Source organism: Henckelia pumila, chromosome 4 (genome assembly GCF_033568475.1).
Source record: "Henckelia pumila isolate YLH828 chromosome 4, ASM3356847v2, whole genome shotgun sequence".
NCBI classification, from domain to species: Eukaryota; Viridiplantae; Streptophyta; class Magnoliopsida; order Lamiales; family Gesneriaceae; genus Henckelia; species Henckelia pumila.
Genome location: NC_133123.1, coordinates 183,069,431 through 183,141,519, shown reverse-complemented (window position 1 = coordinate 183,141,519; position 72,089 = coordinate 183,069,431). Strand labels below are relative to the sequence as shown.

Here is a 72,089-nt window from a genome sequence, read left to right as displayed (position 1 = left end):
GAAAACAAAAACTTCAGAGAATGTACCAAGTTACTTGCAAATTTCTTGGTTAACTGATATCAATAACTTATATGGTATTCCTCTAAATGGTGAGGCTAGAGATCCAGAGTTTAGAGTTAGAGAATCAGAATATATATTCCTACCACTAGCTCACAAGCTTTGGTACACCCAAATCACATAATGCATATTCGAGCAAAAATCGTAAACTGACATGCCAAAATCCAAAAAAACATATTATAACACTTAAAAAAAAGCCCACTTACAGTATATTGCAAAACAAATTTCGGTTGTACTTGTAAAATTCTGCTCTCGCTCAACTGACTGCTTGTCCTGGCTCTATTGAGTGCTCAAATGGTTGCTCAACTGGCTGCTCTTACTCTAATTTTGTGTGTTTTGATGCAAAAATTCGTGTAACCTAATAGAACCTAATGAGGGGGGGAGAATTTAGGTTCTTTTGGCAACTTTAGTAATTTAAAGCGATTATGCAAATACCCAAGCGGAAGACTTAAAGTAATCAAAAATAAATGCGGTAAATAAATGCGTAAAACAAATAAAGCGATAAATAAGATAGGATATGTTTATGGAAGTTCGACGATAAATCGTCTACGTCTCCCCTTCTTGGTTAAGATCGATTAACCAAGGATTCACTAGCACTTCAACTTCTTGGTCTTGATGGCTCCAAGGATAGCCGTAAAACTTGACACGATCACCGCGCCGATACAACTCAATACTCTTGGCCTTAAGGGCTCCAAGGATAGCCTCAACACAAACATTTGGCTTCACACTCAAGTGCTTACAACGATAGCACAACACACTTGGCTTCACACTCAAGTGTTTACAATAATAGCACAACCAACTCACAAACTATTTTTACAAACACTCTCAAATATATCACAAAAACACTTTGATAGTGAGAAATTGCTTGCAAAGGAGAGAAGAGATGAGTTGGGATATCTCCAAATGACCTTGGAAGGCCTCTATTTATAGTTGGCAAAGATTTGAATCTGATTTTGGTGCATGGAGCGTGTTTTGGGAAGTCAAGGAGTGACAAAAAGTGTTCGGCGCCGCTGTCCCCTTCAAAAACAGCCCTGTGCGGATTTTGTGGAAAACTCATATCTCTCAATCTAACCGTAGGATTGAGCTTAAATTTTGACAGACGCTTTAAAACATCCTAATATTCATTCAGAACGGTGGAGATGGGATTTAAATGTCTCAAACATGCCCAGTAAATTCAGGAATTCGCTTCATCATATTTTTGCTTCTTATTCTGTGCAACACTTTTGACAAATTTATATCTCATAATCCATCCGTTGGATTGATCTTAAATTTGGACATAGGTTGTAAAACGTCCCAAATTTGAATCTGATTGGTGGAGATTTGATTTGGATTTCTCAATCATTCCCAGTTATTTTTTGAATTTGATTCTTCATCATTTGCTTCATGTTCTGCAGAAATAGGTACTGTGCAACCTTTGTGAAAAAATCATAGCTCCATATCTAGCCGTTGGATTGATATGAAATTTTGCTATAAGTTTGAAAACATCCTGATATTGATTTTGATCTGTGGAGATTTGATTTGGATGTCTCAAGAACGTCCAGTAATTTTCAGAAATTGATTCTTCATCCTTTGCTTCAAGTTCTGCAGAAATAGGTACTGCACAACTTTTGTGAAAAAATCATAACTCCATATCTAGCCGTTGGATTGCTCTCAAATGTGGACATTACATGTAAAAATGCCTTATCAAGATTATGACTGGTGAAGATCGGATTTCAATTCATAGAAAATGCCCAGTAATTTTTGGAAGTTGTTGTTCCATACTTTGGCTTCTTCTTGTCTCTTTCTTCATATTCTCATAGCAATGTTTCATGGCATCCACATAACATTGTGTTCATTATATGAGCAATATGAGATTTCATAAATACATTGATGGCTTAAAAATAACTTCCAATAATTTATTTGTCAATAAATCTAATCTGCAAAATCTCACTTTAAATGGTTAGTAACAATTAACCGAGTTTTGTAATCATCAAAACATAATATTATGAGACTTGTTAATGCATTAAAAACATTAATCTCATCACACGAGATTTGTATGCGTTTAAGGCGTAACATAACATTTTCATCATAAATCTGAGTGTTATTTATAGAAACAATCTGATTGTTAGGATCCTCATTTAATGTTATTATTTTACATGAATTCGAGTTAATGCGTCAGTTACAAATCTGGAGTTGTAGCTCGATTGAATTATGTCTGCTGAATTTAGCTCAACTGAATTTTGTCCTCAACTGAAATTTGGACATCAACTGAATTTCAGTACTCAACTCAATTTGAGCTCAACTGAACTTATTCCTTGATTGAAATTCGGGTTCTAACATCGGTTGACCACACACTCGGGTCAGTCAAGCTCCCAAGTCAATCATTGATCCAGCTCAGCTATGCATCCATGTCAGCTCATCGTGCTAATCAACTCAAGCTAACCCCTAAGATGAACAACACTCACCAGGTCAGCTCATCATGACCAACTTGAAGAACGGGTTCTTAATTACTTAGGAGACTCAACTAGAGATGTCAATTTGGGTTATACTCGTCGAGTTGGCCCGCCCCGCCATACAAAAAAGGTGGGTTGGGTTGGAAATTATCCAACCCGCCTAAAAAATGGGTCGACAAGCACCGCCCCGCCTAATGGTGGGTTGCGGATTGGCCCGCAAAAATCCACCAATTTACACGTAAGCCCACCGGGTTGGCCCGTCCCGCCACTTAAAATAAGTGGGTTGGGTTGAAGTTTTCTCAACCCGCCTTAAAGATGGGCCGCCCCGCCCCGCCTAATAGTGGTTGCGATGGGTTGTGGGCTGGACCACCCCGCGAAACCCATTTTGACATCTCTAGACTCAACCTTCCATATTTAGAGAGAAAATTAAACAAATCCCGCTGAGATTCATTGGATCGTGATTCCTTCAAAGAAGGATTCCTGTTAAGGAAAAGTGAATATATATATATATATATATATAAACATTATTTAAAGGATTGACCCCGAAGGGGACCCCATCCCACATGAGTCAGATGTCCATTGACCCATTTTGTTAATCACACTCCAACATACCTTTTAAATTCATTAAAAGACTAATATACCCCTTACTACGCTTATTAATTTTTGTAGCATATGCACCCAATAAAATCTCTATTAAAAGTTCTTGTATTTTATTCATAAAATTTCATAACATGATTTTTATTTCTTTCATTTAATTTTTTTCTCAATTTACCATAATTTAAAATATTTTCTACTTTCCTAAAAAAAATATTTTCTACAACATGTTATTTTTATATAATACGTATAAGTATTAAATGGTAATACATTCAATATTTATTCTAATAAAATATTTTTAAGAATGAAGGAATGTTATTTACATATAATTTTTATTTAAATATTTTTTATTTTTTATTAGTTTTTGTGCCATAATTTCTCTAGTATTTAATATAAATAGAATAATAGCTTTAAAATTATAAAATTTAAATTCAATATATGAATAATAAAACCTTCAAATAAATTCTAAACTTTATTAAGATACATCCTTTTCAAAATAATTATATATAAATGTATAGAATTTCAATCAATAATTTATATTTTAAATTAAAAATTTTGGACTCAATAAAAATTAATTTAATTAATTGAAAACACATTTGAAAATTACCTAAAAAACAATTTTGAAAATATTATTTGGTTTATGTTAAAAATTTGAAAAGTTATAATTCATGAGTTAATAAAAAATAAATTAAGAGTTAAATTAATCCTGAAAACATAAATGACACTATTTTATATTAAAAACAAAAGTAAATATTGAATATGTATCACGTAATTTAATGATTACACATATTATATGCAAATCCAAAATTTTGGTAAAGTTTTTTAGTAAATTGAGAAAAAACAATAACCCAAATTGAAACAAAAACTCATATTATGGAATTGTAATTGATAAAATAGGAAGTATATACTACCATTTTTCATTGGCTTTATTTATGTCAACAACTTAATTAGAATGATAAAAGGGTATTATGATCATCTTGTGATTTAAATTGACAAGTTGGTATGTGGTTAACAAAATTTGAAATGTAAATAACACATAATAACTCTTTTAACGTATAATGACTAATGAGACCCTTCAACTAGTAACACACTAGTGCAGATGTGTCCAATTCTCTAGTAGGGGAGGGAAAGACAAGAGCAATGCTACATGTACAACAAATTTGTACATTAATTTTTACAACACAAAAAAAATTAATATAAAAATTTCATTTATCAAAATTTCATGATAAATTGAATGTAAAATATCGCGACATAATAGCAAAATCTCACGATATATTTGTTGTAAATATCGTTGTACACGATATGTGTTGTACCTTTAACATTATTCGAAAGACAATGAAGTGCCGAAAATTGTTGAATGAAGGAGGCTATGAGGATTACTCATGTGGGGGGCTCCCCTTCAGTTTCAATATTAATATTTAAATTATTATCATTATATTTTATTAGATATGATTCCTAAATTATATTTAGCCATTTTGATTCCACGATACCATCACAAAATAATAATTTCATTTTTAATATAATAAGTTAACAAATGCTACAAAATTTAAAATTTAATCGGTTAACAAGAACACCATACACTGCATCTGCTTAGACATTTTACGCAGAGCCGGCCCTTGTGCAGGGCCTAACAGGGCTTCTGCCCAAATATTTTGAAAAAAAAATGGGGCACAAAACTTTTAAGAATATATATATATCAAATAAAATAATTTTAAAATAAGTCTATAAATATATATATATCAAATAAAATAATTTTAAAATAAGTCCATTACTCCTAAAATTTATATCTTTAAAATCTTTTTTGTCAATCAAAATCTAACTTTATATCTATAAAAAAAATTTCACTCCATGAACTGGTCGTGAATAGAAAAAATCTTGCGACACTTAAATTTATATATTTACAATCTCACGAAAATCTTTCTTCTTATTGGTTCAGGTTTGTTAATTTTTTATTACTTTTATTTAGTACTTTGTGGAGTAATCATTTTTTTAAATCTATTATGTTCTTTAATTAATTTCTTAGACATAATTTTGAGTCATTTTTTATGGTTTGATTAAATTGTTGTGTATTTTATGAACTTTGATGGAAATTTTTTGTTCCTTAATTAACAAAATTTTATTTACGGATCACAATAACTCAATAGACTAAATGGATAATTTTTTTTATGCATTGCAAATAATATTCTGGAAAATATTGAATGATGATATAATTGATGATTTTTTTTTTAAAAGTGCATAAAAAAGACACATTAAATGAGTTGGTTGTATTGTATTTTTTTAGGTATATATAATATTATGAATGATGTAAAAGTTTTTTATTTTGGATGAATTCGTGATTGTGGAAGAAAATTTATTGATCGAAAGATAAACTTGGGGCATAATTGATAGGCTCGCCCAGGGCCTCGAGATAACAAGAACCGGCTCTGATTTTACGTACTTAAAATTCACAAAAATTTTCCCAAATGATCAATTCAGAACAATTAAATAACTTTTAGTTGCTAAAATAATCGATAGTTCAACTTAAAAAAAATAAAATAAAATTCATTCACTCTCTCTAAATTATTATACCAATCCTAACAAACTACGTGCACATGAGTATTGTCAATGGTTAAGACTGTTGCAATTAAATAATAGTAAATAATCGCAAATTGATCAGTACAATCCAAGAATTATTTTAATCAAAACTTTATAACACATATTTGATATTCTTTCAATATTATCCGGTTGTTCGATAGTATTATTACCCTAATTTTTGGCCCAATCTGAGATCTCTTTAATTTCTCTAACTATAAGTCGTAATGTGCATCAATTACTATATTTTAGTTAATAAAAATCCATACTATCTATATAATATATGCCTGAATACCTCTATATATTTTATTATATTAAGACATAGCTAGAGCTAGAGCCTTGGTGGTATTACTTTTTCTAAAATAAGCATATTGGTTTTAAATTTTCAATCCTATTTTAAAGGAAACTAGATTGACAATCATTTTGGAAATTATTATCAATAATAACATAATACATAGTTTTTTAAATTTATTTTAATTCATTTGTCTATAATGTACAACAATAACCTTTATTCGTTTTAATTTTTGGTTGTAAATATTAAATTCTTACACACATTTATATTTTATCTATTTTATTTTTATGTATGTGTTCAAGTGCTATTACAATTAAAAATAATTATTGAAGTGGAGAAAATAGTTATTTATGCCAGATAATTTAATTCGGAGAAATAATCAGTCTGACTTACTGGTCAAAGCCTAAGATTGACTCAATTTATTTATTGAAGAATTTACTAGTCAAGTTGACTGGTTAAAGTTCACTATTTCAGATAATTATAAAAATGTTTTAAATTACATATTGGAGTAAAATAACACAAGAGTATTGAAATGGATCAAGTCGGGTCATTTTAGGATCAATTTTTATAATATTAAGTGGTATTCTCTCTCTTATGCACAAAACACCAAAACACATACTAAAACCCTAAACCCTAAAACGTGGTTCACGTCATCGGTCATCCGATCGCCGTTGTTTTCTTCGATTGAGCATGTCATCTTGTAGCTCTCGTCGAGGCGGTCACAACCATACCAAGAATCGTGAGTTTTGGTGTCCAATTTGGCGAGCACGAAGTCGAGAACGCGGGACCACTATTCATCTTCTTCCTCGCGCGAAATGGATGGATTTGAGGTCGATTCTTGTTGTTGTTGTTGTTGTATTGTTAAGAGGTTATATGATGTGTGTAGATCATTTCCCAATCTTATTACAGCTTTTTTCGTGGAAAAATCGGGTAGATCTGAGCTCGAACGCCACCGCCGTCGCCGCCTATTTTTCATCGATTACGGTCGCCACGGTGGTCCATTTTGGTCGTGACCTAGTGCATTAGAATCGTCTCGTCGAGATCTATAAGCCTGCCAAATTTCATGAATTTTGGAGTAATTTTGGACGTCGCCGCCGTCTTCCTCGATTTTCCTGCGACCGTCGGCTTGTTAACCAGTTTTTATCGGTTCGATGTGATAGATCCAAATATCTAAGTTTCGAGTCAAGATTCAAAACCGTGAAGCGGTGAGAACACAATAAAGCTTGGGAATTTTTTGTCCAAGTTTGACCAAAGTTGACTAGGGTTGACTTTTGACCATTAGGTGATTTTTCGCAGATCGGAAGCTAGTTGAGGTTATTTAGAGGCACAAACCAGAATTTTAGGGATTTGAGCTTTCCAGAATTGGAAAGTTATGAGATTCTCAAATCCCGATATGCGCAACCCGCAACCGTATAAGTTTTTTTGTGCGTTTTAAACGCAAAGACATATTATACCCTTCCTTTCTCACCCATTTAGATCAATATATTCACTGTTTTGATGATTAAAATCGTGTTATTGCACTTGTATATGGATATAGTTGCTCAAGTTTTAATTCATGCATCATTCACGTTTTTGTGCATTGTGGCTTGGTTTTGGATGATTTTTCTGTCATGGCTGAGTCTTAGATGTTGTTCACTGATTTGTTGGCTGGGTTAGGTCCCTTTGGATCTTGGTTTAAGGTGTCCTGAGCTAGTGTTGGCTAGGTGAAGAGCTGGATGGTTGTAAAGTGGTCTATCTAGCAGGTTGCTCGGGTAGGCTCAAGCAAGTGGGTTATCCGGGTCGGATCAAGTGTATCAAGGTCATATGTTATGGACCCAACATCTAGAAACATACTGATACACACTACGCTTCATTCCTTTCCACCATAACCGAGTACACAAGTCCTCGTACATCAAAATGATTCTATTACTAATAGCGAAAATGACTAATACTCCGTCATATCACTAACAAATGTGACAATGTCGTTGTCCACAATTCTTGATTTCCTGAACTCTACAGGTTCTCATCTTGAAAATACCAATGCTTATTCTGTTGAATCAAAAGTCGATTAGTACAATCCCTATTACGAATATTTTGAGTCGAATAGTGTGAGACCCCGATTCTAATCATCTGATCAAGAGTTAGTCCTATCGATAATCAATCAAAGGCCAAAAGATAAGACATTAAATAAATAACAAAAAAAATTATTTTTTGATGAACAGTGCTGCGCTCGATCCTATAAAAGTCCAGGATCGAGCGCACCATATTTTGAAACTCTCTGCCGAAAAAATAATATGTGTCGTGCTCGATCCGGCAAAAAGCCAGGATCGAGCACACCATTTTGTGCAAGCCTCTGCCTCAATATTTTCAGGGGCTGCACTCGATCTCAGAAAATCATGGGATCGAGCGCACCCTGGGATCAAAATTTTTCCAGAAAACTGAACATGCTTCCAATCTCAAAATCAACAATTCAACTCAATCTAATATCAATCTAACATGCTCAATTCTGAATTCAACAACATGCAATCAACATACAAACTATCTTCGATAATCAATAACCATCAATCGAAATCGGTTCTAATATTTAATACTTCAAAATCAAATACAACCCATTCAAATTCTAACATGATTTCAAAACATAAACTAGATTGACATGCATTTCCAATTCTAATTCGAAGTATCACTTCTAAACTTCATTCTCGTTCTATCCCTGTCGTCTCTGAATCGATCCTGCCCCACCTGTTTCCAAGTACACATACAAACAAAGACAACAGCCGGATAATCCGGTGAGAATACAATTCCCAGTAAAAGAGACAACATGCTATATCAAATAAACATATCAAACATGATATGCATCAATTCACCTCGTATATCAACTTCAGATATAATTCAAGTAATTCATTTTAGTACTGAATTAAAATGATATGCATTTCTGTAAAAATTCTGGATTATCAGACTCAGATAATCAAATGGAATTTTTCTTTCTTTCTTTCTTCGGTTTGGGATCTCGAGGTTAAAATATCCAACAATCACACCGACTACCCTCTCGAGGTGGACGAGGCATATTTTAATCCTCTAGACTCCGGAGCATTATAGAGAGTTATTTCCGCACATGTAGTAATACGCCTACAAGGCCACTCAACTATAATCACCAGATCGTCTAATTCAAAACGAATAATCATTCGGCTCAATATGAATGCATATGTCATCTCTGAAGGGGATCGGTTAACTCGTGCCCGGAAACACAGCGAAAATATTAAAAATTTTAACAAAATAGATCCGAGCACTTGTGTAGCATTCAAAATCAAGCAACCATAGGGTGTTTAGAATTTTACCTATCAATCTCAAAGATTGATTTATGGCTCCAACCAAGTTGATAATCAACTAGGCTCTTGAAACGGTAGATACCATCTACAAGCTTCCAAGAGCACACCTTGTTCAAAATGGATTCAACACTTCAAGACTTCGAATTAGGTTCATGACTAGACGATCTAGATCCACTCTAAATATGCACTAGAATATTTAGAGAATTTTACATTGAGATTTTCTTTTCTTTCTTCCACAAAAAGTTGAAAGAAAATTTGAAGAAAAAATGCTTAAGAGTGTTCGGCCACTTCAAGCTCTAAATGGAGTGGAATGTGTGTGTGTATATATTATTTCAAATAATATATTAAAGGAGAGGGATTAATGAGTACAATTAAGCCATGCATGGAAAAGTGCAAGACATGCATGGAATAGTGCAAACCATCTTCCAACTCTTCAAATTCCATACACACACATATATATATCATATATATATATATATATATATATATATATATACACGCCTATATATACATATATAAATATATATATTTAAATGGTATTTGAACTTATTTTAATTAAATTATTAAACCTAAACACATTTAAGTTTAATCAATTAATTAAATTCAACTTGAACTCATTCAAGTATACTAGTAACAATAATTATATAACACTATTTTATTTGAGCTCTACAAGACTCAATAGAGTTTAATTATTTGTACATTAAAATGTCTACTGGTGTTAAATTAATTCAACACTTGAATTAATTAACTAAGTTCAAAATAATAGTTTAGAAAATCATCATTTTCATAAACTAATTATTTTAAGTCAACTTTTAATCTTGGAACACATTCACAAATTAAAAGTTACTTATTCCATTCATTCTCCAATTTAGAAGTCAAACTTCTAATTTATTTTACTTATAAATTCCTTTATAAGTTGTTCAACACATTGAACTTATTTCAATCTCAACGGGATCTAGAAAGCTAGTACTTGTGTGACCCTCAATGGTTCACTGATACAACTAGCAGTGGGTTCATATCTCCATGTGATTCGGGATCAACAAGTCCCTTATATGAGCATACCCTATATAGCTCCATTCTTATTGATCAACACATTGATAATAAGAACGTCAGAAAACTCAAGTCTGATAGTACCCAACCAGTCATGTAAAGATCTAGCAGCATCGCTTATATGACTCCCTAGGTATCAAATGATAGTGCCTGGAAGAACCAATCAATTATGGTTAGCGTACAGTACGGTCCCTTCAACTCATATATCCCGACCGATTCGACAACCATTGGTTTATTGAGAGTTGTCATTGAATCGATAACTATGTGTCATGCCGTAGTTGCATCGAATATGTAATTCAAGAAACCCCTTTCTTAATTACCACCTACTCTGATCAGAGATTTCAAGCTACGCATGCATGAGTTCACATAGGATATCCATACCCGTAGGTAAGCGGTGAATCCCTGACTACAATGCAATGACTGCTATATGTTTCGTCACAATACCCAACATTGCCACCTGGTAACCCCAGATAAGTCGGTAAACAAGTCAAAGTGAAGCACTAGCATGTAGAGTCTCCATGTTGTCCTGGGTCATAAGGACTAGTGGTGTACAACCATAGACTAGGACTTCTCCACTCGATAAGTGAGAACCACTTGGAAAGTCCTTTAGGGAGGGTTGTTCAGTGCACTCTACAAGGAGCACCTATTTGCATGCTTGGACATCTCTATGTCCCCTACCAATGAAACATGGTATTCACATCGCAAATACTAGTCTCAAGCTCGAGCGGCCTTTATCCTTCTTTATGGTGGCTGAATCGACTAGGAACAGTTTAGAATATACAGTATTCCAAATATGAGTTTCATGATAGTCATCACTAACCATCTCATATTCTTTCTACTATTTGTATATTCAAGGGCTTTATCTATGCAGCTAACATGGGTATAAAGATAAAGACGTGACAAATTAAATAATGTCAAATATTATTAAAATAAAGATTGTCATACAAGAGTTCTCTCAAAGACCATCAGCCAACACAATGGCTCGATGGGCACCTACTCTAACAATCTCCCACTTGCAATAGAGCCAACTACTCATATTCTTCAAACCCATTGATTCGCGATGCTTTTCGAACAATGGTCCTGGTAAAGGCTTAGTTAGTGGATCAGCAACATTATCTGCGGAGGCGACTCTGTCTAACAAGACATCTCCTTGTTCCACAATTTCCCGGATAATGTGGTATTTTCTCAGTACATGTTTGGATTTCTGATGAGACCTTGGTTCTTTTGCCTGAACAACGGCACTAGTGTTGTCGCAGTACACTGGGACTGGATCAACTCCATTAGGAATAACGCCCAACTCTTGGACGAAATTCCTAATCCAAACAGCTTCCTTTGCAGCATCGGATGCAGCAATATATTCTGCCTCAGCGGTTGAATCCGTAGTGCTGTTTTGCTTGGAACTATTCCAACAAACAGAAGCACCATTGAGCATGAATACAAAATCGGAAGTTGACTTTAAATCATCAACATTGCTTTGGAAGCTAGAGTCAGTATAGCCTTCCAATTTTAGTTCTCCACCCCCATAAACCAAGAACATATTCTTAGTCCTTCTCAAATACTTGAGAATGTCTTTCACAGCTTTCCAGTGTGGAAGACCAGGGTTCGATTGATATCTACTTGTAACACTTAGTGCAAAGGCCATGTCAGGACGTGTAGATATCATCGCATACATTATACTACCAATTGCAGATGCATATGGAATGCGTGTCATCGTCTCTATCTCTGCATCATTCTTGGGAGGCATGGACTTGGATAGAGACATGCCATGATACATTGGTAGATGTCCTCTCTTAGACTCATCCATCGAGAAACTCTTCACGATGGTATCAATGTATGTGGACTGGGTGAGTCCAAACAATCTTTTCGATCTATCCCGATAGATTTGTATTCCCAATACAAAAGATGCTTCACCCAAATCCTTCATTGAGAACTTACTCGATAACCATACTTTAGTTGATTGAAACATTCCTACATCATTCCCAATGAGTAGAATGTCATCAACATAAAGTACCAGGAATGTCACAGCACTCCCACTGACCTTCTTATACACACATGGTTCCTCAGGATTCTTAGTAAACCCAAAATCTTTGATTGTTCCATCAAATCTGAGGTTCCAACTCCTAGATGCCTGTTTGAGACCATAAATAGATCTCTAAAGTTTGCATACTTTATGCTCACTTTCGATAGATGTGAACCCTTCAGGTTGAGACATATAAATTTCTTCCTTAATATCCCTATTAAGAAAAGTTGTCTTCACATCCATCTGCCATATTTCATAGTCATACCATGCGGCAATGGCAAGAATTATCCTAATAGACTTGAACATTGCGACTGGAGAAAAAGTTTCTTCAAAGTCAACTCCTTGTCATTGGGTATAACCTTTTTGCTACCAATCGAGCCTTGAAGTTCACCACCTTCCCATCCGTCCCAAGCTTCCTCTTGTAAATCCATTTACACCCTATAGGAACAATTCCTTCAGGTGGATCCACAAGATTCCACACTTGGTTCAAATACATGGAATTCATCTCAGATTCCATTGCTTCAAGCCACTTGGATGAATTGGTATCAGACAATGCTTCCTTGAAGGTCATTGGATCACATCCATGGTCAGGCTCATCTTGGCCCTCTTCAAGAAGCAGACCATACCTCATAAGTGGTCTTGAGATCCTCTCGGATCTTCTAGGAACTTGTATCTCCTCTCTTGGCTTTTCGGGTGTGGGCTCTACAATTGTGGGTGTTTCTCAAACTTCCTCGAGTTCTATCATCTCCCATTTTCTATCCAATAGAAATTCCTTTTCCAAGAAGGTCGCATTCCTAGAAACAAACACCTTTGTTTCTTTGGGATGATAGAAATAATATCCAACCGAATTCCTTGGATATCCCACGAAGTAGCATAAAATGGATCGAGCATCCAATTTATCTCCCACTGTCTGCTTCACATAAGATAAGAATACTTAGGAGGCTTTCCCATCCATATCTCATATGGTGTCTTATCAACTGCCTTTGAATGGACATTGTTCAACAACAGTGCCGCTGTATCAAGCGCATATCCCCAAAAGGATGGCGGCAACTCCGTGAACCCCATCATAGACCGAACCATGTCCATTAAAGTCCGGTTACGACGTTCCGAAACACCATTCAACTGAGGTGTACCAGGAGGAGTCCACTGCAAGAGAATCCCATTCTCCTTAAGATACTCTTGGAATTCAGCACTCAAGTACTCACTACCTCGATCCGATCGAAGTGCCTTGATGCTTCGTCCCAATTGTTTCTCCACTTTATTTCTGAATTCTTTGAACATTTCAAAAGCTTCAGATTTGTATTTCATAAAATACACATACCCGTACCTAGAGAAGTCATCGGTAAAGGTAATGAAGTAAGAATGTCCATGCTTAGTGGTGATGCTAAGTGGACCACACATATCTGTATGGATCAAATCCAACAGTCCCTTGGCTCGCTCCACATGGCCCTTAAAGGAAATTTTGGTCATCTTTCCTTTTAGACAGGGTTCACAAGTAGTAAGAGAATTAATATCAGACATATCAAACATGTCTTCTCCCACTAGCTTGTTCATCCTTCTAAAAGATATATGACCTAATCGAGCATGCCATAAGCGTGTTGGATTTAGAGTATCTTGTTTTCTTTTGGATGTTGTTGATATCTCTTGGACATTATACATAGGAATATCATTCAATTTTAAATTATAGAGATCGTTTTCCAATTGTCCTGTACCAATTAAACATTCATTCTTGTAAATATTGCAAACACATTTGCCAAATAAACAAGAATATCCATCTTTATCAAGCATAGAAATGGAAACAATGTTTTTCACCAAATCTGGTACAAACAAAATGTAAGGCCCGGGATTATTTAATTTTAATCCGAGAATATTTAATTTGGGAATACTTAGAGTTTAGAATTAAATTCTAATATTCTTAAATTGAAAAGGATTGAAATTGAATTAAATCGCTTCTTTGGGGACTGAATTGCAAATAGCCAAAAGTTCAGGGACTAAAGTGCAAATATGTTATATATATATATCTCATTCTCCACTTGAATTATTCTGAATTACACATGACATATCAGAAATTGGAGAAGGAAAACAGAGGAAACGCTTCAACCCTCCAAGACACCATTTTTTATCCAAAAAAGCTTTGATAACTCGCGCTCCGGTTGTCAGAAATTCCGAATAAATATATATCTGCAATCACCGCTCTGAGACCTTCATTTTGGTACAAGTTTCATTCATCTTTCTCAGACTTTATTTGTATGTTGAAGATAGAAATATATGATTTTAAGATATAAGCAATTATGAGCTGTACCGATTACGTAATCGCAGACGGTTCGGAAAAAGACTATCATTCGGATTTTATATGATTTTATGAAGAAAAATTCGAACCCTAACCTATCTGATTATGATGTTTTTGATGATATTGATATGAGATTATGAGTTATATGGATTGTTGGATTGGTTTGGATATTGTTTGGATTGCCGGTTTGTAGCCGTTACGCCGTCGATTCGCAAAATGTCAAGACTTTGATATTCTTGATTCAAAGAAGCATGGTTTGAGTTGCATCTGATCTTGTTAGCTCTTTGACATGTTATTTCTCAGCTTTCAATCGAAGATTTACGAATCGAGAGTGCCGAGTCGCAACAAGAAGAAGTTGAAGCAAGGTTTGTTAGCATTGTATTTGAGTTTGAAGTTGAGAAGCTGAGCAGATTTTGACATGTTGTTGTTGTTGATTGTATTTGCAGACTTGAAGTACTTTCAGACGTGTTATTGAAAGGTATAAATGGCAGCTAATCCAGATGGGATAGAACACTCGAAATAGCTATCGTTTCGAGTATTCTCTTGTTAATCACATACTTAATTGTTTATATGTTTTATGTGATTAGATGTTTTACTTGCTTTGCTTGCCTATGTGATTAGTTGTTCAAGATGTTTTATAGCCTTTAATGCATACAGTATATGTTGCAGTCATCTTGAACTCCAGCCTAATAAGCACAGAGGGTTAAAAGCCTAGAGTGCATATGACGTTTGGCGGATTGTAGTTGAGTGGCATGGATTGCAGCCTTCGCTTTCAGAGCCAGAAGACTCTCTATAATTGCACCAAAGTCAGAGGATTAAAATACTGGATGCCGCCTCGATTGGGGGTGTTGGTGGTTTGATAGTTAATTTATTCCTCGGGATCCCAAAGAACCAAGCCTTTGATAGCAGTGTTGATAGCCTATTCTTCAAACATGCATTGCATGTATTTTATAGCATTAGATGAGATGCTATCTTTATTGCATGTTATGTTGTTTATACTGGGATTTTATTCTCACCGGAGTTATCCGGCTATTGCTTTGTTTTGTATGTGTGCATGGCAATAGGTGGGGCAGGAGCTAGTCAGAAAAGACAAGGATAGCTCTAGATAGTAGCATAGCAAGTGAGGACACGGGTTTTAGTAGCAAGACATGTATTTTGAGTTGTTAAACCATGCGAGAAATAATACAAGAACTTTGTATATTGTGGTTTGGAATACATGGTAGTTTATGTATCTTATGTTTAGAAGCTTGTAAGATATTATGAGATAGCATGTATCATCTTTGGTAGCATGTATAAAAGAGTATGACTTGTTTCTCCATTCTTTGGTAGTAGATTTTTGACAGCAGAATTTGCTGTATGTAGAGCCCGCTTGATCGGTAGAAATGCACCGATCGAGCGAGGCCATTATTTGGCTAGGCAGAAGAATCGAGTATTGTTCTCGCTCGATCGGTAGAAATTCACCGATCGAGTGAGGCAGCGTTTTTGAAAAATAGAGGATCGAGTTGTGTTGCTCGCTCGATCGGTAGAAATTCACCGATCGAGAGAGGCCTTAAATTCTGAAACAGAGCGTTTGAGCATTTGAGCTCGCTCGATCAGCCAAGTTTCACCAATCGAGCGAGACCCTGCCTTTTAAAAAAAAAAAAAATTTAGCTCTTGTTTCTTTAATTCTTTTAAGTACTTGTTTAATTGTTAATTACAATAAATTAATCTAAGATAAGATTAGCAACCCGGGTCACCACAACAGGTGGTATCAGAGCTGAGCCAGAACTGTTATTGAGAACATCTCTCAAACATAACTTAAAATCATTGTCCAACAATAAGTAAACATCTCCAATAGCTTTGGCAGCAACTCTTGCCCCATTGCTCATCCTCAAGAAGGTCTCACCATCCCTAAGTCTCCTACTTCTTGCCATCACCTGCAAATCATTACAGAGATGTGAGCCACAGCCGGTATCTAATACCCAAGAAGAAGAGTTAAGTGAAATGTTAACATCAATGTAGAATATACCTTTTCCAGAAGTATTCTGGTCAAGATATTCTTTGCAGTTACGCTTCCAATGTCCAGGTTTCTTGCAATGATGACAGACGTCATTAGTCTTGTTAGCCTTAACTGGTGTGGCTACCACAACGGGACTCGGATCTTGCCTCTTCAAGGGCACATTCTTTTTGGGAGCATGGAAAGAACGCTTCTTTCCCTTCCCACGTGGTCTATTCTTTGAACCAGATGAAGATCCCACATAAAGAACCGACTTCTCTTTCTTGATTGTGGATTCAAACGTAACAAGCATGTTAACCAACTCTTCAGGGGTTAGATCTAACTTGTTCATGTTGAAATTCACCACAAAAGGATCAAATGAGCTAGGCAGTGACAAGAGCAACACGTCTGTGGTCAACTCAGTTGGTAGCACAAGATCCATGCTAACGAGTTTCTCCACGAGCCCAATCAACTTCAGGCCATGCTCATGGACCGAAGCCCCATCTCGCATGCGCAAAGTGATGAGCTCCTTGACAATCGCATGTCGAAGTGGGCGTTTTTGTTCACCAAAGAGTTCTTTGAGATGCAAATAAATGTCAGAAGCATGCTTTGCACTCTCAAAACGTCGCTGAAGCTCATAATTCATAGAAGCCTGCATATAACACTTGGCTTTCAAGTCATGGTCACACCAATCCTTGTAAGTCTGTAGCTCTTCAGAGCTACAATCAGTCGGAGCCTTATCAGGGGGCGACTCATTAAGTGTATATGCAATCCTCTCCGAGTTCAAGATGATTTCAGATTTCTTAGCCAATCGAGGTAATTTGGACCGGTCAGTAAATCTTTGTCGAGTATTGTAGATAGCGGATTGCGAATTGATGAAATTTTCAAAAACTTTGTACTGAAAAATAATAACAGATAAATGTCAAAGACTATTTTAAAAGCTTTAATAAGATATAAAGTATGGACTTTAACTTTATAAATTTTTACTCCCACTGTTTTGACATTATCACTACCCTCTAGTGAAAACGGAAAACTCCTTTCCTCAGTAGGTACATAAGGTTCATTTAGCCAATCATGATCCCGAATAAAATCAGTCAATCACAATTCCTAAAAGGTAGTTTCCAATTGCATCTCCATGCAACCCTTACGTAAACTTTTGTTTCACGCTTGATTAGGACCCAATAATATGACGTCGTTCATCTTTACGTGTCAAGACTTACCCATCGATATCGAACCTTAATGGACGGTCGCCATGAGTTTCCCCAATAATATGAGCCGAAGTCACGGGAGTTCCACGTAGTTCACATCACCATGTCAATGGATGTCATAACTTTTCGGCATCCAAGCCCCCCAATAATATGAGCCGAGCATTGAATACGGACAGCGTTCATCATGCATCCATTGTCGATGGAAGACAAGGAAATTATAAACAAATTTATAATTCCCCTTTTCGGGCTTGATATAAATTTTGAATCTAATTCAAAATGAGGGTTTTTAATTTTGAAAATGGTCTCATCGTTAATTAATTTTAAAAAACTCACCATGTTAATCGTATGTATGCCGGATTCATGCAAATTTGTTATTATAAAATAATAACGTACATACTCATTATTTATAATATATCAAGCATATATTATAAATATTAAATCAACAAGGATGATCAATCGCCCCAAAACTATTCGGCCCGTGTGAGCCAAACACGGGCCTAAGTCCAATCCTAGGGAATGCATGGGATGCAAATGCAACAATTACATAAGCTTCCAATATTTACATGTCTTGGTTCTTCATAATTCATCATGGTCCACCATCTTTCAATCTTGAACTTCCGCTATCAAATATTTTATATTAAAATATCCATGGCAAATAGGGATACATTTCATGGGGTGGGAACGGGCCATAAACTAAGCCCACTTTATAATTTGATAATTATTACTACCATTCAACACAAAAATATCCTAGCATACACCTAGAAAATTGGTCTTGGGCTTTTGATCATCCTTCATGCATAATATCTCATATCATACACCATCAATTAATTATCTCAATAATCAATTGATCAAATATTATATATCTTGGTCCAATCACTAACCACCACAATTATAAAATAAATTAACAAAATAAACAAAAACCTTTGTTTACTTTCAAATTAATTTATTTATAATTGAATTTCTTGTAAATCATAATTTACTATATATAATCAAAGTCACACTTTAACTATTTATTTTATGAGAAAAATCACATATTATAAAGTTTAAATTTTTCATAAAAATCAACTATAATATATTTAACAATTTAGGACCTATGACACATGATATTCCAAAACACATTTTGAAAAACTCAAGTAGTCATAGTCGTCACCGAAACTCCGTCGCCAGATTTCGGACAAAAATTTTTTTTTTTAATTTTATTAAAATATGGGGCAGCCCACGGCTGCCCTTAGGACCCCTTCGGGCAGCCCATAGGCTGCCCGAAATCAAAAGAAAAATTTTATAAAAACAGCCCCAAAATTGATAGATCTTGATTTTCTCATGCGGTTAGAAATTGACCTCAATATAATATCTATCAAATACTACACAAAAAAGTAACCTAGGCTCTGATACCACTGAAGGGGATCGGTTAACTCGTGCCCAGAAACGTAGCGGATATATTAAAATTTTTAACAAAAGAGATCCGAGCACTTTTGTAGCATTCAAAATTAAAGAACCATAGGGTGTTTAGAATTTTACCTATCAATCTCAAAGATTGATTTATGGCTCCAACCAAGTTGATAATCAACTAGGCTCTTGAAACGGTAGATACTATCTGCAAGCTTCCAAGAGCACACCTTGCTCAAAATAGATTCAACACTTCAAGACTTCGAATTAGGTCCATGACTAGACGATCTAGATTGATGAAACTTAAAATTTGTAATTATTTATATGTTAAAAAGTGTGTTTTAAATTTTAAGTTTAATTAAAATTATGAAGTTGTATTATTTTAGTGTTATGTGTTTATATTTAAATGTTTTACTAAAATGTTGTATTTTACGGTTTGCGCAGGTTTGGTAAAAATAAAATTACTCAAGCTACAGAGGTCATAATGGAGTAACCTCAAAACCTGTAGAATCACAAAAGAGGCATATTCAACTTTGTAGAAGACAAGAAATTCCAAAAACTTCATTAAGATGATCAAAATAATCAAACATCAAAATGGAGATAGATTTACTTTTACTATGACCAGCTTGGAGTAAAAATATCATAAGTATTTCATATTTTATCCAAAAGGGGTGAATGAGTTTTCCAAACACATCTACACAAAATATCCTACGTGTTCTATGTTGAAAAGAAAGGCTGAATCGGTGGTCTAAGGCATCACACATGCCAATTAAAGTTGGGTCATGGTATTGACATTCAAGGAGACAAGCACCCACCAACTTTACTATTTCACATTTAATGAGCCTTGGACTCTTGCTCTCATTTGGCCTATAAATAGATGTGTTGTATAAGCTTTGTAGTATGCAAGAGTGTAGAGAATTCTTTATTTGTAAAATAAATATTGTGTGTGTGAGAATAAAAGTTTGAGTGTGCAAGTTTCTCAAGTTCAAGTATGAAATTTCTTTTATCTTTATTCTTGAGTTTCATGTTAATGGAAAGCTAAATCTATTTATGTCAAGGTGAAAAGGTTTCATTGTTGGTCAAGTAATATTGTTTATATTTTGTATATTCTTTTCTTTTCTATTTTTATTTTTACTAATTGATCTTTATTTGTAGGTATAATTTTGGATGATTTGTTGTTATCTATTTACATCAAATGCTTGGTACCTTGAATGTGGTTACCTTGATTTGTTGTCAAATATGATACAATAAATACTACAATAATTATATACTATAAATATATGTATCTATTTATAATAAAGTCATATATATTATTTAGACGATAGCGTGACACTGTCGGTTGTTCTAAATAATATATTGTGATTTGAACTAACATTTACTTTCTCGCATCTAACTTTTACTTTATCGCAACTAACATTTACTTTTCCGCAACTAACATTTACTTTCTCGCATATAACATTTACTTTTCCGCAACTAACATTTACTTTATCGCATCTAACATAAAATCATATATTTTATTTTGACGATAGCGTGGCTCTGCCGGTTGTTCTAAATGAAATATTGTGATTTGATCTAACATTTACTTTTATGTCAATTTATATTTATGCATTTATATATATATTATGGGTACCATGTATTAAATATCGACTGATATTAATATAGTGGGAACTATATTATATGATATACTTGTTTAAATATTTCATTGTTCTTTTATGTTTATTCTTATTTTAGTTTCTTTTATTTATTTTTATTAAACAATCTTAAATAAACCAACAATGAACCTTTGAAACCTTGACAATTTTATAATTTGTGTATTTGAAGTTTTATAATAATATTTTTATCTATAATATATTATTGCTAAAATTAAACTTACAACATCCTCTCCGTGGATCGATCTCGTACTCACGAGTATATTACTTGCAGACAACCTACACTTGGGTGAATTACAATTTAAGTTGTAGCAAGTTTTTGGCGCCGTTGCCGGGGAGGTATAAATTAAGTTTAATTTTGTTATTATGTAAATAGTATGTTGTTTTTTATTGTATGATTGTTTGGAGTCGTAAACAAAGTGGTAGACTTGTTCGAGTAACTGAAAATATTTTAAACATGGACGATAATTCTAATAATCAAGATGATAATAATAATAATCATCATCAAGAACATGAACAATCAAGAACACTTAGGCACCATATGAATCCAATAAGAACTAGTACACCATCTTGTTTAGTTTTTCCTCCTGATGCATCTAATTTCAATTTTAAGCCACAAGTCATTCAACTTTTACCAAATTTTCATGGCTTAGATTCTGAAAATCCATATTTGCATTTAAGAGAATTTGAGGAGGTTTGCAACACTTATAATGATCAAAATTATAGCATGGATACTGTTCGATTAAAGCTTTTCCCTTTTTCCTTAAAAGATAAAGCTAAAACATGGTTGCAAAATTTGAGATCAAGTTCAATAAGATCATGGGAAGAAATGCAACAACAATTTCTAAAAAAGTTTTTTCCTTCCCATAGAACAAACTCTTTTAAAAGACAAATTACAACTTTTTCTCAAAAACAAGGGGAAACATTTTATCAATGTTGGGATAGATATAAAGAGTTACTTAATACATGCCCACATCATGGTTTTGAAATATGGAGAATAGTTTCTCACTTTTATGAAGGTTTAATACCTAAAGATAGGCAAATGATAGAATTCATGTGTAATGGAACTTTTGAAGATAAAAACCCAAATGAAGCTATGGAATATTTGGAGTCATTAGCAGAAAATGCTCAAAATTGGGATAATATAGGCTCAATTGAACCACCAAGTAAAACCAATAATTCAACAAATGGGGGTGGTATTTATCATCTTAAAGATGATGTAGATGTTCAAGCTAAACTTGCATCTTTAGCAAGAAAAATCGAGTCATTAGAAATGAAAAAGAGTGATCAATTAAAAAGTGTTCAAGAAATTGTTTGTCATATATGTGACACACATGATCATCTTACAAAAAATTGTCCTACTTTGCCTTCATTTAAAGAATGTCTCCATGAACAAGCCAATTATGTTAACAATTTTAAAAAACCAACATTAGATCCTTTTTCACAAACATACAATCCTGGTTGGAGAAATCATCCCAATTTTAGTTGGAGGAACGATAATAATGCACAACCTTCACAACAACCTTTTCAAAATAACCAAAATCATCAAGGTTATGCTCCTTATATCCCACCTCCAAGAAAAAATTTTGAAGATGAAATTCATGCATACATTCAAAAGCAAGAGTCTATCAATATTCAAAACATTCAATCTATGAATGATTTGAAAGAAACTCTTGCAAAATTTGCATCTGCACTTAATATTCATGAAAAAGGAAAATTTCCATCTCAACCACAACCTAATCCTAAAAATCAAAATCAAGAAAAATTTGATCAAGTAAAATCTGTTATTACTCTTAGAAGTGGTAAAATAGTTAATGATCCATATAGTGATGAAAACAAAGATCAGTCAAACTCAAAGAGTAAGGATGAAAATCTTGATACTTTCGAGAAAGATGATACTTTGAGTCCTAAGATTAAGAAAGTTGATGATAAATTATCTGAAATAATATGTGAGTCAAATAAACATGTTCCTTTCCCTCATGCATTAGTTAATAATAAAAAACAAAAAAATGATTCTGATATTTATGAAGTTTTTAAACAAGTAAAAATAAATATTCCATTATTAGATGCTATTAAACAAGTGCCTTCTTATGCAAAGTTTTTAAAAGATTTATGTACTGTAAAAAGACAATTGCATGTAAAGAAGAAAGCATTCTTAACGGAGCAAGTAAGTTCTATTATTCAAAATAATTCTACCTTGAAATATAAAGATCCCGGTTGTCCAACAATTTCATGTATTATTGGAAAAAATAAAATTAAAAAAGCTTTGTTAGATTTGGGAGCAAGTGTGAATTTAATTCCTTATTCAGTTTATGAAAAGCTTAAGTTGGGAGATTTAAAACCTACATCTGTTACTCTTTTACTAGCCGATAGGTCAATCAAAATACCTAGAGGTATCGTAGAAGATGTGTTAGTTCAAGTCGATAAATTCATATATCCTGTGGATTTTATTGTCTTGGATACACAACCAATAGAAGTACATAACGAAATTCCAGTAATATTGGGACGTCCATTTCTAGCAACTTCAAATGCTTTAATTAATTGTCGAAATGGAATAATGAAATTGTCTTTTGGAAATATGACTTTAGAACTTAATGTGTTCAATTTATGTAAACAACCAAGTATTAATGAAGATGAAGATGATAATGCAATAGAAACAATTGTGGAAGAAAATATACACCAAAAAAACTTAAATCAACAATCTGAAGTTTGTTTAGTGGAAAGTTTTGATTCAAAAAATATTTTTAAATCAAAGTTATTTGAAGAAATTAATGAACTTGAAGAAGTAAAAGAAAATGATCATCCAAAACTTGAATTAAAACCCTTGCCAATAGAACTAAAATACGCTTTTCTTGGTGAAAATCAAACATATCCTATTGTAATATCTTCTACCCTCTTACCAAAACAAGAAGAAGATTTAATAACACTACTTAAAAAACACAAAAATGCAATTGGATGGACTTTGCAAGATATAAAAGGTATAAATCCTTTAATCTGCACACATAGAATTCATTTGGAAGAAAATGCTAAAACATATCAACAACCACAAAGAAGATTAAATCCACACATGAAAGAAGTTGTTAAAAATGAAGTTTTAAAACTATTAGATGCCGGAATTATTTATCCAATCTCGGATAGTAAATGGGTAAGTCCAACACAAGTAGTACCAAAAAAATCAGGCATCACTGTTATAAAAAATGAAAAGGGAGAATTATTACAAGCTAGGATTCCATCTAGTTGGCGTATGTGCATTGATTATAGAAAATTAAATGATGCAACTAGAAAAGATCACTTTCCGTTACCATTTTTAGATCAAATTTTAGAGAAAGTGGCAGGTAATCCTTATTATTGTTTTCTTGATGGGTATTCGGGGTATTATCAAATACCAATATCATTAGAAGATCAAGAAAAAACTACTTTCACTTGTCCGTTCGGAACTTTTGCTTTTAAAAGAATGCCATTTGGTTTATGTAATGCCCCGGCTACTTTTCAAAGATGCATGCTAAGTATTTTTAGTGACATGATTGAAGAATTTGTGGAAGTTTTTATGGATGATATAACTGTTTTTGGAAACTCATTTGAAAACTGTCTTAAAAATTTGGAAGAAGTTTTAAAAAGATGTGAAGAAAAAAATCTTGTTTTAAATTGGGAAAAATGTCACTACATGGTTAAATCCGGAATTGTGTTAGGGCATGTCATATCTGAAAAAGGAATTGAAGTTGATAAAGCTAAGGTTGATGTTATTGCTAATCTACCATCACCAAACACGATCAAAGAAATTCGATCATTTTTGGGTCATGCGGGATTTTATAGAAGATTTATAAAAAATTTTAGCATAATATCGAAACCAATTTCAAATCTTTTAACAAAAGATGCACAATTTGAATGGACTCAAGAATGTGAAACTGCTTTTAAAAAAATAATTAATCTTTTAACTACATCACCTATTTTACAACCTCCTGATTGGTCTTTACCATTTGAATTAATGTGTGATGCAAGTGATTATGCTGTAGGAGCCGTGTTAGGACAAAGAAAAGAAGGTAAACCTTATGTGATCTATTATGCAAGTAGAACCTTAAATAGTGCTCAAATCAATTATTCAACAACTGAAAAAGAATTACTTTCAGTAGTGTTTGCATTAGATAAATTTCGATCCTATTTAATTGGTTCTACTACTATTGTTTACACTGATCATTCTGCCATAAAATATTTATCAAATAAACAAGATGCTAAGCCGAGATTAATAAGATGGATTTTGTTGTTACAAGAATTTGATCTTGTAATAAAAGATAAAAAAGGAAAAGAAAATGTAGTAGCCGATCATTTATCAAGAATAATTTCTGAATCATCTCAAAATGAAATACCAATAAATGAAAATTTTCCGGATGATCAACTATTTTATGCTACTACTATGCCTTGGTTTGCTAATATTGTAAATTTTCTTGTGACAAATAAAATGTCTTCTCATTGGAGTTCACAAGATAAAAATAAATTCTTGAAAGAGGTCAAAAAATTTTATTGGGATGATCCTTATTTGTTTAAGTATTGTCCTGATCAAATTTTTCGACGATGCATACCCGACAATGAGGTAAGTAGTGTCATTAAATTTTGTCATTCTGAGGCATGTGGAGGTCATTTTTCGTCAAAGAAAACAGCTGCAAAAATCTTTCAATGTGGATTTTATTGGCCTTCTTTATTCAAAGATACACATTCATTTTGCAAATCTTGTGAAAATTGTCAGAAAATGGGTTCAATTTCAAAACGAAACATGATGCCTTTAAATCCAATCATGATTATTGAAATATTTGACAGTTGGGGAATAGATTTTATGGGTCCATTTCCATTATCTTTTGGATTCACTTATATTTTAGTAGCTGTCGATTATGTTTCAAAATGGATTGAAGCAATTGCATGTAGAACTAATGATCATAAAGTTGTGATAAAATTTTTGAAAGAAAATATTTTTAGTCGATTTGGAATACCTAGAGCTATAATAAGTGATGGGGGAAGTCATTTTATAAATAAATCATTTTCTTCGTTGTTAAGAAAATATGGTATTACACATAAAGTTTCTACTCCATATCACCCTCAAACGAATGGTCAGGTTGAACTTGCAAATAAAGAAATAAAACAAATTTTGGAAAAAACAGTCAATCCAAATCGAAAAGATTGGTATTTAAGATTAAGTGATGCATTATGGGCATATAGAACTGCATTTAAAACATCATTGGGGATGTCACCATATAGATTAGTTTTTGGAAAGCATTGTCATTTACCTGTTGAAATTGAAAATAAAGCTTATTGGGCAATTAAAGCGTTTAATACTAATTTAGATGATGCATCTAAATCAAGAAAATTGCAATTAAATGAACTAGAAGAATTAAGAAATGATGCATATGAAAATGCAAAGATTTATAAAGATAAAACAAAAGCATTTCATGATAAAAATATTATGAGAAAATCTTTTGAAATCGGACAAAAAGTTTTACTTTATAATTCTCGCTTGCATTAGTTTCCAGGAAAACTTAGATCGCGATGGTCTGGACCATTTATTGTTAAATTTGTCTATCCTCATGGTGCTGTTGATGTTGAAAATCCTAAAAATAATAATGTATTTAAAGTTAATGGGCAAAGACTTAAACCGTTTATAGAAAATGAAGTTCTTAATGAAGAGTTTATTCCTTTATATGATCCAACTTAATTGTTACTTATATTTTTATTTTATTTTTGCAGAATTGAGTTCACTTCCCGGTTAAGTGGCGGATAACGGTACTCCGTGACTACTTTCAGTCGGTTTTATTTCAATTTCCCAAAATAATTGAATATATATTTATATAAATATATATTATGGATGAAGCTATCAAAAAACTTGGTAAATATTTTCCATCTGTTTCTAAAAAAGTTCTGAGAATGATTTATGAAGGCAGATGTGAAAGATTGAGAATGCTTATGCAAAAAGGAATCCCGGAGGATATTCGTCTTATAATTGAAGCCAAGGTTCGATTAGGTGGTGAAGTTCCAAAATTCTTACTTGTTCGAAATATGTCTGGACTAGGAAAAAGTACCTATGCGAAGAAAAGAAGGGCTAAAAGGTTAGATGTTTGTCATAATTGTGCCAGATGGACTTGTAATAGACAATGCAGATCTTTGGGATATGTTTCCACAAATAGAGAAGATAAAATTGATTTCATTAAGAATGGGCTGAGTAAAGAGTCATTGGATGATATCTCATTGACTCTTGAGACGCATTCTAGTGGAGATGTACAAGGTCAACTTCTCCGTTTATGGAAACTATTCCAAGCGCAGCGTCATGGTGATGGTCTTGGGAATCTGACTAAAAAAGACCCTATTTGCCAATTTATAAGAAAATTGGATGGTAAGCCAACCCTCGACTCATAAATATTGAAGGAACACTGTGAGCCACAATCACATCACTGTTTATACGCATGCATGTTATTATTATATATTATTTTTTTTTTACTATTTTCATCATTTTGTTCACATCTGTATTCCTATTTCTGTCTTATTCCTTGTTTTCCTTATAAAATCACTCAACTCTCTCTATATTTTTTAAAAGAAAAGAAAAAAACATGACAGGATCTTCTTCACAAAAATTGAAAAATATTTGTGTCTTTTGTGGTTCTAATACTGGAAAGAATGAAATATTTGTTGATGCAGCAATTAATCTTGGAAAAAATTTAGCAGAGAGAAAAATTCACTTGGTTTACGGAGGAGGCAATATTGGGTTAATGGGATCTATTTCAACAGCAGCTCATCTTGGAGGTAGTCAGGTTTTGGGTATTATTCCTACAGCTTTAGCTGAAGGAAATATTACAGGTGTTACGGTTGGGGAAGAGTTGAAAGTTTCATCAATGTACGAGAGAATAACTAAAATGATAGAAAATTCTGATGCTTTTATTGCCTTGCCTGGTGGTTTTGGTACTTTAGAAGAAATTTTTCATGTTGTTTCTTGGGCACAACTTAATATCCATAATAAACCTGTTGGCTTGTTGAATATCAATAAATATTATGATGGTTTGTTGACTTTTCTCGATGTAGCCGTGGAACAAAATTTTATTTCAGAAAATTCACGAAGGATGCTCATCTCTGCTTCGAATGAAGACCAATTAATTGATGATCTCCAAGCTTTTGTTCATCAACCTGATTCAGCTATAACAAAGATCAATTGGTCTCAACCAACCAGTAAGAAAAGAAAACTGGATCATTGATTCAACATGTCATGAAATGGTTTGTGTTTGTTCCTCATCTTCAATAATTCCAGGTGATATCTCTTTCATCATGTACTCTTTATTTTTCTTAAAAAAAAAAAAAAAATTTAAAATTTTTAAAAAAATATATTTCTATAATAATATTTATTTTTTTTTTTCAATGGCAGAGTAAGGAGTCAAAAACTCCTGACACGCATTAGTTTTTATTTATCATCTTATCACAATAGATTAGATTTTAATATTCCGTATATATTTAAATTGCAAACTACTAAGAAAATGAAGTCTTTTTGTATAGATGTTTATTTATTCTTCTTTTTATCAATTTAATAGAAAATATATAATTGATGGGATATAAGTTATAAATAATATATAATTGTGTGTTTTCAAATACATATTTTCTAAAACTTTTATGAGTATATAATTAAAGTGATATTGATTGAATAAATAATAACATGTATAATTGAGGGAATTAATTTGTAAAAGTTCAATAGTTACTCACATAAAGTTTGTGAGTGAGGGGTAAGAATTGAGAAAACAACTTATAAGCTTTTATTGATTATTAAGAAATGGTTGATTACTAGATTAAACCCATTTTGAAAAAAAAAAAAAAAAAAAAGAAAAATGAAAATTGACTGCAAAGTTGTTTGAAGTTTGATTGTAAAGATGTAGAGTATTAATATCTCTACTATAATTATTAATGTAATAGATTTACCTCGTAAAAAATAAAAAATAAATAAATAAACTTTGAAAAAAAAATGTTACATTTTCAAAGTTTATTGGAGGTATTTGATTATGTAAAAACAATTTTGCAGCCAAGCAAAAAAACAAAAAAAACAAAAAAAAAAAAAAAAACAAAAAAACAAAAAAACAAAAAAAAAAAAAAAAAAAAAAAAAAAAAAAAAAAAATGGGTTTATTCTTTGTAAATCATCCTATCTTATTTTCAATATTAGGTTATTTGATTGTCTGCTTTACTAGCCATTTTCAAAGAGTGTATAATTTCTTCCAACTCCATGAGTGAAAAACAGCTATATATGAAATACTTTAACCCGAGAGAATATGGAGTTGAGACTTTTACATTAATATTCTTGATGATATACATGTTATGAAAATGATTTCTATTATCCTTTTAATTATATTATTCTCAAAGTTTTTAGAAAATATTAATGTAAAAAAAAAAAAAAAATTATATATATTTAATATTTTGATATTGTGTGAAATATATATGTATAGCCCATCCAATTACATATTGATGTATTGGTTGATAATGAGATTTATAAATAAACATATGATCTCCTCACAAGTGTGTTTTTAAAATTTCAAAGTTTGCAAATTTGAATATATATATTAAGGAATAAAAATCTAACTTGTGATTTTATGATATTTTATGATATTTTATTACTAAGGGACTAGTAATTAGCCGGTTTGAGGGTGTGATGAAACTTAAAATTTGTAATTATTTATATGTTAAAAAGTGTGTTTTAAATTTTAAGTTTAATTAAAATTATGAAGTTGTATTATTTTAGTGTTATGTGTTTATATTTAAATGTTTTACTAAAATGTTGTATTTTACGGTTTGCGCAGGTTTGGTAAAAATAAAATTACTCAAGCTACAGAGGTCATAATGGAGTAACCTCAAAACCTGTAGAATCACAAAAGAGGCATCTTCAACTTTGTAGAAGACAAGAAATTCCAAAAACTTCATTAAGATGATCAAAATAATCAAACATCAAAATGGAGATAGATTTACTTTTACTATGACCAGCTTGGAGTAAAAATATCATAAGTATTTCATATTTTATCCAAAAGGGGTGAATGAGTTGTCCAAACACATCTACACAAAATATCCTACGTGTTCTATGTTGAAAAGAAAGGCTGAATCGGTGGTCTAAGGCATCAAACATGCCAATTAAAGTTGGGTCATGGTATTGACATTCAAGGAGACAAGCACCCACCAACTTTACTATTTCACATTTAATGAGCCTTGGACTCTTGCTCTCATTTGGCCTATAAATAGATGTGTTGTATAAGCTTTGTAGTATGCAAGAGTGTAGAGAATTCTTCATTTGTAAAATAAATATTGTGTGTGTGAGAATAAAAGTTTGAGTGTGCAAGTTTCTCAAGTTCAAGTATGAAATTTCTTTTATCTTTATTCTTGAGTTTCATGTTAATGGAAAGCTAAATCTATTTATGTCAAGGTGAAAAGGTTTCATTGTTGGTCAAGTAAGATTGTTTATATTTTGTATATTCTTTTCTTTTCTATTTTTATTTTTACTAATTGATCTTTATTTGTAGGTATAATTTTGGATGATTTGTTGTTATCTATTTACATCAAATGCTTGGTACCTTGAATGTGGTTACCTTGATTTGTTGTCAAATATGATACAATAAATACTACAATAATTATATACTATAAATATATGTATCTATTTATAATAAAGTCATATATATTATTTAGACGATAGCGTGACACTGTCGGTTGTTCTAAATAATATATTGTGATTTGAACTAACATTTACTTTCTCGCATCTAACTTTTACTTTATCGCAACTAACATTTACTTTTCCGCAACTAACATTTACTTTCTCGCATATAACATTTACTTTTCCGCAACTAACATTTACTTTATCGCATCTAACATAAAATCATATATTTTATTTTGACGATAGCGTGGCTCTGCCGGTTGTTCTAAATGAAATATTGTGATTTGATCTAACATTTACTTTTATGTCAATTTATATTTATGCATTTATATATATATTATGGGTACCATGTATTAAATATCGACTGATATTAATATAGTGGGAACTATATTATATGATATACTTGTTTAAATATTTCATTGTTCTTTTATGTTTATTCTTATTTTAGTTTCTTTTATTTATTTTTATTAAACAATCTTAAATAAACCAACAATGAACCTTTGAAACCTTGACAATTTTATAATTTGTGTATTTGAAGTTTTATAATAATATTTTTATCTATAATATATTATTGCTAAAATTAAACTTACAACATCCTCTCCGTGGATCGATCTCGTACTCACGAGTATATTACTTGCAGACAACCTACACTTGGGTGAATTACAATTTAAGTTGTAGCATAGATCCACTCTAAATATGCACTAGAATATTTAGAGAATTTTACATTGAGATTTTCTTTTCTTTCTTCCACAAAAAGTTGAAAGAAAATTTGGAGAAAAAATGCTTAAGAGTGTTCGGCCACTTCAAGCTCTAAATGGATTGGAATGTGTGTGTGTATATTATTTCAAATAATATATTAAAGAAGAGGGATTAATGAGTACAATTAAGTCATGCATGAAAAAGTGCAAGACATGCATGAAAAATTGCAAACCATCTTCCAACCCTTCAAATTCCTTACACACACATATATATATCATATATATATATATACATGCCTATATATACATATATAAATATATATATATATATATATTTAAATGGTATTTGAACTTATTTTAATTAAATTATTAAACCTAAACCCATTTAAGTTTAATCAATTAATTAAATTCAACTTGAACTCATTCAAGTACACTAGTAACAATAATTATATAACACTATTTTATTTGAGCTCTACAAGAGTCGATAGTGTTTAATTATTTGTACATTAAAATGTCTACTAGTGTTAAATTAATTCAACACTTGAATTAATTAACTAAGTTCAAAATAATAGTTTAGAAAATCATCATTTTCATAAACTAATTATTTTAAATCAACTTTTAATCTTGGAACACATTCACAAATTAAAAGTTATTTATTCCATTCATTCTCCAATTTAGAAGTCAAACTTCTAATTTATTTTACTTATAAACTCCTTTATAAGTTGTTCAAAACATTGAACTTATTTCAATCTCAATGGGATCTAGAAAGCTAGTACTTGTGTGACCCTCAATGGTTCACTGATACAACAAGCAGTGGGTTCACATCTCCATGTGATTCGGGATCAACAAGTCCCTTATATGAGCATACCCTATATAGCTCCATTCTTATTGATCAACACATTGATAATAAGAACGTCAGAAAACTCAAGTCTGATAGTATCAAACCAGTCATGTAAACGTCTAGAAGCATCGCTTACATGACTCCCTAGGTATCAAATGATAGTGTCTGCAAGAACCAATCAATTATGGTTAGCGTACAGTACGGTCCCTTCAACTCATATATCCCAATCGATTCGACAACCATTGATTTATCGAGAGTTGTCATTGAATCGATAACTATGTGTCATGCCGTAGTTGCATCAAAGATGTAATTTAAAAAACCCCTTTCTTAATTACCACCTACTCTGATCAGAGATTTCAAGCTACGCATGCAAGAGATCACATAGGATGTCCATACCCATAGGTAAGCGGTGAATCCCCGACTACAATGCATTGACTCCTATATGTTTCATCACAACACCCAACATTGCCACCTGATGACCCCAGATGAGTCGGTAAACAAGTCAAAGTGAAGCACTAGAATATAGAGTCTCCATGTTGTCCCGGGTCATAAGGACTAGTGGTGTACAACCATAAACTAGGACTTCTCCAATCGATAAGTGAGAACCACTTGGAAAGTCCTTTAGGAAGGGTTGTTCAGTGCACTCTACAAGGAGCACCTATTTGCATGCTTGGACATCTCCATGTCCCCTACTAATGAAACATGGTATTCACATCGCAAATACTAGTCTCAAGCTCGAGCGGCCTTTATCCTTCTTTATGGTGGCTGAATCGACTAGGAACAGTTTAGAATATACAGTATTCCAAATATGAGTTTCATGATAGTCATCACATGACCATCTCATATTCTTTCTACTATTTGTATATTCAAGGGCTTTATCTATGCAGCTAGCATGGGAATGAAGATAAAGATGTGCCAAATTAAATAATGTCAAATATTATTAAAATAAAGATTGTCATACAAGAGTTCTCTCAAGGACCATCAGCCAACACAATGGCTCGACGGGCACCTACTCTAACAATCTCATGCATTCAATCATAAATTCAATAACCAATTCAAATAAGCATTCAATCATGATTTCAACTATGCATTCAATCATGATTTCAAATAAGCATTCAATCATGCAAGTATGTGATTTATTTGGAACACTCGAATCCAGTCTAATTCGAGTTAATCGTTCCATTCAAGTCTAAGTCGTCTTTTACCTTATTCACTTCGAAGGTACTTCAATCTGAAAATCAATAATAAGGATAATAATCAATATCCAATCAAATTCATTCAAAACACAATCAAACTTCTTCGATTGATAAATAAGAAAATCGATGTTGTACGAACTTCAATCTTCCAAACTGACCAAAGCTGCTATATCACAACTCTGCTGACTTCAATTCAATCTATCAGAAGAAGTCAATAAGGATCAATATCGACATCAAAAGCTCAATCAAACTCGATACGATAAAAACATCGAAACTATATCCAAAACTCAAACTGACGGAATAACGGCTATAAACTGATCAAACCGGAAACGCAGACAACAATTCAACAATCCAATATTCTCATAATCATCTCAATATCATCAAAACAATTCAAATCCTTCAAATCTAAAAGCTCCATTTTTGAAATTTCACAACAAAAATCATATCAATTCCAATCGTCGTTATTTCTTCGAACCGCCTTAGATATACTATCACAGATATCTCATAACCATCCTCTCCGAATATAGACAAATTCTGACAACATCGAAAAATTCAAACTTATCAGAAATAAGATAAACTTACTTCCAAATGGAGCACTTGTCGCTGTGATCGCAGATATCTACTCGAGATTGAATTCTAACGGACGGATCGAGCTAAAATCAAAATCACAAAAGCTTGGAAGCTTGTTGGGGCGCTTCCATGGTGGAGAGACGCTTGGGAGGGATGAAGGAAGGGAATGAGAGACTTAGTCAAAGTCTCTAGGTTATAACAAATCCACAATTTATGTTTTATTCCCTGAAATTTCCAAAAATTGCAAAATAGTCCCTGATCAAAAACGAATCGGCCCTCGACTTCTAAAATCTCTGATTATCTCAAATAAAGTTCATTCTCCCCCTCTAAGAATCAATTTCGTTCTCGAAATCAAACATGATTCTATCACAAGGTCGAGGCTTGAATCATAGGACTGCAATAAGAATTTACATCTCGGAACTAAGTCCAGAATCTGCTTCCAATCTAACTCTGAATCGTTCATCTCATTCAATTCGGTATCTCAAAAAAATAGAGAAAGTCAGAAACTCTAGTCGATTACTTCATCAACACTCCGTCCGTCTATCAAAAGTCATCTCATCCTCGCTAGAAAATCAATCTAATTTCAGTCATAATTCAAATCATCTTTCGTTCTAACTCATGTGACACAGAAATTACATATCAAAAGGAAGGAGATCTTAATCTCTCCTCGTACAACTTCTAGAAAGTGCTTTCAATAATCATCTGATCGCTATCGTTGTATGAAGTTTCCATAAAAAATCAAAAATTCTGTCAACTAGTGCTAAGTCGAGCACTACAACTCATGGCAATTCCTCTAAAGTTCGATTCAACTGATCTGGCTGTACGTCGTTCTGAGGGTATCGAATCGAAAATAGTTGAATCAACAATAAAAAGTCTCTTCTAAGTTTATGCCGAAAGAACAATTACATCAAGGATCTCTGTCTAGATTGACAGACTTCGGCAATTCATGACATCTGAAAACCTCTGACCAGATATCAATCCTCTGTTCTTCATCAAAATCATTCTGTACAAAAAACTGTAATGGATTCTATCAATCAATCAATCAAAATCAGATATTAAATGAAATAAGAATAATTCCAAAATCTCAATAAGAAGAAATCTCAGCACTGAAAGATCATCAGCACTGAAAATCAGAATACACGAGAGCGGATAATCAGAAATTCCATCATCAGATAATAAGATCAAAGAAATTCATTCGGTCCAATCAGAATTCAAACATTGAATTTAGCAAACAACTGATCGTCGTACAATTCTGAAAATATTGTAGAAAGCTCTGTACGATCAGTACAATTCTCATAACCAGAAAGCAAGAAATTCATCAATAAGAATTCCTAATTTCAACTAATACTTCTGAGAGATTCGGTCAACAGAAAATTCTTCAACAATACAGGATTATTCTTCAAATCAAACGGCCTGTTCAAAGTTCAAAATGGCCTTACCTCATTTCGCAAATGATTCTGAGAAAGCTCACTTCACGAACCCCCTGTAGATAAAAATCGGATCCCCATTCAGCGTCAAACTCATTCTGACAATCGGGACCAATCTAGAAGTTCATTCCGAACAACTTCAGTCGTTCAATAACCACTGGCACATCAACCAGTTCAGGTTACAATCCAATACATAAACTGTAAAGCTTCGAGAGTTCGTTCATACTATTCTGTTATAACAGTCATTCAACAAAAAATCAAGAATTCTTAGAATCGAGAATTCTTAACGGGGGATTCCATCACTCGTTCAACGATACTCAGATGACATCTCATCTCGGACTCACAAAGTAGCCTTGCTACAAAAATCATCGAATTGTGATCCCAATTCCATTCTGAATCAGAATAGACTGTACAACAGAAATTTGGATTGTTCTCTCTCTGACTGCTGACTGCTGACAGTTCAAAATATCAAAAGCCATACTTTGAACTTCATACTTCATCATCCTCTATTCGATCTGATTCCTCAATTCATCAAACATCTTCCGATCATCTGGAAGAACTCTGAATGGACTTCAAAGTGTCAATTTCCTGATACTCTGTTTCAAACCAAAACATCTGGCACAACAAAATTTATTCGCTAATAAGGCATCAATATAAACCTGAAACTCAGATTTTACTCAGATCTGATCTATCTTCATCGGATTCTGAAAGGTCGAATCAGATTCCAAAGCGTTCTCAATCTTCTCAGTCAACTCTGGTTCGAATTCGAATGAAGGAGTCAAGATAAACGTTCCATCTGTTCCAGACTCTATCAGAAGTGCAGCAATCACCTATCAAAGAGGACAACTGAAGTAGATAAATAAGATCAGGTCATTCAGCTTAAAATCTTAGCTGTTACAATCAGTTCTCTGGATAACAATAGAATTCGCATTCAGATTAATCGTCCTCTATAACTCTCTTTCCCAACTCAAAATCAGTTCGAACTGCGAAAATCAAAACTTCTATCTTCCAAGATCAGAACAGATTACTGAAATCTTCCAAGCAAATAAAAAGATGCTAGATCTTCCAAGCAAGAAGATCTCTGTGAGACTCAAATCGGAAACTAACATTGCATCTCGAGCATCTTCAACTTCTTCGACGCTCAAGATAACAAGGAGTTCTTCTGAACAAGAATAAGTCTCAACTCTCAATAAGAAGGAGTGCAAAGCATCGAAAGGTCATCAATACCAAAGAAATCAATAATACTGAGGTGCTGGTCAATCTCTCCTTCAATTCAATAAGAACTGGTCTCAAAGATATAAACTAAATAGAAGAACATAATCTTCTGAGTAATCGTCTTCTCAACAATAAGAATTCTTCAAAGGATTCGCGATAGAATTCGCTAAATCCAAAAATCTTCAAATTTAGATAAGGACGTCGATCCAGATCAATTCATAACAGCTCTAGTCTTGAGGTATTCAATAAAATTCCATCTTCCTAGATAAAAGATCGAGGAAAATACAACTCGGTCTTACAAGATTCAGACGTCAAAAAAATAGCATAATTGATCGAAAGAAAATCTGCGAACAATTCTTAAAGAATCTGAAAGATCAATACGGTTCTTAGAAGGATAAGAGATTCATCGATAAGAATACTCAAGAACTCATCTACAAATCTCTGGAAGATTCGGTTCAAATGACTCATAAACATTGCAGATACAATTCCAATTCAATCTGTACGATTAAAATTCAAATCGGTCGTACCTCATTCCGAATTCAATCTCTGAAACCTCTTCCCTTCAGATTAACAGTCGATGATGTCTGATCTAAAATTAATGTTGAACTCATCCTCTCGACTTGGAGGCAAATCTGGAATCTCAACTAGAACAACATCAGCAAACTCAACAACTCTGTTAAATCAACCAACACGGCTGATTGAAGACATCATCTGCATACCTCAAACATTCCTCCGCACCTTTCTGTAACAAATGGTAATCGACAATTAATAAGAAAGGAATTCTGAACTCAGGAATTCTTACCGAAGGAAAAATCCACTCGTCTATCATCTCGGATCCGAATCTGGCAACAATCTGAAATCAACCTCGGTTGCCCTGTACTCGGTTAATATACTACATCGATAATATAATCAAAAACTGATAACCGAAATATAGTACTGTTCAATACAATCAACTCCCATCGAAACAAAATTCAAAATTTCGAACTAAATTCACTGCAACTAATTCAGATAGTCAATAGTAGAGGAAGCATCAATCTAAATTCTCCACAAGAAGAAAAGTTGCATCAATATCTAACAGCAAAAGAGTCGAAAGACTAAAATCAAACAGTTACCTGCTTCATCATCGACAGAAGCAGTTAGAGTCTGAGAATCCTCGCTAAGAGAAAGTACTAAAGCCTGTCGCAGAAACTTGGATTTAAACAACTCTACGAAACGACCAAACCTTGTTTCTCTAAGGATTTCTTCTTTGATATCCAACAACTTTTTGCAATGTCTTGCAGTTGGTAACCAACTAACTGAATCCGTCATTCGTCGGTGTAGTATAATGAATCAAACAACTGACCAATCCCTTCTAATCAGCTTTCACACCCAAACTCATTCTCAGAACTCCTCAAAGTTGAAGGGTTAAAAGACTGAAATCTCATCAGTAATGCTTCCATCAGTGTCGGAGTGAAATCCATCAGTCCAGTCACAGAACAATTATGTACAATCGGGTTTGCAACTAGTTGAATCCTGTTCAAAACTTGCCAAGTAGAAAATATTATTCAAGAGGATTAGGACAAAACATCTCAAATACCTCTATCCGATGTCCAACAACCTCAGCTCGACATACTCATTCGATCTCAAGAGTATTCAATACAACCAGTAACCCGAAACAGTTTGTATCTCAATTAATTCATGCTTTAAAATTTAAACCACATATCCAAGTAATTCAAATAATTCTCAATCATAAAGCATGCTCGCATATTCTTCAACCATAGAATTAATCAATCACATGCGAGAAATTAAGTTCAAGCGGACTCAATCTACCCCGCTCACTTCTAGAAATAAAGTCCAGAAACTTATCTCTCTGATATCACTTAATGTGAGACCCCGATTCTAATCATCTAATCAAGAGTTAGTCCTATTAATAATCAATCAAAGGCCAAAAGATAAGACATTAAATAAATAACAAAAAAAAATTATTTTCTGATGAACAGTGCTGCGCTCGATCCTATAAAAGTCCAGGATCAAGCGCACCATATTTTGAAACTCTCTGCCGAGAAAATAATATGTGCCGCGCTCGATCCGGCAAAAAGCCAGGATCGAGCGCACCATTTTGTGCAAGTCTCTGCCTCAATATTTTCAGGGGCTGCGCTCGATCTCAGAAAATCATGGGATCGAGCGCACCCTGGGATCAAAATTTTTCCAGAAAACTGAACATGCTTCCAATCTCAAAATCAACAATTCAACTCAATCTAATATCAATCTAACACGCTCAATTCTGAATTCAACAACATGCAATCAACATACAAACTATCTTCGATAATCAATAATCATCAATCGAAATCGGTTCTAATATTTAATACTTCAAAATCAAATACAACCCATTCGAATTCTAACATGATTTCAAAACATAAACTAGATTGACATGCATTTCCAATTCTAATTCGAAGTCTCACTTCTAATCTTCATTCTCGTTCTATCCCTGTCGTCTCTGACTCGATCCTGCCCCACCTGTTGCCAAGTACACATATAAACAAAGACAACATCCGGATAATCCGGTGAGAATACAATTCCCAGTAAAAGAGACAACATGCTATATCAAATAAACATATCAAACATGATATGCATCAATTCACCTCTTTTATCAACTTCAGATATAATTCAAGTAATTCATTCAAGTACTGAATTAAAATGATATGCATGTCTGTAAAACTTCTGGATTATCAGACTCGGATAATCAAATGGAATTCTTCTTTCTTTTTTCGGTTTGGGATCCCGAGGTTAAAATATCCAACAATCACACCGACTACCCTCTCGAGGTGGACGAGACATATTTTAATCCTCTAGACTCCGGAGCATTATAGATAGTTATTTCCGCACATGTAGTAATTCGCCTACAAGGCCACTCAACTATAATCATCAGATCGTCTAATTCAAAACGAATAATCATTCGGCTCAATATGAATGCATATGTCATCTCATGCATTCAATCATAAATTCAATAACCAATTCAAATAAGCATTCAATCATGATTTCAACTAAGCATTCAATCATGCAAGTATGTGATTTCTTTGGAACACTCGAATTCAGTCTAATTCGAGTTAATCATTTCATTCAAGTCTAAGTCGTCTTTTACCTTATTCACTTCGAAGGTACTTCAATCTGAAAATCAATAATAAGGATAATAATCAATATCCAATCAAATTCATTCAAAACACAATCAAACTTCTTCTATTGATAAATAAAAAAATCGATGTTGTACCGACTTCAATCTTCCAAACTGACCAAAGCTGCTATATCGCAACTCTGCTGACTTCAATTCAATCTATCAGAAGAAGTCAATAAGGATCAATATCGACATCAAAAGCTCAATCAAACTCGATACGATCAAAACATCGAAACGATATCCAAACCTCAAACTGACGGCATAACGGCTATAAACTGATCAAACCGGAAACGCAGAAAACAATTCAACAATTCAATATACTCATAATCATCTCAATATCATCAAAACAATTCAAATCCTTCAAATCTAAAAGCTCCATTTTCGAAATTTCACAACAAAAATCATATCAATTCCAATCGTCGTTATTTCTTCGAACCGCCTTAGATATACTATCACAGATATCTCATAATCATCCTCTCCGAATATAGACAAATTTTGACAACATTGAAAATTTCAAACTTATCAGAAATAAGATAAACTTACTTCCAAACGGAGCACTCGTCGCTGTGATCGCAGATATCTACTCGAGATTGAATTCCAACGGACGGATCGAGCTAAAATCAAAATCACAAAAGCTTGGAAGCTTGTTGGGGCGCTTCCATGGTGGAGAGACGCTTGGGAGGGATTAAGGAAGGGAATGAGAGACTTATTCAAAGTCTCTAGGTTATAACAAATCCACAATTTGCATTTTAGTTCCTGAAATTTTCAAAAATTGCAAAATAGTCCCTGATCAAAAACGAATCGGCCCTCGACTTCTAAAATATCTGATTATCTCAAATAAAGTTCATTAAGATAATTTTGGGGCATTACAAATAGTGAGATCTATCTCATGACTTGAGAGCTCAAAACAATAATACCGATTATCCTGTCACAGATAATAATAATTTCTTGCTGAATTCTGACTTGTGCTACTAGATGAACAAAACTCTTTCATCCCAAACCTTGCGAAGTCCTCAGATTAATGCAATCTAGCTAACTCTTTGGACTAAATTAGCCAAAATAGCTATATCAATGGCCTAGAACATCAAAAATTCATCCCGAAAAATTAGTGTCAACAATCCCGCCAGACTCGAAAAATATGGATCTCAGTTGTTGTCCTTTCACTACAAGAAAAATGGCAAACGACAATGCTTTCTCCGCATTGTTATTGTCACGAAAAACTGTTGTCGTAGCCAGTGTTGTGAAAGACCGCGGTGAAAGACAACACAGAAAAAGTGTTTTCGTCTTGAGAAAAAACAACGCATAAAAAGCGTTGTGATATTTGAAAAAGACAACGCTTTTTCCACGTTGTCTTTTTTAGCAACGACAACGCTTTTTATGCGTTGTCTTTGAGCGGACTTTTTGCAATACGACCATTTACAATGATTTTTCACAACGTTTTTAAAAGTGTTATGTTTTGCAAAGACAACCCTTAAACCACCTACGACAACGTTTAAAAAGCGTTGTCTTTTCTCAAATAAAAAATAAAAAATAAATAAAATTTAATTCACAAATTTTCAATATTATAAATCACTTAATATTCAAAATTTTTGAAAATTAAATCTAATATACAATATTTCAATATTATAAATCATTCAAATATAACATAAATTATTCAAATATAACAAATAATCGAATTCTTCAAGTTCATCTTGGCCATGTGCGCTATGCTTTCTGCCTCAAACCGGAGTCGGCGATCAGACCAACTATAAAAAACGAGTGTCTGCTCTCAAAGAGCTCATTATCTAATATGATATCTTTATCATCTGTGTTTTCAGGTACATCCACGGCAATCTGAAAAGGTTCAGAAACCAAATATGAAAAAGAAACGTAAGAACGTTGAGTGCAGAATTACCAGCAATCGAGACAAGAAATTTTCAGGTTAAATAAAGCACCTGAAGGAGAAGATGTTTTTTCGGGCAGCAGGATTTAGTGATTGTTTCCTTCGCTGGATTTTCCATCACGACATGGCATCTGGGATTAAAATAACACAAAAAATGGTATTAAAGGTTCTAGGAAAATTATCCTATGTAAAATTAATGTTATGTAGAAATAATTTCATTTCTTTGTTTTCCAAATTAATCACGTGATTCAACACGCACTCAAGAATCATATTGGACATGCTGATGGTATAAATAATTAAATGAAACTAGGTAAAAACTTGTTGATGGATGATATGAAACAAAGTTAATAGATAGCTCCTTTAGTATTTCTTGAGTTAAAAAAACAGAAGAAATGTCTTGGTCTTGAAGACAATACTCACCTGCTACATAAATGGTAGTGGCATTGATTGCAAGTCCATGATTTCCAAAGAGTATTGCTTCACGGCAGTTCACGTACGTGAACTGCAACCGGACAACAAAAACGTCTTCCTTATATGGCATGATAGCATCCCCAAGCTGCAAAATTTGGGAAATATCATAAAATTAGAGGCAATGCTACTGTATATAAGTCACTTTGAAGGTGAAAATCTTGATATGCTAAAATCTTGAGGGGCCAAAGGTCTCTCACACCCGGCAATGCTACTGTATATAAGTCACTTTGACCCAGCCTGGGAATCCACTAACGGCTCTAAGTTTCTATGTTCGGTAATTAACAGAAGTACTAAAGCACAAACTTAGAAACAAAACATTACACATCAAAAGTCTTGGGAGTTACCTCTCGGGCCTAGCAGAGGCTTCCTCCCTTCTTTTATAGCCTTCCTTATATCTGCCGCTTTCCATGCTGCATACTTCTGTTTCTGCTCAAGCTGTAGGAGAGGAGAAACAGAGAGAACAAGGGAAGAAAAGTGAAAAACATACAGTAGAAGAAATTTGCACGATAAAGTGTCTGAAACGCAATGCTTGTCAATAACTTATAATGTAGATTCAGGAATGCAGTGGGAAACACAACGACGATGAATCCAAGTAATTCCTTTTGCCTCCAATTTTTAGTGATGTGTATAGCTTTGGCTACTCTCCTATTTCATGTCGATTCCACGTTGGTTTTTTGAACTCGAGTCACAAATTGTTGATTCATAAGATCGATAGAATATGTTTAACGAGAGCAAGAGCAACAAGGCAACAACAATAAGCAAAAATATTCTAAAAATTGTTGACAAATGGAAAAGGACAAGAATCCTTGTAAGCCAGATGACTATTCCAGAGTGACAAGTGCACTAGTTTCCCATCATTAGTAGTACTAGTTGTATAAAAGGAACAAGAGATTTTGATGGTACCTTTAGTTCATCAACCTACACAGTGAAGACGAGAACATTAGAGATAAAACCGAGAGCCATTTAATCTGTGCTAACAACATCATAGAGCTGAAGCAGCATCTCCTGGGTGACATTGAAGCCAGAGTAATATATGCACGCGCATCTTTCCAATAAAATTGTCAGACCTATAAAATTGTTCCATGTCAAGGAAAATCAAACAACTAGTGTATCACTCAACTAATATATGCTCGTGCATTTCCAAGCCAATAAAATAACGAGGTTGACAGTTGACTCATACATTCCAAGGGGGAAGCAAAAATTGCGAGAATCAAAAAATTTTATCGATACTTGAAAACCAACACAAAAAGCTTGAGGGGAGGAAGGAAACTATTGGACATGAGAATCTGCAAAGACATTATTAAACTAGCAACAGATTTAACTGCCGCCTTCCAACAGCTTAAGTAAAAAAAAAAAAACAACCAGGAAATATGGAGGAAACTCTAATACAAGGATAAAATGAAATATCGAAGGTGATTCACCTGAGAAAGACTATAAAAACCATATGCTATACAGAAAGCATACCTGGTCAGGCTGAGAAACATAAGAAATGGCAACGAGCGTATGTATTTAGAATGATGTCTAGCATATTCAATCATGGGAATGCCATTAATTCTCTTCTTAGCCATGATCACCAAATCCCTATCACTCCTATGAGAAATTCTGCCATCAGTACGGAAAGTGCAACTCCATTTCAAATTTACAATAGATGTTATGTTTTGAACTATTTCAAGAACCATATATCTCGTTCTAAAAGGAAAAGAACAAAAAACTTGTTTCGCAGAATCATTGGCTAAAATCGAGGTATTATAGGAAAAGTCAAGTAATCTAGGCAATGGAAAAAAAACAAAGCTAAAGGAGAGGCGAGGCCGGCCAACTTACCAAACATTATCAATTCCACCAAGAATGGATGTAGCCAGCTAGAATCGGAAATGATTCCAGTTCCATAACTCAGTTTGTGTTCCATCTTCATTCTGAGCAAATAAACCAACAAAAAAGACAAACATAAGTAAATATGAAAAAAAATTCAACCTTGAGCTGAGCCGATGATCACCACCAACAATATGCATACTGAAAATGTTCTCCTCATCGTCCAAAAGCTCCAGCCTCTTCCTGCAGATAGTCTCTGGAAGTCCTAACTTGACGTTCACCTCTCTCATAGTTTGATTTTCAAATCATCCTGCATTATACATCTACTCACAAAGGGCTTGTAGCTCTGAGGCTGGTCAAATCTCCTCAACAGCAACCTAACCTACAACAAAAATCCAACATTCGATCGAGAAAAAAAAGAAGCTAAAAATCAACATAAGAGATGGAATCGAACTCAGATCTGAGATGAAACTCACGAGAAGCAGCGGAGCTTTGATGTATTTGACCAAGTAAGAAGTGAACTGTTCATCGCATACGTGGTGCTTATGGTATCGCTTGATGAAATCATCCATGCCTGCAGCAGTGAGCACGTTGCCATTCGCCGTGATTTGCAAAACTATGGTTGAACAGGGGCTACGACTTTGAAGCTTCAGGTCACGAATTCCTCGCTATATTGACATCAAAACGAAGCTTAGGATGAGCTCTAACTGAATTCTAGATCCAATCACAAATTTTCGATGCCCATGGCAGCTAATCGAAGAGAAAAAATGGGCGGCTAGGGTTGGGTCTTGGGGGAATAGTAAAACTGATTACAAGAATTATAAATAAAATAAAATAAAAGATATACCTCCATCCTGAAAACTGATAAAGATCCATTCTTGATCAAGATCTTCCTCATAAGTATAAAGATATACTGTTAATGCTCAAATGAAAGAAATAAGATATCACTAATTAATAGATTAGACAAAACATGTGGAACAGCCACCAGAATTACCCAACACATGAAAAAATGGATAAAATTTAGGAATCAAGATTATCTTAATTATTCTCCATCAGGAAAAGGCATCTTTACTTCATACTTTTTTTTTTTTTCTTGCAGGACAGGATAAACCTCATCCAAACAATACCGAGCAGATGCCCAAGCATAGACTCGAAAAGTCGGAATATCACTTATGTTAAATTCATAATTCTCAGTCAAAGCTTTAGGAAGATCATGAACCAGCGTAACATAATCTTAAAGTGTGGATATAAAGTGATCCTCGTCATAAATATCAGAAAACTCAATGTAAAGTATCGAAGAGAGGAAGTAAATATACAATAATTAAAGCACATACCATTGCTAAGTCTATAAATTTCCAAACAAGTTGATTAATACGACATAGTATATCATACTTGCCTATGATCCTTTCAAATATTGTGTAGATCAAAATGAGGAATGACCAGTGTTGCACTCAAGAGTCCAGCCACTGCCACTCATTGAAAATCTGCAGGCACCGTGACAATAATAAACTAATTGAAACAAGTATAAAAAATTGCAGCTAGGGACATTTATCCTACTGATTAGTACATTTTTCAGAGACTGTTCTAAAATAATGGTTTCTACCTTTCATCGATACAAAGTTCTATCTTCAGGCATGATCTTGAGTTATCCATTCATGTAGGCTCCATAGAATTTAAATGGTGACAATCAAACCACAAAGTATTCTCAAACAAAAATAACTTGATCTTCCCATTTGAAACAACATGCAAAATCGTTATCTTGTACATGTGTAATACATATAATTATATAATCTTCTAACAAAAATAAGTTTGGAGGAGGGGAAACGCTCCTGTTAGCCCAACTCTGGCTAGTGGCTACACCACAAGATTTGACAATTTTTTGAAAAAGTCTACTGTCACATACTATCATCGAACCTCACCCAGAATAACATGACCTTAAAGTAAAGAAAAAAAATCAAAAAATTGTGATACAAGGAACAAGCGACCGACCTTCTACCACTGCACGTCTACGGAGTTGCCAAGTACCGAGCAAGGTAATCTGGAAAGTCTGCAGCTTGTCAACTACAAGAGCAGCAAAAATCAATGAATGATGGAAAAGCAGAGTTGGAATCGATAAAGAGCAAAAAGGAGGGGGAGAAATCGCGACAAGGGTTTGGATATTTTGGGTTTATTTTTTCAAACGTGAAAGGTAATCGATATATGAAGAATCTCATCAACTACAAGAGCTACAAGAAGTTAATATTTTCACGGTGTTCACCTGTAGCGTAGCAATCGTCCCGGCTGCCCGAGCGAGTACAGCAGATGCGAGGTGGGCTTGTCGGAGGTCAATTGAAAAATCGTCAGATGAATCAAGCAAGAGTAGCAAAAATCGACATGGAAATGCAGATTTGGAAATCGAAAGAGGGCAAGAAGGAGAAAGGGAGGGTAGAAATCGCGTAGGGGTTTGGGGATTTTGGACTTATTTTTTCAACCTTAAGGTGTAATATTATTTATTTTAAGTTTTATTTAAAATTTTAAAAAAATAGTTCTTCTACAACATTTTTTAAAAAGTGTTGTTATATATAGGAAAAAAATGCTCATAGACAACGATTTTTAAAAGCGTTGTTTTTGACTTAAAAAACGCTTATAGACAACGCTTTTTTAAAAAAGCGTTGTCTTTGATGAATAAAAAATATATAAAGACAACGTTTTTCACTAAAAGTGCTGTCTTTTTTAAAAAAACAATGTTTTTCACTAAAAGCGTTGTCTTTTAAGTGTTGTGTTTGAGAATTTTTGTTTTAGTGCTTTCTCATGTCTAAACACTTGATGTTATCCTGCTAGTAACCATTGAAATTCAAACATTTGCTAGATCAAAATATGACGATGAAATTTCAAGAATATTGTAGAAACATACTTGGGTATTTGAATATCTGAATACTGTACTCATCCTATCAGTTTTTCCTCAAAGATTAACAACTGTTCATTTTAGTTTCTAATCACCAAGCAATGAACAATTCAAAATGTACTTTTTACAAAAGAATATTCAACTCCCCCATTACTGGGTTACAAAATCTGTATCTACCATAGATAAATTAGAAGTACAAATTCTTATCAATTCTTCTTAAGCAGAAGGAAATCCAAAAGCTGAACTAGCACATTTCTGAAAATTCTCCAATCACTGAAAAATTCTGAATATATCTCACAGACCATGATCTTAAGCATACGAGCTTACAAATATGTCCCAAATATTTTCTAGTCAACAACAACTTAATTCAATACTGATTTAGTATAAACGACCGCATTAATAATTATTGATTCACTGTTGCTCACACTTGGCCCAAATGAATCAATCAATATAATTAACACTTACTAAATTCTCGATTACTAGAACCTTACACTGATGATCAACCCACTATGATCTCTTTGGTTCTGTTTAATGAGAAATAATTTGAACTCAAAACACTTGTAATCACAAAATTCTGATTCTGAATTTATTACTTTATTTCTGACAGTATCAAAAAATAATCAAGATTAGTACTAGTCACTGGCACTAATTCTGTACCAATCACAAAGACATTAAAATTACTCAGTAATCCTTGGACTAATCCCAATTCAAATGATCATCCTCTATCTTGGACAGTCTTCATTATCATGGAAATCTTATTCCATATCTCTGACAAAGTGACGAAGTCAGACGATAATCTAATGATCATTGATAATTTACATGGCTCGATCAACAACTCTGATTTCGTTGTCATAAGTGTGCTAATTCCTAACACTTGGAATTACAAAGTCCATACTGAACTCATCATTCCTATCTCTGACAGAGTCAGATGATAGCTAAGGGTAGTTACTGGTATCAATCTTGTATCATTCCGGACATACTACCACTGCCTATGTCCACACAAAATGGACACCAAGAAGAACTAAGCCCGATGCAGATTTTTCCCCGATTCGATATCCTGGATCTTCCTTGTCCCAAGGAATTGTTACGCTGCATCTCTAACGAAGTCAGACAATACTCCGAATAACCACTGGTATAAATCCTTCCATCTACTATATCTATACATTTAGGAATATCATCATATTGAGAACAAAATCTATCTGTTCAGAATGATCACTCGTCAAGGAAAATCTCTTCCAAGACTAATTCTGATGGCAAAATCTAGAAATATGTATCTCTGACGAAAGCGAGACGATAAACTAATTTTCCTTGGATACTAAATCTAGTATCAACTAAATTTCCATGAGAGAATCCAAATGTCGAATAACCATACCCTTACTGTGAATGTTGCAAAATGTCAGACTGAGGTAGCCTCCCCCTAAATAACCATCTGAAGCAAGAAAAGCTCCTAGACATCCTCTGAAGCACGAAAGGCTCCCGGAGTAATACAAGCATAGGGTCGCACCTCCTCTAAGTCTAGTCATAAATCCACAGTTCTTGGTATCATTCGACTGGCACCCTGATGAAAAACCCATCATCATATGGCCATAACCTAATAAGGTCAAAACAGGAAATTGTGTAACACCCGGTATTTTTAAATACGTAAATCCGCCTGCATAATTAGGATATTTAATTATTTAAATTTATGATTTATGGGTTAAATAATTATGTGAATTAGTTATGCATGATTTAATTTATTTTTAAGCATTTAACCCATAATTAGTGATTTTTATGATTTTTAGTATTTTTATTATTTAATCGCGTAGACGGGACCGTGGACGGACGAGATGACAACTTTCTAGCCAAATTATTTTATGAACCTTTTTGGAGCCTTAAAATATTATTTTGAGTTTTATTATCTCAAAATTTTAAGTATTTAATTTTATTTAATTTTAGGGGTCATTTTTATCCAAAATTAGTCAAAATATTGACTTTTTAGTATTTTTAAAATTCCCCTAATTTCTAATTTCGGGATTTTATAAATTATAATTTAAGTTTCTGATTTGAACTTTTATTTAGAATGTTTAAATTTTATATTATTTTTTAAAAAAAACTTTTAATTATTATTAATTAACCTAAAAACCTATTTTCTTAAATATTAAAACCTAATCTACCCAACCCCACACACACCCACACGTCACTTTCCCATCAGCCGCCATCCCACCCCTCCACTCTCCTTCCTCGACCCAGCAGCTCAAGAAGACACCATAGCCAAGATCTTTGAAGCTCCAAAGTTCATTTTTTTTGTCGCCCCGTCGTCCCGGAACCGTCCCACGCCCGTGTTTCTCGTCGTCTACGGTGAAAGGCATGATCTTTTTCTTATTTTTACGCTATATCAGTATATATATCATGTAAGTTATGGTAGGCATCTGAATCTTTTAAGTATTTTTCAGAAAATCGATTTAATGTTGTTGATTGCACGCATGATTCATGATTCACGAAAATTTTGTTGGCATGGCTTGGTTCGGGGCTGAGGGTTCGGTCAGGTAAGGTCCTAGGGTGCCTAAGGATCGAGCCATGGCAGGGTTTGGGGCTGAGAAGGGCTCGGCCGAATGGATTTAAGCTAGAAAGGTGCAGACGGCGCAGGCTAGGGTTCGGGAGAAGAGGGCTTTGGGTTCCTGGTTCCTGGCTGCATGGGGGCTGGGGCCTGGTCAGGTTAGGTCCGCCCGGACGTGGGCTACGTCCGGGCGGCGGCGCTCCGGCCAGGGGCGGCCGGAGCCGGCCGGCAGCAGGCCAAGAAGGCCTGCTGCTCTCGGCCGAGACGTAACAAGAGAGGGGGAAGTCGGGCTTAGGGTTTCTGGTGGTTTCCGGGTCGGGTCTTGGGTCCGGGTCGGGTCAGTAGGTTAGTGGGTCGGGTTGAGTGGGTCCGGGTCCGGGTTATTTTAATTGGGCTCGGGTATTTTTATTTTTAAGTTTTTAAGTTAATTAGGAATTAAATGGGCTAATTAAATTCCCAAAAAAAATTAATTAGTACCATTTAATTTATTTGGGTTCCATTAAATTATTTTGGGTTATTTTATTTATTTTTGGGCTTTTAATAATTTTTATTTAAATTTTTAAGTTGGCCAGAAATTTTTATGGGCTTGGAAGCCCATGAAAGTTATTGGGCCTGTTATTGGACTTTAGGGCCCATTGGGCCAGGGACAGTGTTATTGGGCCTAATTTAGTCTTAATGGGCTTTGGTTGATTTATTGGGTCAAGTCTTAAGTTAATGGGCTTGCATGTCTAGGGCCAGCAGCTGAATCAAACCATGAGAAATTTGCATGTGTCCTGAGTTTATATTTAATTATTTTTATGCATGAAAAGTTATTTGAATATTTATATGATATTAGAAAATAACTTAAATATAAATGAAGGACACACAATTTATTTAAGTACATGCATTCATGAAATCAATTTTTATGCTATGATTGAAATTCTATGGTTGAGCAAATAAAAATATTTTAGGTGGAAATTGAAGTAGTGTGGCCATTTATGTATGGGCAGTTTCTGCCATTTATGTATGGGCAGTTTTTTGCCATTTATGTATGGGTGGTTCGCCACCAGCCTCGTACGATGGTTTCTTAGACTGATCAGTCGCACTATAAGTATGGGTCACACTTACGGATAGGACCATTCGATGTTAAGAAAATAAGTGCTCAACAACTCAAATATGTATGATATTATGTATGTTATGTATTATGTTTTTTTTATGTTTATTTAAGTAAGTTATGTTATGTAATTTTAAGCATGCTCATTCATGTATATGTATGTATTAGTATTAAATTGATTTAAATTATTTTAAACCCTTGTTAGTATGCATGTTGGGCCTCTAGGCTCACTACACTGATATGGTGCAGGTGAGTACGTAGAGGAGCAGGTTACTCCTACCGGTGGTGAGGACGTATGAGCAGTGCTGCAGTAGCCCCGTGACCGTGACAGCTTCTGAGTCACCATATATGTTATGTTATGATACATTTTAATATTTTCATGGGTTGAGGTGATTGAATATTTTATTAAATATTTTAGTGCATGCACACTTTTTATTTATTTTATTTATGCAGTACATTTTGAATTATAGAGGTTGACTCAGATAATTATTTATTTCAAAGATGCATTTTACTTAAGTATTTAATTGTTTATTTATTTAGTCATGTATCTATTTTAAATATTTTATTCTGTGCATATATGTATGGGCATATATGTACATATTTTATTTAGTAGTAAAAAAAAAAAAAAAAAAATTTTCCGCATATTTATTTATTATAGAGTTAGGGTCGTTTCAGTTGGTATCAGAGCACGGTCCTTGGAGGGGTCATTACTGCTATGCTAGCTCAGAAATCCACGCTACCGGTCTGTAAGTTTTAAGTGTTTATAGCATGATTTAATTCTTTGAATTTAAGTTAGCATTACTTTTAAACCACTTAGTTATGCATGGCGATTTACGTAAAGTAATATGTGGTGGTGCAGAATGCCTCCCAGACCAGTGAACCGACGTGGGGGACCTCCACCTCCACCTCCGCCTCCACCGCCACCTCCGCAGAATCCTTTATCAGCATTGGAGCAGGCCAATGCTAATATGATGGCGGGTATTACTGCTCTGTTGGAGCAGCAGGCTGCACGTCCCAGACTGTCCCATGAGGAGGACGTTGCTGAGAGGTTCCAGAAGAAGGGGCCCAAGGAGTTTGTTGGTACCACCGATCCTTTGGTGGCTGAGGGATGGATTCGCTCTCTTGAGTCCATCTTTGATTATATGGGGATCACAGACGCCGACAGGGTGAGCTGTGCGACGTACATGATGTGAGGCGATGCAGCCCTTTGGTGGGAGGGTGCAGTTAGAGGGGTCCATTTACCTACACTGACGTGGGCCGAGTTCAGGCGTATCTTCTACGCCAAGTACTTCACTGAGGATGTGCGCAGTCGCATGATCCGGGAGTTCATGAGTCTCCGTCAGGGGGACAGGTCTGTTGTGGAGTACGTGAGCCAGTTTGAGAGGGGCTGTCACTTTGTGCCCATGATTGCTGATAGTCCGCAGGAGAAGCTGCGGCAGTTTGTGGAGGGCCTGAAGGCTGAGATCAGGCATGACGTGCGTATGGTAGACGTCTTTACATATGAGTCTGCAGTCAGCAGGGCCTTGCGTTCCGAGGAGGGACGGAGAGAGATACAGAGAGAGCAGCAGGGTAAGAGGCAGTTTCTGCAGACAGGGTATCAGCGACCATCTTCGCAGCCACCTGCGAAGAAGCAGTCTACAGGGCCATCTAAGGGCCCGAATCAGCAGAGGCCTCAGGGGAAGCCACAGCAGCAGACTAGGGGCGGGGCCCCTACTCCAGGGAGATATCCAGTATGTCCGAAGTGTCAGAAGATGCATTCCGGGCAGTGTCTTATGGGAGCAGGAGTCTGCTATCGTTGCAAAGAGCCGGGGCATCAGATTGCCAACTGCCCGCAGAGGCAGAACGTCAGTGGGCGAGTATATGTGATGCAGGCAGAGGAGGCTGACCCAGATACCTCCTTGATCACCGGGAGAATTCTAGTTGGAGGCAACTCCACGTTTGCGTTGCTAGATTCAGGAGCCACGCATTCGTTTATCTCCCGAGATTTTATCAGACGGATAGGCATTACACCGGAGGTTGTCGACTGTGGTTACGATGTTACCATGCCATCCGGACAGACTATCACTACCACTAGTGTCATCAGGGATCTGGAATTGGAGTTGCAGGGACACTCCATTCGAGCAGATCTAGTGGTTCTTCCATTGACCGGGTTTGACTTGATTTTGGGTATGGACTGGCTATCAGTTAATGGAGCTTCGATTGATTTCCGACGTAGGACAGTGTCAGTAAAGCCAGCGGGAGGTGAGATGTTTACTTTCTTTGCATCTCAGTCTAGCAGTATTCCTCAGATGATATCACTTGTTCGTGCGAGGAAATTATTGCGCCATGGATGTCAGGGCTTTCTTGCTAGTGTGGCCACTACCTCAGACATTTCTAGCAGATCTTTATCAGATATAGAGGTGGTACGTGATTATCCAGATGTTTTTCCTGACGATGTTGCAGGAGTTCCACCAGTGAGAGAGGTGGAGTTCAGTATTGAGTTGTTGCCGGATACTGTGCCTATCTCTAAGGCACCGTATCGACTTGCTCCTACAGAGATGATAGAGTTGAAGGAGCAGATTCAGGAGCTGTTGGAGAAGGGCTTTGTTCGTCCTAGCTTTTCTCCATGGGGAGCTCCAGTGTTGTTTGTGAAGAAGAAGGACGGCAGCATGAGATTGTGCATCGACTACCGAGAGCTCAACAGAGTCACAGTGAAGAATAAGTATCCACTACCGAGGATAGAGGATTTATTCGATCAGTTGCAGGGAGCTTCGTTATTCTCCAAGATCGATTTGCGATCTGGTTACCATCAGCTGAGAGTCAGAGATTCAGACGTGTCTAAGACTGCCTTTAGGACACGATATGGGCACTATGAGTTCTTGGTGATGCCCTTTGGGTTGACCAATGCTCCAGCAGTTTTTATGGATCTCATGCATCGTGTCTTCCAGCCGTATCTAGATCAGTTTGTCATTGTATTCATTGATGACATATTGATCTACTCGAGGAGCATTGAGGAGCATATACAACATTTGCATACAGCCTTGCAGACTTTGAGGGAGCATCGACTGTTTGCAAAGTTCAGTAAGTGTGAGTTTTGGTTGGAGCAGGTGGCGTTTCTAGGCCACATTATTTCTAGGGATGGGATTGCAGCGGATCAGTCCAAGGTGCAGGCAGTGAGGGATTGGGGGATTCCAAAGAATGCTTCGGAGATTCGCAGCTTCTTGGGTTTAGCAGGATACTATAGGAAGTTCATCAAGGGTTTTTCCTCTATTGCAGTACCCTTGACTTCCTTAACCAAGAAGAACGCGAAGTATATTTGGAGTCCAGATTGTCAGAGGAGCTTTGATCAACTGAAGGATGCACTTACTTCAGCACCTGTGTTAGCTATGACAGTGCCACATGAGGAGTTAGTGGTGTACACCGACGCGTCCAAGCTTGGTTTGGGTGCAGTACTTATGCAGAGTGGCAGAGTTATCGCATGCGTCGCGACAGTTGAAGATTCATGAGCAGAACTATCCGACGCATGATTTGGAGCTTGCAGCAGTGGTATTTGCGTTGAAAATCTGGAGGCACTATCTGTATGGCGAGAAGTGCAAGATTTTCACAGACCACAAGAGTCTCAAGTACTTCTTCACACAGAAGGAGTTGAACATGAGACAGCGCAGATGGTTGGAGTTGGTGAAGGACTATGACTGTGACATTAGCTACCATCCGGGTAAAGCTAATGTAGTGGCCGATGCTTTGAGTCGGAAGTCGTCAGTGGTATCATGTTTGACCGTACAGTTACCACTACAGAGCGAGATTCAGAGATTTGGCTTGGAGTGTTATCCGAGTGGTTGTGCACCGAGCTTGTCAGTGTTGACGGTGCAGCCAGTTCTGCGAGATCGGATTAGAGAGGGACAGTCTACTGATGAGGAGTTACAGCGATGGAGACAGAGAGATGAGGCTAGAGGTAATCTCTTGTATACAGTGGAGGATGGTATTGTTCAGTACCGTGGTAGGATGTGGGTACCGAACGTCGATCAGTTGAGAGCTGAGATTTTGGCAGAGGCTCACACATCTCCGTACTCCATTCATCCCAGAAGTACGAAGATGTACAAAGACTTGCAGCTATTGTATTGGTGGCCCGGGATGAAGAGTGACATCGGGAGAGTGGTGTCAGAGTGCTTGACTTGTCAGCAAGTCAAGGCAGAGCATCAGCGTCCAGCAGGACTTCTTAGACCTCTTCCTATTCCGGAATGGAAATGGGAGAATATTACGATGGACTTTGTGGTTGGCTTACCGAGGAGTGCCAGAGGTTGCACAGCGATTTGGGTGATTGTAGATAGACTCACCAAGTCAGCTCATTTCTTGCCGGTGAGGACTACTTATACTTTGACACAGTATGCAGAGCTTTACATCAGAGAGATTGTTAGACTGCATGGCATACCAGTGTCTATTGTGTTAGACAGAGATCCGAGATTCACATCTGCGTTTTGGAAGAGTCTGCACACAGCTTTGGGGACGAGGCTTTTGTTCAGTACAGCATTTCATCCCCAGACAGATGGTCAGTCTGAGAGAGTGATCCAGGTTCTCGAGGATCTTCTGAGAGCTTGTGTCATCGATTTTCGAGGATCTTGGGAGACTAGACTGCCATTAGTGGAGTTTACCTATAACAACAGCTTTCAGTCGTCTATAGGTATGGCTCCTTATGCAGCACTTTATGGGAGGAGATGCAGATCTCCGGTGCATTGGGATGAGGTTGGTGAGAGGATTTTGTTGGGTCCAGAGATTGTGCAGCAGACAGCTGACATCGTGACGCAGATTCGAGAGAGGATGAGGACTGCGCAGAGTCGGCAGAAGAGTTATGCAGATGCCAGACGACGCGATTTGGAGTTCGCAGTAGGTGATCACGTATTCTTGAAGGTGTCACCTATGAAGGGAGTAGCGCATTTTGGACGGAGAGGCAAGCTTAATCCGAGATATATAGGGCCATTCGAGATCTTGGAGCAAGTGGGCACGTTGGCCTATCGTTTAGCTCTACCTCCAGGGCTAGCGGCAGTGCACAACGTTTTCCATGTATCCATGCTTCGGAGATATGTCTCCAACCCGTCGCATGTGTTGGATTTCGAGCCCTTACAGTTGCCACCGGATCTTGTATACGAGGAGAGACCAGTGCGGATCTTGGCTAGAGAGGAGCGGAGGCTTAGGACACGGGTCATACCGATGGTCAGAGTCCAGTGGCTGAATCACTCGGAGGAGGAAGCTACTTGGGAGACCGAGGAGGATATGAGGACTCGCTACCCGGAGTTGTTCGGGTAAGTACTTTAATTTCGAGGACGAAATTCAATTTAAGGGGGGGAGAATTGTAACACCCGGTATTTTTAAATACGTAAATCCGCCTGCATAATTAGGATATTTAATTATTTAAATTTATGATTTATGGGTTAAATAATTATGTGAATTAGTTATGCATGATTTAATTTATTTTTAAGCATTTAACCCATAATTAGTGATTTTTTTGATTTTTAGTATTTTTATTATTTAATCGCGTAGACGGGACCGTGGACGGACGAGATGACAACTTTCTAGCCAAATTATTTTATGAACCTTTTTGGAGCCTTAAAATATTATTTTGAGTTTTATTATCTCAAAATTTTAAGTATTTAATTTTATTTAATTTTAGGGGTCATTTTTATCCAAAATTAGTCCAAAAATTGACTTTTTAGTATTTTTAAAATTCCCCTAATTTCTAATTTCGGGATTTTATAACTTATAATTTAAGTTTCTGATTTGAACTTTTATTTAGAATGTTTAAATTTTATATTATTTTTTTAAAAAAACTTTTAATTATTATTAATTAACCTAAAAACCTATTTTCTTAAATATTAAAACCTAATCTACCCAACCCCACACACACCCACACGTCACTTTCCCATCAGCCGCCATCCCACCCCTCCACTCTCCTTCCTCGACCCAGCAGCTCAAGAAGACACCATAGCCAAGATCTTTGAAGCTCCAAAGTTCATTTTTTTTGTCGCCCCGTCGTCCCGGAACCGTCCCACGCCCGTGTTTCTCGTCGTCTACGGTGAAAGGCATGATCTTTTTCTTATTTTTACGCTATATCAGTATATATATCATGTAAGTTATGGTAGGCATCTGAATCTTTTAAGTATTTTTCAGAAAATCGATTTAATGTTGTTGATTGCACGCATGATTCATGATTCACGAAAATTTTGTTGGCATGGCTTGGTTCGGGGCTGAGGGTTCGGTCAGGTAAGGTCCTAGGGTGCCTAAGGATCGAGCCATGGCAGGGTTTGGGGCTGAGAAGGGCTCGGCCGAATGGATTTAAGCTAGAAAGGTGCAGACGGCGCAGGCTAGGGTTCGGGAGAAGAGGGCTTCGGGTTCCTGGTTCCTGGCTGCATGGGGGCTGGGGCCTGGTCAGGTTAGGTCCGCCCGGACGTGGGTTACGTCCGGGCGGCGGCGCTCCGGCCAGGGGCGGCCGGAGCCGGCCGGCAGCAGGCCAAGAAGGCCTGCTGCTCTCGGCCGAGACGTAACAAAAGAGGGGGAAGTCGGGCTTAGGGTTTCTGGTGGTTTCCGGGTCGGGTCTTGGGTTCGGGTCGGGTCAGTAGGTTAGTGGGTCGGGTTAAGTGGGTCCGGGTCCGGGTTATTTTAATTGGGCTCGGGTATTTTTATTTTTAAGTTTTTAAGTTAATTAGGAATTAAATGGGCTAATTAAATTCCCAAAAAAAATTAATTAGTACCATTTAATTTATTTGGGTTCCATTAAATTATTTTGGGTTATTTTATTTATTTTTGGGCTTTTAATAATTTTTATTTAAATTTTTAAGTTGGCCAGAAATTTTTATGGGCTTGGAAGCCCATGAAAGTTATTGGGCCTGTTATTGGACTTTAGGGCCCATTGGGCCAGGGACAGTGTTATTGGGCCTAATTTAGTCTTAATGGGCTTTGGTTGATTTATTGGGCCAAGTCTTAAGTTAATGGGCTTGCATGTCTAGGGCCAGCAGCTGAATCAAACCATGAGAAATTTGCATGTGTCCTGAGTTTATATTTAATTATTTTTATGCATGAAAAGTTATTTGAATATTTATATGATATTAGAAAATAACTTAAATATAAATGAAGAACACACAATTTATTTAAGTACATGCATTCATGAAATCAATTTTTATGCTATGATTGAAATTCTATGGTTGAGCAAATAAAAATATTTTAGGTGGAAATTGAAGTAGTGTGGCCATTTATGTATGGGCAGTTTCTGCCATTTATGTATGGGCAGTTTTCTGCCATTTATGTATGGGTGGTTCGCCACCAGCCTCGTACGATGGTTTCTTAGATTGATCAGTCGCACTATAAGTATGGGTCACACTTACGGATAGGACCATTCGATGTTAAGAAAATAAGTGCTCAACAACTCAAATATGTATGATATTATGTATGTTATGTATTATGTTTTTTTTATGTTTATTTAAGTAAGTTATGTTATGTAATTTTAAGCATGCTCATTCATGTATATGTATGTATTAGTATTAAATTGATTTAAATTATTTTAAACCCTTGTTAGTATGCATGTTGGGCCTCTAGGCACACTACACTGATATGGTGCAGGTGAGTACGTAGAGGAGCAGGTTACTCCTACCGGTGGTGAGGACGTATGAGCAGTGCTGCTGTAGCCCCGTGACCGTGACAGCTTCTGAGTCACCATATATGTTATGTTATGATACATTTTAATATTTTCATGGGTTGAGGTGATTGAATATTTTATTAAATATTTTAGTGCATGCACACTTTTTATTTATTTTATTTATGCAGTACATTTTGAATTATAGAGGTTGACTCAGATAATTATTTATTTCAAAGATGCATTTTACTTAAGTATTTAATTGTTTATTTATTTAGTCATGTATCTATTTTAAATATTTTATTCTGTGCATATATGTATGGGCATATATGTACATATTTTATTTAGTAGTAAAAAAAAAAAAAAAAAATTTCCGCATATTTATTTATTATAGAGTTAGGGTCGTTTCAAATTGTCTTAAGGAAAACAGCCTAAGACAACACACATTTCTCTGATGAATCACTTCATCCCTAGTACTAAATATAGTCAACCAACTAACTCGATCATTCTAGGTCAAACATCTAGAATTTATTCATTCGAAATCATGCATAATTATAACCCGATTATGCAAGCATCATTCAATTACTGGAGTTGAATACTGATCAACTAACCACTAGAATAAATCAAGATAATCCCGAAGATTACAGTTACAATACTTTAACCACTAACCCAGGTTCTATACAATCTTTATTACAATTCCATGTAATAAACAACTTATCCAAAAGATTACACTGAAAATATGTATAATACAACAATAACTAGTACATCAAATATCTGAAATCTTTAATACATCTGATTCAAATGCTTACAATTGAAATATTGTTTACAACAAAACTTAATACAATATTTAAATCCTTGCAGAATTCTTTCATTATGTCTTACTGATCTTGAACAAGAAGTTTTTCCGTCTGCCACACACGAAAGCATCAATACAAGCATGTCAATAGACCTCTTCCACACAAGATCTAAAATATCTTACTAATCTACCGGATCTTTCCAATATTGTTGGGTTCCTTATCTGGTAGATGAGACAAGATCCTCTTGAAAATATCTCCAACTACTAGTGAAAAATCTTCAGGGGCATCTATGGATGACAGGGAATCTAGACGATCACGTCTTCCTACGCTCCAATAGATCCCGATAAGTACGTGGAGTTCAAAACTGGATTTTCTTTTCCAGTTTTGTCCTGCTGGAATCCACATAATACAAAACTCTGATGCCAAACTTGGCAATGACGATCTTGGAAAAGCCTAGGTATCCTGCCATTCCAATTTTTGTTACTGCTATCATCATAGAATCGAACTCATAACCTACAAGGGTAACCCGAATATCAATAATATGTCCCAAAGAATCTTATTGCATGCTCTGATACCATAAATGTAGTGATCCACACCGTGATAACCTACTAATCAAAAACTTAGCATGCAATTAAACAATAAAAAAATCTAGATTAGAGTAAATGCGGAAACTATAAAGAGATTAATACTAGAAAGGTAAAACCTAGTAGCTGATCCCGCAATCCTGCCTTGCTCACCACCTAATCTCAAAATCTCTAGGAGAACTACTTACAAATCCCCCGTCGAATGGGGTGTCTAGAAAAATAGAAACAACTGGACGTGAGCATAAAACGCTCAGTACGAGAGTATGAGTATAAAATATTATAGTACATGTATGCAAGTGTATTGGTTACCAAGACTCGAGGTCAAGAATTATCAAGATCAAACATGGGCCCTGGGTAATGTAGCACTCTGCGCCGTCGCTCAGGAGGTGGCTCACATACCCGACATTGGAAATAATATCGGTGTCTTGACATGAGTCTATGTGTCCAACCGAAATACTGGTGACCTGACACTGATCAACATGTCCAACCATCCACTAACAAGATAGGATCAACACCCTAATTCCGGATATAACAATGATATGGCTCAAGATGCTCATGGAATGCATCATAATAACATGTCATAATATATGCAGATAAAAATCATGTCATATAATCAATGCAACACATAATACATGCATACTCAGTCAGGGTATCTCGAATATTACTTTCGTACCTTATTTACAAGGCAAGCTATACCAGCTCTAAGTCCAAGCCTATAGTCCACACTACAATGCGAAATACTAATGCATTAAATTATTTCTCTAAAAGTCTTAACTAAGCTATATCATACTCTCTAACAATTTATACGGAACTAGAGCTATACCTATGTCCGTTGTCAGCTCCTTTGTTGTCGAATTCCCCAGAACTTGGGCACAACTCCGCTACGACTTTTGAACGCCTCTCCTAGGCCTGGCCCCTCGATAAATAAAACTAGGAACCCCTAAACCGCCCAAAAACCGAGATAGAAAATGTGTGAATTGGCAAGGAAATGAAATCTCGGATCCTATATTTATAGGGCTAGATCGGACACTCCGACCCCTACGATCTGACGCTCCGATCTGCATGTTCCACCACGTGTCACGACTTGTGACATCTGTCCCGCCATCACATCGGACCGTCCGATCTCTGTCACGTGTCGATACAAAGTTGACACCTCATTGGACAGCTGGTGTTGGATTCAGACGCTCCATTCTGAGGACGGACGCTCCGATCGCACCCAAGTTCAATTTTCCAATTTCTTTAATCAAATCCAATTTAATCCCTTAATCATTTTCTTAATCATATCCAGTCAATTAATCTTGTAAAATGGAACCGAGCTACTACAGATAAAGAGTAACTCAACTGAACAAAATCTGGTCTTATGCTATACCAGATGTCTTCATGACTAAAGCTAACAATAGACTCTCGATTAAATTCAGCAGTGTATTTGAAGACCGAAGTCAACCAGAAGAAGACTGAATGATTATCATCAATTTAAGGGTACTTGAATGAAGATCATGCTATTGATATTTTTCAAAAAATATTCAAGAAAGTCAGTTACAATCAGTCCGAAATTCCCTAATCTATCAGAGTCAAATTCTTTTGAATTAATGTCATTTCAAGGAAAAGACAAAACAGTCAACAAGGCGTCGGAACAATAGTAGTGCACAAGAGTGTATTATTTTCAGATTTTGTCTCCAAGACTTATAACTCAAGCAACATGAAATAAAATGTGAGGAATAGATACATTTAATTTTTATATAATTTTGACTGTTGCAGATCGATGGTTGTAAATTGAGATGAAGATCAGTCAAGAAACTTTCTCGAACAATTTTCATTCAACAAACCATTATCATCAAGATTTCAGTCGAGTAATAAAATTCTCAAAGTTTGTACAATTGAGAAGAACATTTATTCATGTTCGATATTTTATCATTGAGGATCACATATGTCCTAGAATATTCAACTATTTCATATATTTTGTAATATCAGTCGAGAACTAAATTTGTATTAAATCTAGGAGTTTCAGTATAAGGCAGTGTTAAGTCCTTGATGAATTGGAGTTGTACAAAGTTGTTGTATCACTGAAACCTTTTAGTGAAAATCTTTTCAAGTGAAAGAAAGGGTGACGTATGAGTTTCAGTCTCCGAACATCCAAAAACAATTTATGTGTTCTTACTTTATATGTCAACTTTTTTACTTATCTTCTATCTGTTAAGTTGATCTAATTCCACACATTTCATTTGTTGATCACTTAACATCGACAGTCAAGAAAAAAACAAGTTGTTCGGTTGTAATTACGACTACATGAGCCGAGCGATGTTATATTATAATTAATGTGATACCAAAACAACATTAACATGTTCATTCATAATCTGTCTTACCGTGTTGGATGTTTCTTATATAATTCAAATATTATATATGAAGGAAAGTGATGTGTACTTAGTATATGATAGGTTTAAATAAGTTATTATTAATATTTGTCTTTAATTCTTGTTTGAATCTCAACCGGCACAGCACGGCAGAAAACTAAACGTGGAAATAAAAAAGACAATTAATTTTGCTATTTGAAAATTTCAGGTTACTAATTATTTGATCCAACTTAATTTTTATACGCACATTTCTTCATTATATAATTTTTTTTTAAAAAAACTACCCTTTTGGTCTCCATCTTGGGGTCCAATCGAAACCATTCCGACTTCTTTTTATTTGCCACGTGCAATAAATCATTTGACTTTATGTTTTAAATGTTTTTGGACCCAGAAAAATTAATTTAAAAGCATCTAATAATGAAAATTTAATAATTTATGTGAGATCAACTGAAAAATCAAAACATCAAATGTATTGATTGTTGAAAATATATATAAATATATATTATTATTTATTGTTGAATGTTGAAGGTTGAAAGTTGAAAATTGAGTTGTAAAATATTGAAAATTAGTGTGTGATGATGTAATTAATGATGTATTAATTTTTGACTAATCTCCAATTGAGATCTATAAATAGGTCTCTCCATTTGTGTAGAAAAACACAATTGTGAAGAGAGAAAAATTTTATAAAGTGTAGAATTTGATAAATTTTGAGTTTTTGAGTTTTTACTTTTTACCGTAAATTTTTACTTTTTCACAACACGTTATCAGCACGATCGCTCGAAGGTTCTCTATATTTTCCGACGCTCCAAAATACAAGAAGAAGTCAAAAATATTCAACAAGTAAGAATTTTTATTTTACTGTTTATATATTTTTTGTGTATATATTAATATATAATATCATGTTATAAAAAAAAAATAAGTTTTTTTTCAAAACTTGTTATAAATCCTGGGAGGATGTTAAGACGACATCCCACACTCCCGGTAAGGGATACGACAAGTATAAAAGCCTCTAAGGTTTTTAAACAATAACGTGATATATATTTATTATGTATATATATATTAACTATATTAATATATAATTTCATGTTATTATATAAAAGGTTGTCTATGACACTGACCTTATAATAACGTGATATGATATATATTATTGTGTATTTATATACTAACCATATTTGTATAATCTCATGTTATTATATAAAAGGTTGTCTACGACACCGATCTTATAATAATGTGATATGATATACTATACCTGACTTTATACTAACTATATTGGTATAATTTCACAACATTATATAAAAGGCTGTCTACGACACTGACCTTATAATAATGTGATATGATATACATAATTATTTAATTATGATTATCATTATATGCATTACATGATTATCACGAATTTTTATTCAACACATACTCAATTTTTTCTTTACCCCCAACGGTCACAAACGGTAACAAAACGGCTAGTTTTTGCCCTATAAATATGTTCACTCAAACTCATTTTCAATCACACCAAATTCATTCTTTCTCTCAAAATATTTTATCCTCGGTTTTTTCGAAGATGGAGATGATGACATTTATAAGGATATTTTTCATAACGACTATGATCATCATGCTCACGAGTCTTTTACTTACCAGCGATTTTCCAACACATATTTTTTCTCTATTTGTATACGCACTTGTAATTTACGTTCTTCCATTATTTTGTATTGTCATATTTATGGAAATTAACTAATAAAATGCATTGTTATTTTCTAGTACCACCATGTCGAACTTGGCGAAACTCGAATTCATTGCACTTGATATAACCGGAAAGAATTATATGCCATGGACCCTCGATGTAGAAATGCATCTCGAGTCATTGGGTCTTAACGAAACTATCAAAGAAAATAACATATCATCCTCACAAGATAAAGCAAAAGCGATGATATTTTTACGCAGACATCTTGATGAGGGGTTGAAATGTGAATATTTGACCGAAAAAGACCCAATGATTTTGTAGAAAGGGTTAAAAGAACGTTTTGAGCATATACGGGAAGTTATACTTCCGACCGCACGAGATGAATGGAATACTTTAAGATTCCAAGATTTTAAAAAGGTGAGTGATTATAATTCTGCGATGTATCGAATTGTCTCACAGCTGAAATTTTGTGGGCATAATATTACTGAGATGGAAATGCTTGAAAAGACATTTTCCACATTCCACGCATCAAATATAACTCTACAACAGCAATATAGAGTGCGTGGATTTTCAAGATACTCAGAACTCATCGCATGTTTACTCGTGGCGGAAAAGAATAATGAATTGCTCATGAGAAATCATCAGTCCAGACCTACTGGTTCAACGGCATTTCCTGAAGCAAATGTCGTAAGTAAAAATGAAAACCAAAATCAAAGATATAGACAAGATTTTGGTCGAGGTCGTGGACGAGGACGTGGGCGTGGACGTGGGCGTAGAAATGATCGCGGTCGTGGTCGAGGCCGTGGATTTGAAAATAAAAGAGATAGTTATTTCAATAACTCATCTCAAAGGAACGTCACGAACCACCCACAAAAGAGGCAGCATGATAATACGGGTGAAAATGAAAATCATCCAAAAAGAACTGAGAGTGTTTGTTATAGATGTGGCACTCCAGGACATTGGTCAAGAACTTGTCGAGCCCCTGAGCATCTGTGTAAGCTCTATAAAGATTCAATAAACGGGAAAGAAAAAGAGACCAATTTTACTGAAAACATTGACCATGCAAGTGGTTCAATGAATTTAGATGCTGCCTACTTTTTGAATGATTTCGAAGATATTGATTAAATATACTGGTGGGAAAAGAATGTAACAATGTAATTTTTATTTTATAAAACATATTATATTTTGCATGTATTGTTTGCATGTATCTTTCTTAATTCATTTTATTGCATATTGTTTTTTAAGATCATTATGGAAAATGCTATGATCAAAGATGGAAATAATGCACTGGAAGTTTGCATACCAGATAGTGGTACAACGCACACTATCCTCAGAAATGAAAAATATTTCTTGGAATTAAAACCAACAAAAACAATGGTGAATACAATATCAGGTCCTGTAGACTTGATTGAAGGATGTGGCAAAGCACAATTTTTGTTACCTAATGGTACAAAATTTTTGATAAATAGTGCTTTATATTCACCACGATCACAAAGAAATTTGTTGAGTTTTAATGATATATATTCTCATGATTATGATACGAAAACAATAACCGAAGGAAATGAGAAATATATGTGTCTTACTACATATAAATCAGGAAAGAAATATGTAGTTGAGAAATTATCAATGCTCCCTACTGGATTTCATTATACACATATAAGTCCAATCGAATCAAATATGGTTATTGGAAATTCTTCAATACTAACAAATTGGCATGATCGATTGGGACATCCTGGTTCAATAATGATGCGAAGGATTATAGAAAATACAAGTGGTCATCCACTGAAAGACCAGAAGATCTTTCAGAATAATAAGTTTCAGTGTAAGGCATGTTCTCTGGGGAAACTTATTATAAGACCATCACCAGCTAAAATCCAAAAGGAATCACCCATATTTCTTGAACGTATTCAAGGTGATATTTGTGGGCCAATTCATCCACCATGTGGACCATTTCGATACTTTATGGTATTGATCGATGCCTCTAGCAGATGGTCACATGTATGTTTATTGTCCACTCGGAATGTGGCATTTGCAAAATTGATGGCTCAAATAATAAAATTGCGGAATCAATTTCCCGAATATACGATCAAGAAAATAAGACTTGATAATGCTGGAGAATTTACTTCCCAGACTTTTAACGACTATTGTATGTCGATGGGAATTACTGTTGAACATCCTGTAGCTCATGTTCATACACAAAATGGATTAGCTGAATCATTGATTAAACGTCTGCAGTTGATTGCTAGACCAATGATTATGAGAACGAAACTCCCTATTTCTATATGGGGACATGCAATTTTACATGCTGCTGCATTGATTCGCATCAGGCCAAGTGCATATCATAAACACTCCCCATTGCAGCTTGTATTTGGCAAAGAACCAGATATTTCTCATTTGAGAATTTTTGGATGTATGGTGTATGTGCCTATTGCACCACCTCAAAGAACAAAAATGGGACCTCAAAGAAAGAATGGTATTTATATCGGCTATGATAGTCCATCAATCATTAGATATCTTGAGGCTCAGACAGGCGATGTGTTTACAGCACGGTTAGCTGATTGTCATTTTGATGAAAATAACTTCCCAATGTTAGGGGGAGAAAAGAAACACATCGAAAAAGAAATCACATGGTATGTACCATCATTATTACATTTGGATCCTAGAACTAAATAATGTGATAAAGATGTACAGCAAATTGTGCATTTGCAAAGAATAGCAAATCAAATGCCAGATGCATTTGCAGACACAAAAGGGGTAACAAAATCATATATACCTGCTGTAAATGCCCCTGCTCGAGTTGAAATTCCAAAGAAACAAAATGAAGACATTCATGATGTCATAAAACGCCTGAAGCGTGGAAGGCCAATCGGTTCAAAGGATAAAAATCCTCGGAAAAGAAAATACATAGAGAAAAATGATGATCAGAAAATAGAAAATGGTGTTCCAGAAGAAACACACGATGATGAAAATATTTTGTCAGAACCACAAACTGACGAGAATCATGAAATCTCTATCAATTATATTAATACTAGAAAAATATGGAACCGAAAGAATGTACAAGATATTGATGAGATATTTTCGTACAATGTGGCATGTGACATCGTAAATGAAGATAATGAACCAAAATCTTTTGGTGAATGCAAAACTCGAAAGGATTGGTCAAAATGGAAAGATGCCATCCAGGTTGAATTAAATTCGCTAAATAAACGTAGTGTTTTTGGACCTATAGTCCTTACACCTAAAGGTGTTAAACCTGTTGGGTACAAATGGGTTTTTATTCGAAAGAGAAATGAGAAAAATGAAATAGTGAGATATAAAGCTCGACTTGTTGCACAAGGTTTTTCTCAAAGACCTGGAATTGATTATGAAGAAACATATTCTCCTGTTATGGATGCAATTACGTTTCGGTATTTGATCAGTTTAGCAGTGTCTGAAAACTTGGACATGCGTCTAATGGATGTTGTTACAGCTTATTTATACGGATCACTTGATAGTGATATATACATGAAAATCCCTGAAGGATTTAAGATGCTAGAAGCACAAAGTTCAGAACCCAGAGAATTTTATTCTGTGAAATTACAAAGATCATTGTATGGGTTAAAGCAATCCGGCCGAATGTGGTATAATCGGCTAAGTGAACACTTGATGAAAAAGGGATATGTAAATGATCCAATATGCCCTTGTGTTTTCATCAAGAAAACAACATCGGGATGCGTGATTATTGCTGTATATGTTGATGATTTAAACATCATTGGAACGAATAAAGAAATTCAAGAAGTGATGTTATACTTGAAGGAAGAATTTGAAATGAAAGACCTTGGAAAAACCAAGTATTGTCTTGGTTTACAAATTGAACAAAAAGAATGTGGAATTTTTGTTCACCAGTCTAATTATACAGAGAAGGTCCTTAAACGTTTTAATATGGATCAATCAAATCCTTTAAGTACTCCAATGGTTGTCAGATCATTGAATATAGAAAAGAATCCATTTCGTCCATGTGAAGATGATGAAGTTGTTCTTGGTCCTGAAGTACCATATCTAAGTGTCATTGGTGCCCTTATGTATCTTGCAAATTGCACTAGACCAGACATATCTTTTGCAGTAAATTTATTGGCAAGATTCAGTTCATGTCCAACGAAGAGGCACTGGAACGGAATTAAACATATATTCCGTTATTTACGAGGAACGACGGATTTGGGACTTTTGTATCCAAAATATACAAATCAGAGAATAATTGGTTATGCTGATGCTGGATACTTATCTGATCCACATAAGGCACGTTCCCAAACCGGATATGTATTTACTCGTGGAGGCACTGCAATCTCTTGGCGATCACAGAAACAAACACTTGTTACAACTTCATCAAATCATGCCGAGATTATTGCACTACATGAAGCAAGCCGTGAATGTGTCTGGCTTAAATCAATGACTCGGCATATCCAAACTTCTTGCGGATTATCAGTGGACAAGAATCCAATCACACTGTATGAAGATAATGCCGCATGTGTTGCCCAAATGAAAGAAGGATACATCAAAAGTGACAGAACTAAACATATTCCTCCTAAATTCTTTGCATACACTCAAGAGCTGGAGAAGAATAAAGATATTGATATCTGTTACATTCAATCAAGTGAGAACTCATCCGATCTCTTCACAAAGGCACTTCCCACGGCGATATTCAGAAAACACATTTATAATATTGGGATGCGCAATCTACGAAATATGTGAAGAATCATTCATGTTGACATCAGGGGGAGTTTACGTGGCTGCACTCTTTTTTTCTTACTATGGTTTTTGTCCCAATGGGTTTTTCCTAGTAAGGTTTTTAACGAGGCAGTATACAACACGTAATGGAGATAGTCATTCTATCATGATCATCATCACAAGGGGGAGTGTTGAAAATATATATAAATATATATTATTATTTATTGTTGAATGTTGAAGGTTGAAAGTTGAAAATTGAGTTGTAAAATATTGAAAATTAGTGTGTGATGATGTAATTAATGATGTATTAATTTTTGACTAATCTCCAATTGAGATCTATAAATAGGTCTCTCCATTTGTGTAGAAAAACACAATTGTGAAGAGAGAAAAATTTTATAAAGTGTAGAATTTGATAAATTTTGAGTTTTTGAGTTTTTACTTTTTACCGTAAATTTTTACTTTTTCACAACATTGATAAATTTTAACCATTACACAGAATTTTAGAGTATTCCTCTAAAGATAACATCTCAATACCGGATGGACCCAAGCCTAAAACCGCATTCTTAATAAAAGGAAAATTGGAATATAAAAGGCGATGTGGAAAAAACAAAGGTGTAACTGTGGCCATCAGAGATATACCAAATGAAGGACCATTATAAAGGACGGAAACATCTTCAACCCTATTCTCTATGCATTTTTTTATTTTGGAGTGTTACAGTGATTTTTCATATACACTTTTTTTTAGGATGATATTAATTACAAAAATGTAATACTCGAATATTGCAAAATGGTCCTTTGTATTTTTAAAATTTTTTTGCTCCATTTCATTTTTATAATTTTTTTAATTAATTTTTATGTCAATTTTTTAAAATTTATTTGAAGTTTTTTATTTTATTCATTAATTAATTGTAATTTTAATATTTATAATAAACACCAAACAGAAATAATGAACAAGAGCATGAAAAATAACACATAACACAATTTATTACAAATATTTATCGAAGTAATTCAGTTGAAAAATATATTATGTAATTATTTAATGACATATATATATGTGTGTAAAGAAAAAGATATAAAAAAATGAAGTATTTAGTAATATTTAAAGAATGTGAATTAGAAATTTTTTTTGAAAATAAAAATTATTGATATCTGTTTGAAGAATAGAAGATGAGAAATGGAGCGTATGAATTGAAAATGACCTTATACCACGTGCCACGAAATGAAAATCATTGACCTCAGTACGTAAAAGTAGCATCAACAAAAAGTAACATCCACTAACAATATCAAAATCGAGGGTCAATGACAATCGTTTGGATGATGCTACATGTATATAGAGTGTTACACGTTAGGTTATATGTTGCACTTAAAATTATATAAATATTCTTAATCAATTTTGGAAAGATTTTTTCCAAATGAATTGGAAGGATAATTTTGTAATTTTATGTATATTGTGTAATCCAATGTGTAGCCCTCTATGTACATGTAGCATTACCCATCTTCCTTATTCTCTCGCACAAACACTAATTCCATATTCCAAACTCAAAAAATTCAATGTGTGATGGTTTCACGAATCAATGTGAGACAGATTTTCGACTCGACTCATGAAATAATAATATTTTTGGTCAATAGTATATTAGATATGAATCGACCCCCGACGGTATCACAAGTGCCCTAGCTACTCGGTGAATTTCAAAATCAAATTCCATTATAAAAAATCCAAACAAATACAGACATGATTCCAAATCCTTTAATTCATGCTTAAGTGACCTTATATGCATATTGCGAGAAAAAGATGATTATGGCATGTTTTCACCCCCTCAAAAGGAAGAAAATGGCATCAAAGTTTTCTTGTTAGAGTTGAAATATATAATTATATTTAGATTTTTTAATGTAATGAAAAGAATTTTAGAATAAAGTTGAAACTTTATTTACGTAAGACTTTATTTTGTTCTATTTTAGTCCTTGACAGGTGATTTCTGAGTCTGAACCAAATGGAATTTGGCTACATCCACTTGTTCCTGGGAAACAGGACACGAGCTGATGAAAGTGACCCGACCTATAAATTAATGAAAATCATTCAAAATAAGTCACCCGGCATATAGCATTTTAATGATCATTTCAGCTGTAACCGGGTGATTTTCTGTTTTCCCAGGAACAATGAGTGGCAATCGTATTGCAGACGAGGCGGATATTTCGAGGGCGGTTTCTTCGTGTGGCCATGCTGATGGTTTGCCTTATGTTCACAAGGTTGGAGTGCCTCCTAAGCAGAATCTGTTGAATGAGTTCAAATTCACCTTCAAAGAGACCTTCTTCCATGATGATCCCCTGAGAGCTTTCAAGGACCAAGCAAGAGCAAGAAAACTTTTACTCGGAATTCGAGCTATTTTCCCGATTCTCGACTGGGGAAGAAGGTATGACCTTTCCATGTTCAGAGCTGATCTCATTGCAGGTATCACCACTGCAAGTCTCTGCATACCTCAGGTATTTTACGTCCTCGGAACGCGCTGAGTGGTCGCAGAAATCTGACTAGAATCCTTGGTGTCAATTCCTAACATGTCTCATCCTCACCATGCAGGACATTGCATATGCAAAACTTGCCAACTTGGATCCACAATATGGGTTGTGTAAGTTGTTTCACTTTATTTTCAACCTATCTCTTCTCTTTTTGTCATGCAAACTAATGAGCTTCACTCGAGAATCTTTTCTCAACAGATCATCAAATCTTTTTTTTTTTTCCAATCAAATTGTGCAGATAGTAGTTTTGTTCCACCCTTGATATATGCCTTCATGGGGAGCTTGAGATACATCGCAATCGGCCCCGTGGCAGTGGTGTCTCTCTTACTGGGAACCATGCTTCAGAAGGAATTCGACCCAGAAGTACAAAAAGTAGAGTACCAACGTCTTGCGTTTACTGCTACATTCTTCGCCGGAACCACTCAATTTGCACTCGGTTGCTTCAGGTATGGTTCTTATTACATTAACATGATCTCTATAAACTTCCAGTTTGACAATTATCATGCCCTTGTAATTAATTAAATGGTTGGGTTTCAGGTTTGGTTTCTTGATTGACTTGCTGTCTCATGCTGGCGTAGTCGGGTTCAAGGCAGGAGCAGCCATTACCATTACCCTTCAGCAGCTTGAAGGTTTACTAGGAATGCAGACTTTCACCAAGAAAAGCGGCGTAATTCCCGTGATGAAATTTGTGTGGACCAATGTGCATCATGGGGTGAGATTTGATTTTCAAAACTACTATAAGTGCCTCTGCCTCTGCCTCTAAAATCCTGATTCGATATCTGTCCTTTGAAGTGGAACTGGGAGACCATCATAATAGGCGTCACATTCTTGGTTTTTCTACTGCTTGCCAAGTATCTGGTAAGTTCCCCAATAAATTGTTTCTAATATATATATAATTTTCTTCATTTAACTTCTTTATCTCTGGAGTTCTCACGATTTGGTCATTAATTTTCTTGGCTCAGGGAAAAAAGAACAAGAAATTATTTATGATAGCTGCCATATCTCCATTGATTTCAGTCGTCGTTTCGACTTTCTTTGTTTACATCACCCGTGCAGAAAAGAAAGGAGTCCAGATTGTAAGTATTTTGGACAACGTGAAGTTTCATATAAAATCAGACAAGCAAATAATATCTAATACCAACTTTTTTTCCTGTCTGAAGGTGAACCACATTACAAAAGGCATCAACCCTTCATCTGTGCATCAAATCTATTTCACCGGCAGCCATGTCTTCACAGGTTTCAGAATCGGTGCGGTGGCAGGGATGGTTGCACTCGCTGTAAGAAAAAATATATGACACAAAATCCCTAGTAAATTTGAACGACAGAGCCAGAACTCGTGGTAACTCGAATAACATATATGGCAGGAAGCTGTGGCGATTGGTAGAAGCTTTGGAGCCAAGAAAGATCATCACATCGACGGAAACAGAGAAATGGTAGCATTAGGTTGCACGAATATCATTGGCTCCATGACATCTTCTTTCATAACAACAGGCAAGTCAAATACATGAAACCACTGGTTCGTCATTGTTGGAGAACAAAAATTGCCCGTTTCATAATACATTGCGATACACATGCACTATCACAGCATCAGACAAGCAATGTGGCATATGTC

At 34.9% G+C, this 72,089-nt stretch overlaps 2 protein-coding genes, 1 long non-coding RNA gene and 1 other non-coding gene across 11 annotated transcripts in view; 2 read left to right on the top strand and 2 right to left on the bottom strand.

The window, feature by feature from the left end:
- Positions 1–21,702: 21,702 nt before the first annotated feature.
- Positions 21,703–21,813, bottom strand: LOC140870047 (small nucleolar RNA R71). The gene has a single exon (XR_012147030.1). It is a non-coding gene; the product is annotated as a small nucleolar RNA R71 (small nucleolar RNA).
- Positions 21,814–21,871: 58 nt separating this feature from the next.
- Positions 21,872–35,273, top strand: LOC140862411 (uncharacterized). The gene is made up of 7 exons (XM_073265431.1): positions 21,872–22,048; positions 22,263–22,324; positions 22,534–22,658; positions 23,295–23,513; positions 25,248–25,417; positions 25,451–25,933; positions 35,175–35,273. The coding sequence occupies exons 1-7, from the start codon at positions 21,872–21,874 to the stop codon at positions 35,271–35,273; spliced, it is 1,335 nt and encodes a 444-aa protein (XP_073121532.1).
- A 5,943-nt stretch (positions 35,274–41,216) lies between these two features.
- On the bottom strand, positions 41,217–46,169 carry LOC140864636 (uncharacterized). 8 transcript variants are annotated; one of them, XR_012144303.1, is made up of 12 exons: positions 45,997–46,169; positions 45,729–45,800; positions 44,587–45,223; positions 44,216–44,407; positions 43,924–44,121; positions 43,752–43,843; positions 43,395–43,520; positions 42,834–42,997; positions 42,275–42,365; positions 41,880–42,015; positions 41,512–41,590; positions 41,217–41,410 (listed from the first exon to the last, which is right to left on the bottom strand). It is a non-coding gene; the product is annotated as an uncharacterized lncRNA (long non-coding RNA). The 8 variants fall into 8 exon arrangements; XR_012144304.1 differs by having other exon boundaries at positions 43,395–43,532; positions 43,942–44,121; XR_012144298.1 differs by having other exon boundaries at positions 43,942–44,121.
- A 23,919-nt stretch (positions 46,170–70,088) lies between these two features.
- The window catches only part of LOC140862410 (sulfate transporter 1.3-like), a 3,549-nt gene continuing 1,548 nt past the window's right edge, over positions 70,089–72,089 (top strand). Inside the window, exons 1-8 of the mRNA XM_073265430.1 lie at positions 70,089–70,444; positions 70,539–70,587; positions 70,716–70,923; positions 71,015–71,189; positions 71,270–71,335; positions 71,440–71,553; positions 71,638–71,754; positions 71,842–71,968. Of these exons, the coding sequence (XP_073121531.1) occupies positions 70,121–70,444; positions 70,539–70,587; positions 70,716–70,923; positions 71,015–71,189; positions 71,270–71,335; positions 71,440–71,553; positions 71,638–71,754; positions 71,842–71,968 (1,180 nt within the window). The 5' untranslated portion in view covers positions 70,089–70,120. The remainder of the gene's footprint in view (positions 70,445–70,538; positions 70,588–70,715; positions 70,924–71,014; positions 71,190–71,269; positions 71,336–71,439; positions 71,554–71,637; positions 71,755–71,841; positions 71,969–72,089) is intronic.

Excerpts from the sequence above, each read along its gene's own strand:
- LOC140862411 (XM_073265431.1), top strand. The coding sequence starts at position 21,872 with ATGATAGAATTCATGTGTAATGGAACTTTTGAAGATAAAAACCCAAAT. Across the intron at positions 22,049-22,262 it reads TTTATCATCTTAAAGATGAT|ATCCTTTTTCACAAACATAC; the intron begins GTAGATGTTCAA and ends AACCAACATTAG. Across the intron at positions 25,418-25,450 it reads GATGCATACCCGACAATGAG|GCATGTGGAGGTCATTTTTC; the intron begins GTAAGTAGTGTC and ends TGTCATTCTGAG.